The 72,089-nt window shown below is 33.6% G+C and overlaps 6 protein-coding genes across 8 annotated transcripts; 3 read left to right on the plus strand and 3 right to left on the minus strand.

Moving 5' to 3' along the window:
• Window positions 1-1,360: 1,360 nt before the first annotated feature.
• On the plus strand, window positions 1,361-11,192 carry LOC105120817 (brefeldin A-inhibited guanine nucleotide-exchange protein 2-like). The gene is given in 11 exon segments (XM_011019198.1): window positions 1,361-2,805; window positions 4,436-4,753; window positions 4,876-5,221; window positions 5,289-5,711; window positions 5,818-6,110; window positions 6,470-6,743; window positions 7,382-7,887; window positions 8,008-8,329; window positions 8,461-8,842; window positions 8,993-9,663; window positions 10,258-11,192. Coding segments are annotated over 11 exon segments (5,352 nt in total). The 5' UTR covers window positions 1,361-1,600; the 3' UTR covers window positions 10,870-11,192.
• Window positions 11,193-29,023: 17,831 nt separating this feature from the next.
• Window positions 29,024-30,706, plus strand: LOC105120818 (putative DNA-binding protein ESCAROLA). The gene has a single exon (XM_011019200.1). It carries the CDS (start codon window positions 29,507-29,509, stop codon window positions 30,401-30,403), a length of 897 nt encoding a protein of 298 aa, XP_011017502.1. The 5' UTR covers window positions 29,024-29,506; the 3' UTR covers window positions 30,404-30,706.
• A 5,547-nt stretch (window positions 30,707-36,253) lies between these two features.
• Window positions 36,254-44,102, minus strand: LOC105120819 (armadillo repeat-containing kinesin-like protein 2). Of its 2 annotated transcripts, none has more exons than XM_011019202.1 (19): window positions 43,748-44,102; window positions 43,476-43,576; window positions 43,258-43,380; window positions 42,846-43,031; window positions 42,425-42,646; window positions 42,195-42,342; window positions 41,880-42,029; window positions 41,520-41,608; window positions 41,029-41,232; window positions 40,523-40,645; window positions 40,011-40,142; window positions 39,760-39,891; window positions 38,897-39,035; window positions 38,723-38,815; window positions 38,468-38,593; window positions 38,229-38,354; window positions 37,441-37,584; window positions 36,784-36,912; window positions 36,254-36,707 (listed from the first exon to the last, which is right to left on the minus strand). In XM_011019202.1, the coding sequence occupies exons 1-19, from the start codon at window positions 43,938-43,940 to the stop codon at window positions 36,547-36,549; spliced, it is 2,721 nt and encodes a 906-aa protein (XP_011017504.1). In that variant the 5' UTR covers window positions 43,941-44,102; the 3' UTR covers window positions 36,254-36,546. The 2 variants fall into 2 exon arrangements, with proteins under 2 accessions (XP_011017504.1, XP_011017503.1); XM_011019201.1 differs by having other exon boundaries at window positions 42,195-42,348.
• A 6,674-nt stretch (window positions 44,103-50,776) lies between these two features.
• Window positions 50,777-54,086, plus strand: LOC105120820 (4-hydroxy-tetrahydrodipicolinate synthase 2, chloroplastic-like). Of its 2 annotated transcripts, XM_011019204.1 has the most exons (4): window positions 50,777-51,180; window positions 51,294-51,377; window positions 52,883-53,810; window positions 53,877-54,086. In XM_011019204.1, exons 1-3 carry the CDS (start codon window positions 51,095-51,097, stop codon window positions 53,808-53,810), a joined length of 1,098 nt encoding a protein of 365 aa, XP_011017506.1. In that variant the 5' UTR covers window positions 50,777-51,094; the 3' UTR covers window positions 53,877-54,086. The 2 variants fall into 2 exon arrangements, with proteins under 2 accessions (XP_011017506.1, XP_011017505.1); XM_011019203.1 differs by having other exon boundaries at window positions 52,883-54,086.
• Window positions 54,087-56,378: 2,292 nt separating this feature from the next.
• LOC105120821 (uncharacterized) lies at window positions 56,379-57,343 on the minus strand. Its single transcript, XM_011019205.1, has 2 exons — window positions 56,902-57,343; window positions 56,379-56,829 (listed from the first exon to the last, which is right to left on the minus strand). The coding sequence occupies exons 1-2, from the start codon at window positions 57,009-57,011 to the stop codon at window positions 56,598-56,600; spliced, it is 342 nt and encodes a 113-aa protein (XP_011017507.1). The 5' UTR covers window positions 57,012-57,343; the 3' UTR covers window positions 56,379-56,597.
• Window positions 57,344-68,142: 10,799 nt separating this feature from the next.
• LOC105120822 (peptidyl-prolyl cis-trans isomerase CYP18-1) lies at window positions 68,143-70,010 on the minus strand. The gene is made up of 5 exons (XM_011019206.1): window positions 69,913-70,010; window positions 69,748-69,822; window positions 69,444-69,605; window positions 68,696-68,854; window positions 68,143-68,459 (listed from the first exon to the last, which is right to left on the minus strand). The coding sequence occupies exons 1-5, from the start codon at window positions 69,913-69,915 to the stop codon at window positions 68,376-68,378; spliced, it is 483 nt and encodes a 160-aa protein (XP_011017508.1). The 5' UTR covers window positions 69,916-70,010; the 3' UTR covers window positions 68,143-68,375.
• Between the last annotated feature and the right edge of the window lie 2,079 nt (window positions 70,011-72,089).

Below are 72,089 nucleotides of genomic sequence, written 5' to 3' on the forward strand. Positions count from 1 at the left end.
TCACCAAAAAATTTGAAATTTAGATTCATAACATGATTTATTTTCTATTATTCACATGAATAGTGGATAGTGTATCTATTATTTATAGTCGGATCGAGTCAAATCAAAATTTAAATATTGGATGTCTGGATCTGTTCTAGCAAAATAAAAAATGAAACAATTTTTTAAATATTGTATTTTATTTAAAAAACTAGTGTTTAATATTATTTAATGACATTACATAATTATATTAGAAAGAGATCACATAATGAAGTAGCATTTGCAAAATTTAATTGTAATCCCAATTTTGTTCTTGATGATATTTTATTTGATATTGTTTCACGTTCGGGAAACCATGAAAACTGTAGTTCTTGCTGGATAGATTTCATACGTGATGAAATTATAAATAGTTTAATAAAATAATAAAAAACAATTTATATAAAGTATTATTTATTTAATGATATAATAACAGTAGTTAAATTTATAATATTTCAACTAAAAATTATCAATATTAATATATATCTTTTTTAGTTATTTTATAACCTTAATTTAAAAAATATTTTCAACCAAACACATTAAATTGCTTTTTGTTTAACTTTAATTTTAACTATAATTTTAACTAAATATATTTTTTTAAAATAAATCTTAACTAAAATTATACTTTTATAAATATTTTTTTAAATCATAACAATAATAACAACAACAACTATATATACTAACTAGTGTATAGCATTAGTGTATTATAGCTTATAGGCTTATAAAATCCTGTAAGATATTTGCTTAACCCTCAAACATTTGGCATTTCAATATCAAATTTTACAATATTTTATGAATTTGGTAAGAGAACGATTTGTAATTTTGTAAAATAATAGACCATCAATCAGTTATCTAACAACCACTCAAAAAATAAATAAATAAATCAAATTACCACACATTTCGGTAATAGAAAATCTAAATTTACCAACACAAAACTTAATATTCATGAAAGTCATAATTATATTAAGACAAAAAGATATAATTCAGATGGCCAAAAAAAAAAAATCATAATCGAAGCTCATAATTAATGACTCGGACCCTCTCTTAATTTTTGGCCTTTTAAGTATAATTTTAAATTTATATCAGACGTTGACTTAGACCGAAAGATATAAATCAAAATGTGAAAAAAAAATGGCCACTACCAACTCGGAAATAGCCTGGAAGTGAACGACAGTCCACTCCGATCATGATTTCAAAGGGATAACAAAAATCATTACAGGAAAGCATTCGAACTCCGTATCCCCAGATTACCCGCCCCTAAACCGCATTATTACCATCGGTCAGTCACCATATCACCCCGTTAAAGTTCCCTGATTCATTAGAAAATGCAGGGTAATACTGTCACACAAATCTTAAAACCTGACTTTTCAATGAGACCGAAAAACCCAAAACGCGATCTCAATCTCAAAGCCACTGAGCTCTCTCCCTCTCTGTCACTGTTCTCTTCATTTCGATTTCTCTATGGTGCGCTTCACTGTCTCCTCTCCAAGCCATGAAATCTAAAACAACAAAACAAGCCCTAACATTCCCTCTCCAGATCCGAGCTCACTGAGTCACGGGCCTCACTCACCTTCCTGACTCGGGAATGGCTTCCTCGGAAGCCGATTCCCGGTTAAGCCAAGTAGTATGCCCTGCTTTAGAAAAAATCGTCAAAAACGCATCGTGGCGTAAACACTCGAAATTAGCACACGAATGCAAATCCGTCCTCGAGATTCTCACTTCTCGTAAACCCCAACAACAACCTCCTCCGACTTCCCCGTCCGACGACTCCTCATCCGAATCCTCTCTCCTTGGCCCGCTCCACGACGGCGGGTCCATCGAGTACTCCCTCGCGGAATCTGAATCTATCCTCAGCCCTCTGATCAACGCGTGCAACACTCAATTCCTCAAGATCGTCGATCCAGCCGTTGATTGCATCCAGAAATTGATCGCGCATGGGTACCTACGTGGCGAGGCGGACTCCACCGGAGGTACTGAAGCGAAATTGCTAGCTAAGATGATTGAATCTGTGTGTAAATGTTATGATTTAGGGGATGATGGTGTTGAATTGCTGGTTTTGAAAACCCTATTGTCAGCCGTTACGTCGATTTCGTTGAGAATTCATGGAGATTGTTTGTTACAAATAGTGAGAACTTGTTATGACATTTATTTAGGGAGTAAAAATGTAATTAATCAAACGACGGCGAAAGCGTCTTTGATTCAAATGTTAGTTATTGTGTTTAGGAGAATGGAGGCTGATTCTTCGACGGTTCCGGTTCAGCCGATTGTTGTGGCTGAATTAATGGGACCAGTGGAGAAAACGGATGTGGATGGGTCAATGGCGGTGTTTGTTCAAGGTTTTATAACGAAAATTATGCAGGATATAGATGGGGTTTTTAATCCGGGGACACCCAGTAAGTCTTCGATGACAGTGGCACATGATGGGGCTTTCGAGACCACTTCTGGTACGGTGGAGAGTACAAATCCGGCAGATTTGCTTGATTCGACGGATAAGGATATGTTAGATGCCAAATATTGGGAAATTAGTATGTATAAGACGGCTTTGGAAGGCAGGAAAGGGGAGTTGGCTGATGGGGAAGGGGAGAGGGATGATGACTTGGAAGTGCAGATTGGGAATAAGTTGAGGAGAGATGCATTTTTGGTTTTTCGAGCACTTTGTAAGTTATCTATGAAAACTCCGCCCAAAGAAGCATTGGTGGATCCACAGTTGATGAGAGGGAAGATTGTTGCATTGGAGTTATTGAAGATTTTGTTGGAGAATGCTGGTGCTGTGTTTAGGACTAGTGACAGGTACGGCCTATATTACACCTTTATAGTGTATGTCTTCTTTCTGGATTTTGCATTTTTTTTTGCATTAATTTATTGTTTCACATTTGATTTGAAGTTAATTGTTATAGACATGCTAATAAATCTTATCACGGTGCTTTGTAAAATGATAGATGCATTTACATCATTTGTAAGGTCTTGAAGTATTTCTTCTGTGTAGCTATATACACCTATTACTGAATGGAAACCAGACTTGCTCTAGTGGATGTAGGCGCATTCTAGTGAATTTGGTTTATTTTGTTAACAACGAAGAGATGAAGCAACAATTGTTAGATAGTATATCCATGGTAAAGAGTCTTCAAGGTAGATCTCAACTTTTGTATCCAGAGTATATTTTCTATATAGCTAACATGACCACTGGCGGCTGGAAAACAGTTAGATTCTAGTGTGCAGATGACCTAGAATGAAGTTACAATGGTTAGTTAATATTTCCGTAAAAGAAGTGTCTTCTAGGTTTTAGATCTAAATGAATGCAGCATAAGCCTTCCTTATCCTGAAAGTTCGTTAAAATGCTGCCATTGTTACATCCAAGCTTCATAGAGAGTCCACAGGTAGAGCCATCGTTAGCTCGTGCAGAACAATCAGCTCTGTAGCTCATTCTGGATCTGAATTGTTTAAAACTCGATTATCAGAAAGATCTTAAAATAGAAAATTGAACCACTGGGAGAGATAGGGTGGAAAACTTGTGGAGGTCAATTGCTTGCAAATGGTATGGTACCAGTAATAGTAGCTGCTTATGCTACTTGGGAGAATCGGTATAACTTTGGCTGTAAATGGACTTCTCCTATTTCAAGGATTCATGTACTGTTTGTGCTGTTAAGATATGGGGTTAAGGATCTATTCGGTAAATTGCTTAATGGTCTTTTCATTTTCCATTGTAATAGGGTTTTGAATACATGGGTGAAAGCCTGTAGACAACTGTTGTGTGGCAATATCAGAACTGAGTATTGTTGTTACCTATTTCAGTAGTTAATTTTAACCAGTATTTATCCCTTTCATTTCAAAGGATTAAGGAGTGTTGTTTCAGGTGTCAGAGTCTTGCTTTAGCTTGGCACTTGGAATTTCTGATGGTAGGACAAATCCTTGAATGCCTTTTGGTTCGATGTAAGCCAGGAAAGCATAGCTACCAACTCTTTTGGGAGGCACACTGATCTCACATATTCTAGGTTAGTTGAATCTTAGTTTAGAAGGTGTGTCAACTAGTGCTATTTTCCCATCAATTGGCTTCATTTTCCTCTCTTGGCTTCAAAGCTACCATGGTATTAGAAAGGGTCAAGTTTCTGATATTTTTACATTTGAGCAATCTCATGTGGTTATCAGCACCTTAAAAATTGACTTTTGAAATGCTGGTTCTCTTGCCTATTATTTTTGCTCCGAAGTTGAATGGTTTTATTTTGGTTTCATCTCAGTCCTTTCTATATCCATAAGCGCCATTGTTATGATCTTAATGGTATTTGATGAAAAATTGAGATTTAGTTTTATCACTTCTACGCACATGCAATTATGTTGCTCATGGAATGCTGTTCACATAACAAAGCCTCTCAAAGTTAAATTTGTGATGCATTAAATTTCCTTGATTCTTGATCTGAAACAGGTTCTTAGGTGCCATCAAGCAATATCTATGTCTTTCACTGTTGAAGAACAGCTCGTCAAGTCTTATGATCATTTTCCAGCTTTCTTGCTCCATTTTCATTAGTTTGGTTTCAAGGTTCAGAGCTGGACTGAAAGCAGAAATTGGAGTATTTTTTCCTATGATTGTTCTCAGGATTCTTGAAAATGTTGTTCAACCTAATTTTCAGCAGAAGATTATAGTACTTCGGTTTCTAGATAAGCTCTGTGTTGATTCCCAGATCTTGGTAGATATTTTTATTAATTATGACTGTGATATCAACTCATCAAACATATTTGAGAGGTATGCTTGTTTTTCCTTTCTATAGATATCTGAGTTTGTAATACAAATGATCTATAGCATTGACAATAATATCACGCATTAAATTGGTTGATGAATTCTGATTTGTTATCTTGATCATTCAGAATGGTCAATGGACTTCTTAAAACTGCACAAGGTGCCCTGCCTGGTACTGCCACTACACTGTTGCCACCTCAGGAGGTGACCATGAAACTTGAAGCTATGAAGTCCTTAGTGGCTATTCTGAAATCAATGGGAGACTGGATGAATAAACAATTGTGCATTCCCGATCCTCATTCTGCCAAGAAACCTGATGCAGCCGAAAACAGTCCTGGGCCTGGAAGTCTTCCCATGACAAATGGTAATGGGGATGAGTCCGTTGAAGGATCAGATTCTCATTCCGAAACCTCAACTGAAGCATCGGATGTTTCAACTATTGAGCAACGACGGGCTTACAAGCTGGAATTTCAGGTAACTGATTTTATTTTATTTATATGCTGACAACTGCAAATGGAATCTAATTTAAAATTTGTGGCAGGAAGGTATATCTCTTTTCAATCGGAAGCCTAAGAAAGGAATTGAATTTCTAATCAATGCAAATAAAGTGGGGAATTCAGCAGAAGAGATAGCAGCCTTTCTTAAAAACACATCTGGCTTGAACAAGACACTGATTGGCGATTACCTTGGGGAAAGAGAAGATTTTTCACTGAAAGTAATGCATGCTTATGTAGATTCTTTTGACTTTCGCAGCCTGGAGTTCGATGAGGCTATCAGAGTCTTTCTACAGGGCTTTAGGTTACCAGGTGAGGCACAGAAGATTGATCGAATTATGGAGAAGTTTGCTGAACGTTACTGCAAATGTAATCCAAAGGTTTTTAGTAGTGCTGACACAGCCTATGTCCTTGCTTACTCCATGATACTGCTCAACACTGATGCTCATAATCCCATGGTGAAGAATAAGGTGTGTTCAAATTCTTTAGTTTTATTCTGTGGATATTTCAGGTTGCATGATGGATAAGTTTGTGCCCTCCTCCCTCACTTCTCTTGCAAAAAAAAAAAAAATGCAGATGTCAGCTGATGACTTTATAAGAAACAACCGTGGCATTGATGATGGGAAAGATCTACCTGAGGAGTACTTGAGATCTTTGTTTGAAAGAATATCAAAAAATGAGATCAAAATGAAAGAATATGATTTAGCTCTCCAACAAAAGCAGTCTTTGAATTCAAACAGAGTTTTAGGCTTGGATAGTATCCTGAACATTGTGATCCGCAAGCGGGGTGAAGAAAAGAATATGGAAACAAGTGATGATCTTATCAGGCACATGCAGGAACAATTTAAAGAAAAAGCTCGAAAATCTGAGTAAGAACCACTGCCTCTCCTGTTCTCCAAAATCCTTTTGCATCTCCATCCGAAACACTATGGTAACTGATCCCAACCTATCCAGTAATTTGGGTTCTGCACCCTATTGGGCTCTCCAATACGTGGACAGGGTGATAATCTTGTTGATCTTAATTCTATTGATAACTGCTGACTGTTTTTATCGTTAAGGTTTGATTAGTGCCTCCTGAAAAATAGAATTCCTTTTTGATATATTCTTTTTCCCAAGAGAAATGTAACCACGTTTATGTACTGTGATTATGCTCTTGGTGAAGTTGATATTTGTAGTTTGAAGGTTATATTTAATTCTCACAGATCAATTGTGGCCTGGCAATTTGCAGGTCAGTTTATTATGCTGCAACAGATGTGGTGATTCTTAGATTCATGGTTGAGGTATGCTGGGCTCCTATGCTGGCAGCCTTCAGTGTGCCTCTTGACCAAAGTGATGATGAAGTGGTGATAGCTTTGTGTCTTGATGGTATCCGCTATGCAATCCATGTTACTGCTGTGATGTCCATGAAGACTCATAGAGATGCTTTTGTGACTTCATTAGCAAAGTTTACATCGCTCCACTCCCCTGCTGATATCAAGCAGAAAAATATTGATGCTATTAAGGTTTGTGTTTGACATAATATCTCTTATAGATGCTCCTGCAGATTACTTTAAATAAAATTAGTATTGTTTTGTGATCCTACTTTCTTTAGGTTGTAATTTAAGAAATCCTGTTGAGATTATCATTGCCTTGTGCTAAATGGGAGTATACCTTTTATATTTTAATGGCTTTATGAGGCTCCCTTCAAATTTTAACATTGCAAATCTTTAGATGGGAAGTAATCGTAGGATGGTATTAGATGTTCCAGCCAAAGTTTTTTTTCTCCCTCAATGGATAAATTGATATCTTTTGGAGAGGGGAGTACAAAATTGGGATCTCTTTTTTGGAGGGAGATGTTTGGATAGAAATAGGTTTTCTGTGTTAATGTTTCATGAATAATCTTTTGGCAGAAAATTAAATGGTTAAAATGAATGAAAATGTAATATGAGAAGAGCCAATACAAGGTTCGATGGTAGCTTTATTGAACCTTCTGCTAGCAACAAATCTCTTGCAGAAAGTCTGCAAGTTGTCACAACATTTGTATGAGCCTATTATTTTGTGGAGCTTTAACTATCAATGATCCCAATATAATATTCTTTTCTTCATTCCATAGCAATATGCCCTTGGCTCTAATAGTGATTTCGGTTTGCATTATTTGCAGGCAATAGTTACAATTGCAGATGAAGATGGGAATTATTTGCAAGAAGCTTGGGAACATATTTTGACATGTGTCTCACGCTTTGAACATTTGCATCTCCTGGGAGAGGGTGCTCCTCCAGATGCCACCTTTTTTGCTTTTCCCCAAAATAACTCTAAAAAGTCAAAACAAAGCAAGTCAACCATCCTCCCTGTTCTGAAAAAGAAGGGACCTGGGAGGATGCAGCATGCCGCTGGTAGTGTGCTGAGAGGTTCATATGATAGTGCTGGTATTGGTGGAAATGGTGCTGGGGCTGTCACAAGTGAGCAGATGAACAATTTAGTTTCCAACTTAAACATGTTAGAGCAAGTTGGCAGTTCTGAGATGAACCGCATCTTCACACGGAGCCAAAAGTTAAACAGCGAGGCAATAATTGACTTTGTGAAGGCTCTTTGCAAGGTTTCTGTGGAGGAATTGAGATCAGCTTCTGATCCACGGGTCTTTAGCCTTACAAAGATTGTTGAGATTGCGTAAGAATCATTCAAATTTTGGTTCCTTTCTCAGGAATCTTGCCTTTTCTGATTCTTTGAAATTTATCTGCTGTTACTGGAAGGATTGCGTCGTAAATTTGATTTGATTTCTTACAACAGGCACTATAACATGACTCGCATCAGGCTTGCATGGTCAAGCATCTGGCATGTGCTTTCTGATTTCTTTGTAACCATCGGCTGTTCTGAAAACCTTTCAATTGCAATTTTTGCAATGGACTCTTTACGCCAATTATCAATGAAATTCTTAGACCGAGAAGAGTTGGCAAACTATAATTTTCAGAATGAGTTTATGAAGCCGTTTGTTATTGTTATGCGGAAGAGTAATGCTGTTGAAATCAGAGAATTGATTATCAGATGTGTCTCACAAATGGTCCTGTCTCGTGTCCATAATGTTAAATCTGGATGGAAGAGCATGTTCATGGTATTGAAATCTTCTGATTCTCAACCTTATTTATGGTGAATTTACTGTTAACCATTAAATTTTAGATTTGATTTTATGAGATATTCTACTAAGAATACTGTTTTTGACCTTTTGAAATCATATTGCTTTAGGTTTTCACAACAGCAGCTTATGATGACCACAAAAACATTGTACTCTTGGCCTTTGAAATAATTGAAAAGATTATTAGAGATTACTTCCCATACATTACGGAGACTGAAACAACCACCTTTACTGATTGTGTGAATTGCCTGATAGCATTCACCAATAGTAGATTCAACAAAGACATTAGCCTTAATGCAATTGCTTTTCTTCAATTCTGTGCCACGAAACTTGCTGAAGGAGATCTGGGATCTTCATCAAGGAACAAAGACAAGGAAACCTCTGTAAAGATTTCATCCCCTTCACCTCGGACCGGAAAAGATGGAAAACAAGAGAATGGAGATATCAAAGACAAGGAAGATCATCTTTATTTCTGGTTCCCTCTGTTGGCTGGTAAGGAAATTGGATAAGTTGGCACTTTGTCCCATTACAAACTATTTTCTTTTGCTCAAGTTGTAGAACCTCTTTTTAATTTCCTCTTCAAATTTCATCATTCTCAATCATTTTTTCACTATATTAATTATTCGTGGTTGGTTTGTGCAGGTTTATCAGAACTTAGCTTTGACCCAAGGCCTGAAATCAGGAAGAGTGCCTTGCAAGTACTGTTTGAAACTTTACGCAATCATGGTCATCTTTTTTCTCTGCCTTTATGGTAAAGAGTCTTTGAGTCGGTCTTATTTCCTATATTTGACTATGTGCGGCATGCTATTGATCCTCCTGGAGGCAACTCCCCTGAGCAGGGGATTGATGGTGATATGGGTGAACTTGATCAAGATGCGTGGCTCTATGGGACATGTACCTTGGCTCTCCAACTGGTTGTAGATCTTTTTGTGAAATTCTACAATACTGTCAATCCGCTTTTAAGAAAGGTGCTATCGCTTCTGGTTAGCTTCATTAGGCGTCCTCACCAAAGTCTTGCTGGTATTGGTATTGCGGCATTTGTGCGTTTGATGAGCAATGCTGGAGATATGTTTTCAGAGGAGAAGTGGCTGGAAGTGGTTTTGTCATTGAAAGAGGCTGCCAATGCAACACTACCTGATTTCTCTTACATTGTAAGTGGGGAATCATCGGTAATATCCTATGAACAAAATAATGTAGAGACTGCTGGATCTGACATGCCCGAAGATGAATCAGAGGGACTGGTGGCACACCGTCTTTATGCTTCTATATCTGATGCAAAGTGTCGAGCTGCTGTTCAACTTCTGTTGATTCAGGTACTCTTAACTATTTATTTTGATATCATGGAAATTTTACACAATTATATCTGTGTTTGTGGGTTTTGTGCTCTCCTTCCGCAGCTCTGCTTAGGTGTGAGTTTGATGGAGATATATGAAAGAAAGGAAAAATGTAACTGTTCCAAGGACATCGTGTTGAAATCTAGTATCTACAATTCTGCAAGAGGGTGACTGTTGCACAATATTGATACCAGGTTGTCTAATATGAAAAAAAATACACAGTTCTAAACATAAGCATTCGTGCTTCCTTCCTTTTTCTGAAAGTTCTGAATATTGGCATCTTTTTCTAGACAAATTGAGGTTAAAGTTGAAGAAAATGAGCTTGATTTTCAAATCTTGTCGAGGTTGCTCATAATTAAGAGACTCAGAAATTATTAAATTATAAACCAGAAGAAAGTTGAAGGGCCTCAGTTCCTTCCCCAATGCTGTTGTGTGGGTGCCTATGCGATTGCATGTGCCTCAACAACATGAATGTTTTATATGTTGGTTCGTAAATGCTTAATCAGAAATGGTAGTTTTCGGATTCAATCCACTGAACATGGAGTGTGACCCTTCCATTATTGTATTTGGCAGGCAGTGATGGAGATCTACAGCATGTACCGGTCTCATCTTTCAGCAAAGAGTGCCTTGGTGCTCTTTGATGCTTTGCATGAGGTGGCATCCCATGCTCACAGCATCAACACAAATACAACATTACGTTCAAAACTACAAGAGCTTGGCTCTATGACCCAAATGCAAGACCCTCCACTGTTACGCCTGGAGAATGAGTCCTATCAAATTTGCCTCACATTCTTACAAAATCTTATGCTGGACAGACCTCCAACCTTTGATGAAGCTGAAGTGGAATCCTGCCTTGTCAACCTCTGTGAAGAGGTTTTACAGTTTTACGTTGTAACTGCCTGTTCTGGACAGACACCAGAAACTTCTACCAGTGGACAATGCCTGTGGCTGATTCCTTTAGGTTCTGGAAAACGAAGGGAATTGGCTGCACGTGCACCTCTTATTGTTGCAACTCTCCAGGCCATCTGTAGTTTGGGAGACTCTTCATTTGAGAAGAATTTGCCTCATTTCTTCCCTCTTCTTTCGAGTTTGATAAGTTGTGAGCATGGGTCAAATGAGGTCCAGGTAGCTCTCAGTGACATGCTCAGTTCATCAGTGGGTCCTGTTTTGCTTCGGTCTTGTTGATCTGGGTGCATTTTGGGTTGTTCATATACGTTGTGTCCTTCTGAGTTGTCTTTTTCTTCATTTGCTTTATTATAATTTGTTACTGGAGATATAGATTCATAGAGTATGAAGAGGTAGATGATTCTGGATCAGCCAATACTTCTGAACGTTGCTGTAGTTAATTCAGGAGCTTGGCTCTTTGTTCAGAATTCATAGATGTCATCAGTTTTGGTGTTGTATGGTAGTCATATATTTATTTTCCAAGCTTCCTGTCAAGAAACTTTAAAACAATAATTTCCTGTAAAAATTTGCCTATTCAGAATGTGAGGTAGAAGTTGTTTTCATACTGGGTGACTGCAATGTTGGAATCTTGAGTTGTACTTGGATTTTAGACTGCTATTTTTTTCTTATGTACTTGAAGGAGTCAATAGTGCTATTAATCTGACTGGATTTCATATACTGCGTGGGATGGTTTTAGGGCAGGAACGCAAGTAGTGGTTATGAATTCTGATGCCTGGATCATTTCTGTCAAGAGAGTGTGATAGCGGGCTTGATGTTTCATCACCAATTATGTTGCTGAGATAAGCACATAGAACTATCTATGAAGGGCTTGCGTGCAGTTTTCACTCCTGTCATGTTATCATGTAGGTTATAATTTATACAAGGCAGTCCACAAGTTCCGACAATAAGAGCTTGCTTGAGCTCTCTACAGAGGAGGGCGAAAACCTTTCTTCAACAGCTGAGAACCATGGATAGAGTTAGTAATTACAGGGGGGCGAAAAACAAGAGATTATTGTCTTCTAGTTTTGATCTCCTAACTTCATCTTTTGTAGCCATGGAAATGGAAATGTCCAACTAGTTCTAACATGTTTTCAAGGTCATAGGCACAAACGGGGATGGCAAAATATCTTGCCATGAGCTCTGTAAAGTTCTTCTTGTGTCTTGGCTATGAAAATTGAAAGGCTACTTGGGAAGCTGAAAGAATGGTGAGAGATGGATTCATTGTGTTAGATAAATTTGTCGATGCTGTGAATGATGATTGAAACTTTAGTAGCGGTAACAAGTAGGATCATCTCATGGACGCTTTTCTAATATTTGATACTGATAGGAATGGCCGAATCTCGGCGGGGGAGCTGGACTGTTCTTATTATCCCCGGATGCAAAAACCTGCAGCCTTAAAGATTGCAGGCGTGTGATAAAAGATAGTGATGGCTTCGTGGGTTTTCATGAATTTCGATCGGTGATGACAGCAAGTGCAAGCTAGCTACAAGATTAGCAAATAAGCCATGCACGTTGTTCGTGGACTTTTACGATGTTTCTGCAATCTTCAAGCACAGGTGTTAGCGAGTTGAAGCCAAGTGCGGATATCAATTATTGAATGGAAGAAGCGACTTTACAAAAAGTAGGGAAAATTATCAAATAATTGAAGTGGGGTATTTTGTCATTCTTTGCATAAAAAAGGGCCTTTTAAAAGAGAAGAAAGCTCTTTTCTGATGAGGTACATCTGCATGGCAAAGACTAGCTAATTTTATCATCATGATTTGAACATGGTCAAGTACAGCTGTTTATGCAAAAATAGTTATAGTGTATAGATAGAGTTCGTCCATTAATAATATCAGATGGGAGGAGGCCCCTTCTCGCAAGCTTTCAGATGTGCCAAGGAGCACACCAAGCCTTGAGAAAGCTCATAGACGACAACTTAGAACAGGATATTATTCTTCATACAGACAAACATGTGCTCATCATGTTTCTTATTTGTCGATTTCCATAGCGGGAATCTCTGTTCCAGAGCTCCTTGTCTTGTCCTACTCTTCCCCCGGAGATCCTTGTCCCTCTCGTGGCATCCTCCTCGCCCGCAAGCCGCAAAGAAAGCAGCATGATTATTTGATGTGGATTGAGTAACTGGGCTTTGAAAATGAGCCTGGATCAATTGCTATGAATCCTTGTACCAGTAGCTTATTACTAAAACAATTATTAAAATTAAAAAGCGTGGGATCGGTTTATAAATCAAGTTAATGTATTAGTTTACGCATTTTATCACAAAATTCTATGAATTCTTGTAACAGTAGCTTACACACACACCATACATACATATATAATCGCAGTGTGTTAAAAACAATTGCTTTTCGAGAATCATTCAGCGTCTAAGTGGTCGGTTTTATAATCGAGAAACTTATTTCATTAAAGAATTTCTAAAATAATTAATCATTAAACTAAGTCTGTGCGGCCTGATCAGACTAGTCGTAACCAATTTGAGGAGTTAGTGTAGGAAATTTATCTACCGGATTTAATTTGTATTTGAATCATTGTAAGCATATGGATCGTGGAGCATGCTTTTCCCAAGAGTTAGTGCCCGTCCCATGATGATTCATGTTTGGCACAACATTAAGAGCAAATAATCTTGATAAAAAGCTATTTGGGTTTTGTAGCTTCTCATCGTGTCATTGTGTATTGCATTGACCCTGTATAATGAAAATCTTATTCTTCCCTAGACATGGAAAAGTACAATTTGGTCCTGTAATTTTTAGTGTTGACATTTCCTTTCTAAAACCTTATTTCTCTATATTTCAGTTCTTGTAGGTGATTTAAGAGAGATAAAGTTGTCTAGAAAGAAAAAAAATAAATTTTAACTGACCACGCTCTAAACATGAAAAATAATAAATTTTATGTGAATAAATTTATTTTAAAAAGAATAATTTAATGGTGGTTGTTTAAACCTTCAATCATAATATAAAAAATATATTGAAATTTTCTTAGTTTGTTGTTTTAAATCGACTTAGTTTTTTTTTTATGAGACTAATTATGAAGTGTTTTGAGACTGAGAAATAAAATTATTAAGATTCCTATGATTTTTATAGGGTATTTTTTTTTAAAAAAAAAAATCTTCTGTTTTTAGAGACCAAATTACTTAAACTTTGATTTTTCACCATTAGAAATAGTTGGAATATGTTAGAATAGATAATACATTGTCTGATATACCATCAATCCTTTCACTAAAAAAAACTTTAAGGCACGAAGACTTCTTGTCCATTCAAGTTTATTCTTTCAAAAATATATGCATCTAGGCTTTTTTTTAATAGGTTGGATGCGCATGAGCTAGTCCTTTAAGTCAAGGAATTCCATTTTAAAAAAATAAAAATTATAGCCAATTTTTTATATTTTCTAATAATATTGACAAAATGATATTTTAAAAAAATTGGTTATGCCATAATTTTTAAATAAGATTATACCTTTTAATGGTAATATTAATAATTACTTTGTAAATAATTATATAAGAACTTAACAAGTAGAATTGTTTTTTTAAGAAATTAGTAGAATTGTTTTTTTAAGAAATTAATTGCTCATGAATATTTAACGAGAATAAAGTATCTATTTTGTTAATTTTGTTGTGGATTTTTTTATAATTCTTATCGAGTGAATTAATTTTTTATATAATCAAGTAAAAATTCATGTTTTCATCAAAATAAAAAAGAAACATCAAATACATTTTTTATGTTTAACTTCAATCATTGGAATTTATATGAATATTTATTTTAATTCTCTTAAAATTTTATTCAAAGATTATATTATTAATAGATAAAAAAAATTGGAAGCATAAAAAAGAAACACATGAATAAGAAAGAGAAACTTTGATTAAAAAAATACGTTTTCTTAAGAATTTAAACTATTGAGTTTATTTAAATATTTATTTTAACTTCCTATGTTTTTTTTTTTTTCAAGAAAGGGCTCCGCAATGCTACATCTTGTAAGCAAAGTGCTTGTCCTCAACATTTGAAATTAGCTAATATAGAAGAATGTAGAAAAACTAGTTAAATTTTAAGTTATTTAAAGATCACAAGTTCAAGTTTTACACAAACTTCAAGATTATTAAAAATTTATATAATTATTAATTTTAAAGCTTATGATATTAACAAAATACATGCAAGGTATCCTGGACAATTATATTAATTAAAAAAAAACAAATGAAATTAGCCTAAAAATGTATAATGGGCTTGCAGGTTAATGGACTGACACTTTCATTAGAGGAGTTTCATCCTAGTAATTTTCTTACGGAGGGCCCTAAACCTTTTTCTAATTGATTGATAAAGGTGTAAAGGATTAATTATTTACCTTCATTTGTCAAATTAAGCACTCAGAATTTAAATTATGGTCTTAGAAACAAAGAGAAATTATGAAATTTTTATAATACGGAAAAGAAAATGATCAATCAATCGTTAACCACAACTAACATCAAAGCAGAGTAATATTTGATCGAAGCTTGATTAGCAAATGACATTTTGCTTGTTATTTTAGCTATCTCGAGAGATGTCCTATCGATATGTCCTTACGATTCCAACACAAGATTATTTATATATGGAAGTCCTTAAAACATAGAACCATGGCGTCGAGATTGTTGTGATGATTAACGTCTTGGAAAAGGTTAAACGACTGTCTAGGTGCTTTAAAACCCTACCTTATGTTTAATTATTAATTCACAATCCATTGCTGTTCATACAAAATGATTATCTTAATAACTCTCAATTAATTTAGTTTAAAGATCGTATGAACTAATTAAATTGACACGCATTTCCCAGACATGTCAAGCACAATCATTTTGTTTTCTATGCATCTATTAGGATATTGAGTTGTCTTTTAGCTTTCATCATCATGATCATGTCTTTCAATAGCAGTTCTTACAAAGCCGATGAAGTAGTAAAAAGAAACTAGCTGGTTCTTCTCGTTGTTAAACTTTTAGAAATGCGAGAGGAACCCAGCTAATGATTCGAAGCCATCATTAGATTAGCGCATTCACATTGACTTCTAAAACAAAATTTCACATAGTGTATGCATAATATAAATATCATTAGTGAAGTACCAATCATTTCTTAAAAAATTATCAAAACTGTCAGAATTACTTCATCCGACTTTGATATGTGAGAGGGATAATCATCAAATCAATTTGTACTTTGTCATCTGCACTCCCAAATATGCAGGAACCAAATTTTATAAAGCCTTGTAGCTAATATTATGACATATTATAGCCAATCAGTAGTCGTTTGCTTAAAATATTAGGTTCATTGAAATTGATAATGGTTAAACCGGGATCCATCTATAGATTTTAATGGGAGAAAATTACCTTTCTGTGACAATCACCGAGTTTTGTAACACTTACTAAAGAAAATACAAGTGATATGACAAATGATTATGGGTTGGTTCAGGCATGCCAAGAATTGTTTTAGTAAACAATCTCAAGGGTTATTATCGTGGATTATCATGTTAGCAGTTGGAGCACAATAGTACCTCAATTATTATCGTGGCAACAGTTGACCACACTCTTATGTGTGTGTGACATGATAATCAACGTCTTCAGGGTACTTACCAATGTCAAAGAAGTTTGAAACTTCGTGATAAACCCTAAAAGAGAAAGGAAAGACTTGAGACTTATCGTTCCTAGTTGATATTGAAGCGATTGGAAAGGCCGACACCAGTTGCCCCAACAAAACTGCAACTAACAATGAATTAAGGAGCAAAAGTAGGGTTTAGTAAAACAAACTTGCCTGCTTTAAATCAACAACAAATGTGAAAAAAAAAAAATCAAATGGTTGACTATACGGTACTAATTGCACTAATGTTTAACTTTTGAAGAGGTCATATAAACAGTTGAAGGGATCAGAAGACAAAAATGATTCCAAAAGGAATCACTATCAATCACATGGGAACCTAAGTTTGGTCGGCTGTTTAGTGTCTAAAATATTCGTGGTGCTCTAGGTGATTACGACTAATTATATAATTAAAGCATGAAGGCCTTCAAGTGGCCTTCCATGGAGGACAGGAAATGGTTGCAACAATCTCAATCCACTTTGAGTAAAAAGTGGCTTCTCAAAGAGGGAGAGAACATGCAACATCATGCTAGATTCGAAGAGATCATCAACCATCGGTGCCCTTCACATGGAAGTAATGCTGTGTTTTTCTTTGATGTGGTCCATAGCTTTACTCAGATAATTATTTATTGATTTGTTTAATAAAGGAGACTAGAGCTAGTTGATTAAGATAAGCATGTTAACTCTATGTTATCGTTGTATTTGTATTAGCACGAAATGCGCATCAGTTTTCTCCGCTTTGATTCGTCCATATTTTGTTTTTATTTGTTAAGGGAAGACCAAGTCTTCTTGAAGACTTAAAAAACTTGTTATGTTCACAATAGGACTCAACAGCAATCAACATTTTGGTTACTTTCGGAGGTTAGTTTTGTTTCAATGGCGTCCCCGTGAATTCAACGCCATATGCAGACACATAAACTTCTCAATAAGTTGGACTGGAATCTCGACCGTCAGTTTCACCATCAACTATGTAATCGCTCAAATTATTTTTAGTTTTTGTGGAGGGAGATGATATTCCGAAAAATCTAATGCCGTGGAATTCAATATGTAAATCGCAAAAAAAAAAGAAAAAAAAAAGAACAAAGCATAGGTCAAATGCAGATGAACTGAACATATTTTGCCTCGAAATTCAATAGAATGAATTCTGCCACTAGCTAAAATGCATAGCGTATCACTGCCATGGAACTTGTGGATGGTAAGTGATGATGTCATTAAAAACGTCAGACATGAACTGAACTTTCTAGCCAGTCTGAACTTTCTAGCTAGGCTCTCATCTGAGTCGTTACTGCAAAAACAAGTTTTTTGTGAAAATAATAAACATTTTGATATTTAAGTTAGTAAATATATATAAAAAAGTAGCTTCATTGTTTATATAAATAATAAAATTTCATAACAAACCACATGTTTATTCTATTTGTTCATTAACATTAACTCTATGTGTTGTATTGATTTTTTCTTCTTCTTATTTGATAATGGAGTTACGGTGATTACCAAGTTTTTTTTTTAATGATGGGACTTGAAGCATTGTCCAAAAAAAATCAACTTAACAAATCACCAAACATTTCCAATAATTTTATTCTATTTGTTCATTAACATTAACAAAACACTAAAATATACTGTTGAATTGATGCAATCAATGTTGTGACGTGCACGACGTTGAATGATGAATCTACATATCTCATGAGAAATGATAAAAAAAAAAAATTTAATTATAAAATTATAATTATGAAGGTTCAGGAATCATCAATTAGTGTTATAATTACTACTTAAAAAAACTAATTGAGTAAGTCCAGGTAAAGGACTAGATGTGTAATAAAAAAATACATTGTTTCTAGTGCACATTATCTAAAATATGTTATATTGTTATTTGTTTGTTATTCTAAGTTGTATTTTTATCTATGGATTTTAAATGTACAAGATAAATCTCTATTTGTGAAAAATACTCTATCTTATTATTAAGATAGGTTAAATCCTAATTATTATACAACCCATATTTTGGCGGTACATGTGCTCCTTTTTATCAGTCCCACAGTTTCGGTGAAGACCTACCTCCTCCTTTTGTAGCACCTCTATTCTAGATTAATTGTATTTAAAATTATATATGTTTAAATTTGTTATAAATATTTTATTGTTATATTAATTAAATTTATTTTAATTATTTTTACTTCTATTTAATATGTATTTTTCAAAAAACATACATTTTAAATTATTATCTAAGAGGCTATTTTGTTGGTATATTCTAAAAAATTGAAAAACTATTATTACAAATATCATTGTCATTGTTTAATCACCAATGAAATTACTAAGAATCTATTTGTCGATTATATTTTATATTCACTGAGAAGAATACCAACGGACCAAAAAAAAATCACCGATAAAATTATATATGTTTTTTTCTAGTAATATGTTACATTCACTTATAAAAATATCAACAAAATGAATTATATAATTTTTTTTGATGTATTTTTTATATTGGTAAATCCATTAATAAAATTATTACCATTGGACCCACCAATAAACTACAAGTCATTAACAATAGTTTTTTCAGTGAAATATTTATATACTCGGTAAAACTCACGCTGATGGGATAAAAATATAAATACTGACAGAATCGGTAAATCTAAAACATTTTACAGGTAATGACTGTTGACTAAATAAGAAAACTGGTTTGTATTGTATTCTGTCCATAAAACATATTCAAATTCGATACTTAGCTTCTTTTGTTTGCTAGCTTCATTTGATAAAAAAAAAAAAAAATGGTTTGGTGAATAATGAATATGATTTTTAATAATTAAGGTCATTTTCATTGTTGGCTTGTGGTTTGGTGTACGAGAGGCATGGCTTGTTAGTTTATAAATCATCTGATGAAGGGTTGGAGAAAGTTGTGTTAAGTGACGAGACTGTGACCCGGTTGTCTCGGCGAGAGGATCCCTCTCTGATCTCTCTCTTGGATTCTCCTTCATCCCATCAATACCAAACTCGTTTTCTAGTGTTTTTAATTACATCTCTTACACTAAATGAAAGAAAACACGATCGATCATCAAACAGTTTAATCAAGTCATCAATTCTGCAATCTTCGCATCTTTCATCATTGTATGATTACTCAACCGATTAATTCTTTTGTGATAATTTGCATTACTTTGCTCCTAATAATATTTAAGAGAAACCATTAAAAATTTCTTAGGATGCTCAGTTTACAGAATATCCACATTCCGCCTTTAAGGTTGGCGCTTCATTTAGAAAAGATAAAAGGACGATCATGCTGAAAAGGAGAAAGGTTGCTCTACAAATATATATATGCAAAGGCTATGGGAAGGGTGGCCTTCGTTTTAGTTTTGTCTAAACACGATAGAGACATTTATTGACAAGTCGTGAAAGGCAAATGGCAGAATAGGAAATGGGATTGAATTGAATGTAGTGTCAATCCGACATAGCGCATCAAACGGGGCTCATGGGATTCAGGGCGTGAAGGTGAGTGATTGTTATCATTTTGATTGTGATGGCAGCCAGTACAGAAACTGGACTGTAATCTATATATTATTTCTACAGAAGTGGAGACAGCTCGTAGTTCTCTTCAATTTACTGCTCTCGATAGTTTAAACAGCAAGCGGTAGCTTCCTCTCTTCCATTCGTGATCCATCAATTTCTCACTAATGATTCAAAAATATCTCAACCAGTCTCCCTTGATAGGGTGTGCATTTCATGCCGTTCGTGCATGCTATATAGACTCTATATAGTACTGTTCTTGTCGTTGTTAGTAGCCTAGCTGCCTTTTCTCTGTCTCAGCTCACACATCGCCAGTCAGATTATTTTTTTGTCAGCGCCCCCCACGCTCTTTTCTCTCTCACACTCATGCCCACACGCCCTGGTTTGTGATTCAACAACATTCGGCACCATTGACGATGCAGTCAAAACATACTTGTCTGTCCTCGGCAAACTTCTGCTTCCCACTCATGCCTCTATTTAATTGAAACCTACTAGCTGGTGCCTATGATCTGTAGCATCATACATATGCCATTGCGCCTTGTGTACCCGAATTTTTTTTTAGCACTCAAAGAAGACGGTTTTCAAAAGAAAACCGTTGCTTTCAGGTTAATTACTTTAATCAATAGATGTCTTTAACATATATAATATAAAACTTCTTAAAATTTCACTTAATAGATTTTGATATTTAAATCGTGTTTTTATATACTATTATAATCTTGTCAATTATAAGATGAAATTCTATCATCTCCTTCAATTAATTAGCAGTAATATACGAAAATACTATGCTTCAGAACCTCAACAATTTTTTTTATAACCTAAATTAAGACATTAGCAAGGAGATCGAGAAAAACAAAGCATGTATCAATAAACTAAGTGGTTGTTGATAGATCCGCGAATTAGTTGTTTGGACCATATAACAACTCCTAAATTATAAGTTATGATTTAAACCCATTTTGTTGTGAGCTGTTTAAACCATCAAATTAAAAACCATACATTAGAGGTCATATAAAAAAATTCAACCGTTAGTCTTTTTGAGACATGTTGATCAATTTGTTGGGTGTGGACACAACATGGTTGGTGGCAGCCATGTTAGACATGGCTAAAGTCAATGGTGGTTGCATGGTGGGTGCCTAACCAAAGAAATTGTTGCCCACCATTGTTGACTAAAGAAGAAACTTGTCTCCCACATCAGCTATAAATAGAGAGTGCCATTGATAGCTGATTAGCACCACGAGATAGAGAGAAACACAGAGAGAGAGCTAAGGGTGAGAGTTGAGTTGAGTTGAGAAGTTTTCTCCTCCTCCTTGTTTTGTTGTTTGTATTGCTTTTGAGCTTGATTAATACAAACCAGTAGCTCCGTGGAGTAGGCAAGTTGCCGAACCACGTAAATTCGTGTGTGTTTGAATGTTTGGATCTCCTAACAACTGGTATCAGAGCTTGTTCTTGAAAGTTCTTGAAAAAGAGGGTGTTTGATCCAAACTCAAAAAATCAAAATTCTCAAAACGTGTTTTTGAATATACCACCGTGAATAGGACGACGAGAGGAATCCACTGGTGAAAACCCGGAGAAAATCCGACGTCCTGCATGCCCGCACGCTCCTGCACGCGCCACCACCAGTACTGTCCACGCGCACAGACGCGCCGTACGCGCGTCACGCGTCTTCCTCGCCAATTCCTGCAAATCGACACTGCCACGTCAGCAGCCACGTCATCCGTCCAGCACAGTCAGCAGCCGCGCGCCCCTGCCACGTCAGTCGTCTGACCGGCCAAGCAGCCACGTCATCCCCGCCACGTCATCACCACGTCAGCACTGCCACGTCAGAAGAAAATCTCCGCGGATCTGCCACGTCAGATTAGTGGGCCCCACATTGCCTACGTTTCTGACACGTCAGCTTGCCATGTCAGCATAACTGGGTTTTGATCCGGTGTGCCGCAGAGACTATTCCTCCTGCCACGTGGCTTCATCTGCAGCGTCCAGTTATCTCAAGTTTTGATTGTTTAAATCGGAGCCATCCGAAGTCCGATTTGGGTGATCTCAGTGTCGTTTCCAGCATTTTTGGCCATTCCAGACACATATGTAAGGTCAGATTTTTGAGATTCAAATTCGAGAAAGAGTAAAAATGGCTGATGAAATAAAGGCTGCAGGAATTGAAAAATTTGATGGAACTGATTTTGGATATTGGAAAATGCAAATTGAAGATTATCTGTTGGGGAGCAAGCCAGAAAACATGTCAGAAGAAGATTGGCAAATACTTGATAGACAAGTCTTGGGCATTATCCGGCTATCATTGTCAAGAAGAGTTGCTCATAATGTTACAAAAGAGAAATCCACAGCAAGATTGATGGAAGCCTTGTCTGGGATGTATGAGAAGCCATCAGCAAATAACAAAGTGCACTTGATGAAGAAGTTGTTCAACCTGAAGATGACAGAAAGCACCTCTGTTACACAGCATCTAAATAATTTCAACACCATCACAAATCAATTGTCATCCGTTGAAATTGAGTTTGATGATGAGATCCGAGCACTTATTTTGCTAGCTTCACTTCCAAGCAGTTGGGAAGGTATAAGAACAGCCGTAAGCAACTCAGCTGGAAAATCCAAATTAAAGTATGATGATATCCGAGACCTGATTTTAGCTGAAGAAGTACGAAGAAAAGACTCGGGTGAAAGCTCAAGTTCAAGTTCAGCTTTCAACATCAACACTCGAGGAAGGAGACAAGATAGAGGCTTATCCAGAGGCAGATCAAAATCCAGGTACAGAAGCAAAAGCAAGTTTGGACCCAGGAAGCAGGTTGAATGTTGGAATTGTGGCAAACCTGGCCATTTTATGAGGAGTTGCACAAAACCAAAGAAACCTGAAGCTGATTCTGTAAATGCCACTACAAACGAGGTACAAGATGCTTTGATCCTTGCTGTACATAGTCCTATTGATGATTGGGTTCTTGATTCTGGAGCTTCATTTCACTGTACTCCACACCATGAAATGATGCAAAATTGCACTGCTGGAAATTATGGGGTAGTCTATCTGGCCGATGGACAACCATTGGAGATTGTGGGTATAGGAGATGTGCAAATCAAGACAGTGAATGGATCTACATGGAACTTGCAAAATGTAAGGCATGTTCCTGAACTAAAGAAGAAGTTGATCTCGGTCGGACAACTTGATGATAGTGGCCATTCAATCCTTTTCTCTGGAGGAATGTGGAAGGTATCAAAGGGAGCAATGGTTTTGGCTCGTGGAAAGAAAACCGGCACCCTGTATATGACCACAAGATCAGCAGATATAATTGCCTCTACTGAAGCAGAAAATCAGGCACAGCTATGGCATTGCAGACTCGGCCATATGAGTCAAAAGGGGATGAAGATACTTCAGTCAAAGGGAAAGCTGCCAGAATTAAAAAATGTTGATCTAGACATTTGTGAAAGCTGTGTTCTCGGAAAACAGAAGAAGCTCAGTTTCTTAAAGGTTGGCAGGACCTTAAGACCAAGAAAACTAGAACTGGTGCACACAGATTTATGGGGACCAGCTCCAGTAGCATCTCTTGGCGGTTCTCGGTACTATGTCACTTTTATTGATGACTTTAGCAGAAAGGTATGGGTCTACTTTCTGAAAAATAAATCTGATGTGTTTGACACGTTCAAGAAATGGAAGGCTATGGTTGAGACTGAATCAGGTTTGAAGCTGAAATGCTTACGATCTGATAATGGAGGAGAATACATTGATGGAGGTTTCAAGGAGTATTGCGCTGTCAACGGTATCAGAATGGAAAAGACAGTTCCAGGCACACCACAACAGAATGGTATTGCTGAACGGATGAACCGGACCATCAATGAACGAGCTAGAAGCATGAGGTTGCATTCTGGGCTACCTCAAACATTCTGGGCTGATGCAATTCATACTGCAGTTTACTTGATCAACCGTGGACCATCAGTACCTTTGGAGTTCAGACTGCCCGAGGAAGTCTGGAGAGGAAAAGAAGTACAGCTTGCTCACCTAAAAGTCTTTGGGTGTGTTTCCTATGTACATGTAGACTCTGATGCTCGCAACAAGCTGGATGCCAAATCAAAGAAATGTTTCTTTATTGGCTATGGAGATGAAGAATTTGGATTTCAGTTCTGGGATGATCAGAACAGGAAGATTATCAGAAGCAGGAACGTGATCTTCAACGAGAAAGTTTTGTACAAAGACAAATCAAGTACAGAACTAGAGATAACTGATTCAGATACGAGTTCACAGAAATCTGAATTCATACAATTAGAAGGGCTTCCTGATGTTACCACTCAAGAGTCCACACAAGATAGTTCAAGCACTTCAGTACCCACCACTTCTACACAAGATAGTGCAGAGCCAAGTGAATCAGCTGTTCGCAGGTCTTCAAGGACTATAAAGCCTCCACAACGGTTCACACTTCTACTGAATTATATCTTGCTGACCGATGGTGGTGAACCATTAAATTATGAAGAATCCTTACAAGATGGAAACTCGAGCAAGTGGGAGTTAGCCATGAAGGATGAGATGGAGTCATTGCTGAAGAACAAGACTTGGGAGTTAACCAAACTGCCTGAAGGAAAGAAGGCCCTGCAAAACAAGTGGGTTTACAGAGTAAAGACCGAGCATGACGGAAGCAAACGGTTCAAAGCAAGACTTGTTGTAAAAGGGTTTCAGCAAAAGAAGGGGATCGACTATTCTGAGATATTTTCTCCAGTCGTGAAGCTTACAACAATCAGAGTTGTTCTGGGGATAGTAGCTGCAGAAAATTTACATCTTGAACAATTAGATGTAAAAACAGCATTTCTTCATGGAGAATTGGAGGAAGACATTTACATGCAACAACCAGAGGGGTTTGCAATACCAGGAAAGGAGAGTCAAGTTTGCAAACTAAAGAAGAGTCTATATGGTTTGAAGCAAGCTCCAAGACAGTGGTACAAGAAGTTTGATAACTTCATGAGTAGTACGGGATACACAAAATGTCAGGCTGATCATTGTTGCTATGTCAAACATTTTGACAACTCCTATATCATTCTACTGCTATATGTGGATGATATGTTAATTGCAGGTTCCAGCATGGAAGAGATTGACAAGCTAAAGCAACAGTTGTCAAAACAGTTTGAAATGAAGGATCTAGGAGCTGCTAAATAAATACTTGGCATGAGAATCATCAGAGACAAAGACAAAGGCATACTAAAGCTTTCACAGGCAGAGTATGTCAAGAAGGTTCTCAGCAAGTTTAGTATGGATAATGCTAAGCCAGTATGTACACCTCTGGGGAATCATTTCAAGCTCAGTAAAGACCAGTCACCAAAAACTGAGCTAGAACGTGGATACATGGACCAGATCCCATACGCCTCAGCTATCGGCTCCTTGATGTATGCCATGGTCTGTACTAGACCAGATATTGCCCATGCAGTGGGAGTTGTAAGCCGATATATGAGCAATCCTGGAAAGCAGCATTAGGAGGCAGTGAAATGGATCATGAGGTACTTAAAAGGCTCATCGGAGACATGTCTTATTTTCACAGCTGGCGGTTTGAAACTTGAAGGCTTTGTAGATGCTGATCTAGCAGGAGATGTTGATAGCAGAAAGAGTACTACAGGTTATATATACACTCTAGGAGGCACTGCTGTTTCTTGGAGTTCTACCTTGCAAAAGATAGTTGCTCTTTCAACGACAGAAGCTGAATATGTCGCAGTTTCAGAATCCACAAAAGAGATAGTATGGCTACAGAGTTTCCTGCAAGAATTGGGCAAGATGCATGGAAAGGGTACTTTGTATAGTGACAGTCAGAGTGCAATCTTCCTTGCCAAGAATCCAGCATTTCACTCCAGAACAAAGCACATACAGATCAAATATCACTTCATCCGGCAACTGCTCGACGATGAACAACTGTTACTTGAAAAGATCTGTGGAAGCAAGAATCCAGCTGACATGTTAACCAAAGGAGCCACTCTTGATAAACTGAAGCTGTGTAAAGCTTCAGTTGGACTTAAAGATTAAAAAACAGATCTAGCGCCATTTGTGTCCAAGTGGGAGATTGTTGGGTGTGGACACAACATGGTTGGTGGCAGCCATGTTAGACATGGCTAAAGTCAATGGTGGTTGCATGGTGGGTGCCTAACCAAAGAAATTGTTGCCCACCATTGTTGACTAAAGAAGAAACTTGTCTCCCACATCAGCTATAAATAGAGAGTGCCATTGATAGCTGATTAGCACCACGAGATAGAGAGAAACACAGAGAGAGAGCTAAGGGTGAGAGTTGAGTTGAGTTGAGAAGTTTTCTCCTCCTCCTTGTTTTGTTGTTTGTATTGCTTTTGAGCTTGATTAATACAAACCAGTAGCTCCGTGGAGTAGGCAAGTTGCCGAACCACGTAAATTTGTGTGTGTTTGAATGTTTGGATCTCCTAACACAATTAACATGTAACTGTTGATTTCATTGATGACCTTTAATCAATTTTCAATAATCTATGAAAAGTTTTATGAGAGTGAAAAATAATGAAATTTATTATAAGTCAAAACTCTTAAACATCAAGAGCACCATAACTTTGAAAAAACTTTCAAAATATTTAATTTTATGTATTCATATTTCATTTACCAAAAGATTATTACAATCCTTTATATAGAAAAAAATCAAAAAACCCTAATAATATTGAATAGAAAAAATAAACTACAAAAATATAATGATACAAAATAGAAAAGTAAAAATAGAAAAAAGACAAAATTAACTAAGAAAATATCATTTTCCTGAAAAAAAGTTCCTGGATCAATCTTTATATGTTAAAAAAGAAATTTTAATTAGAAACTATTCTTCACCATAAATATTATTTTGTTTGTAGCTCACCCATCATGAATCCTTAATATTTTTGTGCAAGCATCAAGCAATATTAGATTTCTTTCTTAAATGATTTTAATAACATATTTTTATATTGATGTAGTGCATTTAGTAAAATATTTTGTTAAGATTTAAACTTAGAAAATCAATGGAGAAAGCAAACCTGTTTGACCACCACCTATATGCATGCAAGCATCAGTCAAGGAGGCGTAACAAGATGGATTCTTTTGAGAATTAACTCTTACATAAAACATTGAGCAGCGATATACTTAAAAGCAAATTATACAATTTTTTTGTACAAATTAATGTGACAATTACTGTAATTAAGTCCAACCAATCATGTAAAATGTGTGAGATCCTCGACCCATCACCTCCGATCACTTAATTGCTTGTATGCAAACATCTTCCTAAAACATTCATGAAAGAAAATGGCTATGGATGTCACAAGTAACTGGGCATATATAGCACATTGACCCAGTACTTCTGGTTTGTTGCCTTGATTTATACTTTTCGGTTTTCGTCGTGCTCCAATTTGGCCCAACAGGCATCAATATTTTCCTTGACCATTCCCTATGGAGTAATTGTAAACATGCCTTTCTAAGTTATTCCTAGAGCAAAAGGTATTAATGAAGACTCCTTCATGCTATCTTGAATAACTTCGTTTTTTACACAACATTTTTTCCCGTGAAGTGGGATATACGTGGATCGATCATTTTAGACCACAACCATACTGCTTGGAACTAAAAATATTAGGTCACTTTGGTTCTTGAATTGACAGAAGCCACTATATATATTTATGATAACTACAGACGCATCGAATACATTAATCATTCATGGGAGATATAAAGCCTACACACACACACACACCATTGAAGGATTTGTATTTTTTTTAAAAAAAATTCTCATAAGAATTAAGAACTTCAACCCTTATTACACTAAGCATGTTTATATGGACTCAAATTATTTAATTGATTTGTGCAATAGATACTGGTATTATTAATTAATTAATCATTATTGTAACATATTCCTAAATGATTTGATCCACATGTATTCTATAGATGCCTGTAATATCGATTTGTCAAATGGGACTAATCAAGTTATCATGGTGGCACAGAAATTAATGCACATACGCAAGACAGAAACATGGGACTTCCCTTGACTTGTGTTAGAAGGGACTTAATTACCTTCCCTTGCAACCCAGGGAGCAAAACTGAACTTGAACGAACATCAAGCTACCAACATCAGAAATGATATCATATCACTGCTGTTTTTATTTTATTTTAAAAATGTTTTTTTTTACATTAAATTTTATTTTTTTATTTTAAATTAATTTTTTAGTGTTTTCAAATGATTTTAACGTACTAATATTAAAAATAATTTTTTAAAAATAAAAAAAAAATTATTTTAATATATTTTCAAGAAAAAAATATTTAAAAAATAAATAATTTGGATGCTAAAATTTAAATTAATTCCTAAGATAGAGCTGATTTATAATTAATTAATGTATTTGGACGGTCATATTTAAATTAATTTGAACAAATGTATTTGTCCGAAATCAACCATAATAAGCAAGATTGAGAAAATTCAAGTCATTAATTTGCACTCCTAATTTTCATTATGCGATGCGATGCGATGCTCATATATGTTTGCATGTTTTTTCCCCCCAGAGATGCCGTGCGTATGCGAGAGCGGCACCATGTTGAGTATCACGATAAGGAGGAGAGAGCGGGAAGGAGCTGGAGCTGATCGGCATCCCATGATGGGCAATTGGTGGACCCCAAACAACAGCGTACACATCAACATCAATGCATTCACATTCCCATAAATCAAGAGTCATCCTTAAGACACGCCCTGTAGGTCCAACCCGATTTCCCATGTCCCACGCGCCACCATTGACCACCCCTTCGAATCCACCCAATCCCTATCCCTTCACAAAATTACTAGAACTGCCTGTTGAAACTATTAATTGTAACGTTCTCCTGGGAAACCTGATTACACCAGCGTTATGTATTGAGCTCTCATCAGCTTTAGTTTAATTTGTTATGTTGTTTGTCATTTTCTAATCTTAATAACGCTTAACTTTTTTATTCTGGTTAAAAAGCTTTCACCTTTTTGCATTTCCTTGAAAGAAAGTCATGAATTTCTTTTCCATCTCGTGAACAAGCTTCAAGGATTTCAAGGGTATGTTAAGAACAGGCTTGTTGCCAGAAATTGCAACAGAGAAGAGGAGAAAAAATAGTAAAAAGAAGGGCTTCTAGTTCAAGTACAAACTGGAGGGACGACAAAACGATCTTTGGACAGCAGGCTTTCTAAGACATTTTGAGGTGGGGAAAGTAAAAATATGGGGGTGTAATGGGGACCCGATAGTGTGTGAGAGAGACAAAAGAGTGAGGGGGAAGTAGGACCCACACAGCGCCCATGCGCACGCTCTTACCAAAACTAAACCCTGCTATCATGGACCCGATGGGATTAGTCCTTCACCTAACCCTAACCCACAGCACACATTTTCTATCTGTACCCAAAACCCAGAACACAAGAGGAACCACCCCCCCCCCCTCTCTTATCAGCTAGCTTTAGCCTTTTTCTGCTGTTCATTTTCTCCCAAACCTTTAAGTACAGCTCTCTTTATCTTCGTGGGATAGGAGCTAGCTAGACACTTGAGATTATAACCTAAGAGATTAAAACGAAAGAAATCACCTTGTAGAGAGGGAAAGAAAAGGACGGGCTTGATTCAGTTAATTTATTTCTGCTGAAATTTTGTTGGCTGATGCATAAAAGACCATCCTTTTCCATCTTGTGGTGAAGGTTAGTGTTGGATTTGATCCATTTACAGAACATCCAAAGAAAAAGAAGCCAAAGAAGGAAGGAAAGGGGCAAATCAAGAATCACCTAAGAATCTCTCTGCTGCTATCTTTCTATTTTTTTGGGCTAGTTCTTGTATGTTCAGCCAATTTAATTAGGTTGATTTCAAGCTACCAAAAAGAAATGGATCCAGTTGCGGCTCATGGGCGTCCTCTTCCTCCACCTTTCCACACAAGAGATTTTCATCTACATCAATTTCAACACCAGCAACAACAGAATTCTGAAGATGAACAAAGCGGGAGCGGTAACTTAAACCGTGGTCAAAAGCGAGAGCACGCTGAAATCGCCACTAATAACAACAACACAGCTGAAGGCAAAGAATTAGTTCCTTCAAGTGCTGGTGGAGAAGGAGAAATTACAAGAAGACCAAGAGGTAGGCCTGCTGGGTCTAAAAACAAGCCTAAACCACCAATCATAATCACAAGAGATAGCGCAAATGCCCTTCGATCCCATGTCATGGAAATCGCTTCCGGTTGCGATATCATGGAGAGTGTATCAACTTTTGCAGGGAGGAGGCAAAGAGGAGTTTGCATTTTGAGTGGAACCGGAACAGTAACAAATGTAACTCTTAAGCAACCAGCTTCGCCTGGTGCGGTGGTTACTTTACATGGAAGATTCGAGATTTTATCGCTTTCAGGTTCGTTCTTGCCACCTCCAGCTCCACCAGCTGCTTCAGGATTGACGATTTATTTAGCTGGTGGCCAAGGCCAAGTTGTTGGAGGGAGTGTGGTGGGCCCACTTCTAGCATCTGGACCGGTGGTGATCATGGCTGCTTCTTTTGGTAATGCAGCTTATGAGAGGCTGCCTTTGGAAGAGGATGAGTCGCAAACACCGGTGCCTGGAACCGGACCTTTGGGGTCACCAGGAGTTAATAGCATTGGGCAACAGAATCAGCAACAACACCAGCTAATGCAAGATCCAAACACATCTCTCTTTCAAGGATTGCCTCAGAATCTACTAAATTCAGTGCAACTCCCATCTGAGGCCTATTGGGGCACAGGCGGCCGCCCTCCTTATTAGTAATAAAACAAGAAAACTTGTGGTTTTTCTTTTCTTTCTTTTACTCTTTGTTTCTTTAATTAACTTCTTAACCATCCATCTTCATTCTCCTCTTCTTGCTTTAAGAATTAGGTATCTTTCTAAGATGTTGTCCATCAGGGTTTTCAGCTACCTATGATTGAAGAAGGATGTACAAATTTATGGGATTTTTTTTGTGGATTTGGTGTTTATCAGATCAGTAGCTCCTTTGATTTAGCTTGACGATGAAGCAGCATCGTCAAGTTATGGCATTGCAATTATCTCTATTTCTTTCCTTTTTCTTCAGCTGCAGTTCTGATAACTTGCCTGATAATTAATCTTTCAAATATTCTTTGCTGAAGAAGGAAACAGAAAAAACAAACATTGTCCAATTCTTTATTTCCTTTTCTTTTGTTTATGTATGTGTGCTCACTATGAATTTGAGAGGTTCTATGTTACATGATCCGAACACACTCATCTATTAATTTTCTTAGAAAATATAATTACAGTGGAGTTCTGGATCTCCTTAGACTACGGTGATTTAATTTTATATTTTTTGTATCTGATTTTTTTTTTTTCAGATACAAAAAATATAAAATTAAATCACCGTAGTCTAAGGAGAGTTAATTTGTATACGCACATAAAACTAAATACAACAACATAGACTTTTTAAGTTTTATATCTTATTTTTAAGTTTTTTTGTTCTTACTTTTTACATCTGATTTTTTTTCTTTTGTTTTTGTATTCGTTTGTTTTTTGCTTTTTTATTTCTGACTGGTTAGGGTTTTTACTGAACATTATGGAAGCGCTGGCAGAGAGATGAACATTGGGTACTGGGTTGCACGTGCATTTCTCTGTAAAAGCTCCTTTTCGAGGCAACATTGATGCGCATAAAACTTCCATGTAAAGGCAGGAAAAACAGACCTCCATCAAGCGTTAAAACTCTCTTCACCTCTCTCTCTCTCTCTCTCTCTCTCTCTAAAGCTGTCACTGCAGGGTAGGGACGAGTCGATAGGCAAGGTAAGCATTATGAAGACATGTATAAAAAAATAGATAAATAAAATTCTGAATTCTTGAGTGAATGTACCCGTTCAAACCCTATATATATATAGTGGTAAATTGAAACCCTAATTTTGCTCATAAATTCTTTGCACTGAAAAAACCAACATTGAATTTCTCCTTTTATTCAGTTCTTTTATATATATATTGGAGCCTGTTGAGAATTTGATTTTATTTACCTTATTAGTTATCCTTTTTTTATATAAACAATATTACTAATTCTCAGTTATTTACTAACGCACGTACACTGAGATATACACATATATATTGATTATTTTTAAGTGCGAAGAATGTTTTTCATTAATTTTGAAGAGTTTCATCCGCTTTATATTATAGACAGACATGTTTTTTTTCCTTCTTCTTGAACTTCATAGTTTATATTTTAAGACATGTTTTTTTTCCTTCTTCTTGAACTTCATAGTTTATATTTTAAAAGAAATATTGATAATTAAAAATTGATTAATTGATATACCACTATGTATATATCTATACCTTTATCTATATCCATATCCATATATTCTTGTCTTGCTATGCTATTTTATTTCCTACTTGAATTGGCTAGTGTTTTAATTATGTGTTTGGACTTAGGAGCATTAATTTCCTCAATCTTCTTGTCACTAAATATATTTAATTACATAGTTTTTTACAAGGTTTAAACTGAGAAAATATATAATATGGCACCTAGATTTTGTACCGCTTGGAGGAGATTATTGTTGTTCTTGTTATTATTATTATTTTATTTTATTTTTTAGCTAAGGGGACCGTGTTTGTTGTACTTTGCCCCAAATGCCATTATGGTTCTTCATGATTAACACATATTGATTCTTTGACCTACACTTCAATGATTAAACCTCTCTGTATGTATAAAAATATTGGGAATCCACTCTTATTATGTTTGCCTTTTGCTTTCTTTTCCGGTACCTAACTCCTGAAAGAACTTCAAATTTGATGACTGAATTTATACCATCAACACACACCCGGCCCCCGTCCCAGTTGTGCTTGCATTACACACCAACTTTTGAACTTAAACCTGGTTTTCCTTCATTTCTTTCGTATATATATGGACCCTTTCTGATCAGATATGCTTTTATGCAGTTTTTCCCTCCTTAGAATATGATTGTAGTCGAGCACTGCTCGGGTACTTGCCCCCTGTTGTCTAGATACTCTTGCTCGTTTACTAGGTCTTGCAATATATGGACCCTTTCCGAGTTAGGCTTTTAGAAGTATAAATGTCACGCTGTGCATATTGCTCCGCTTCTGTTTATCAACATCATTCATTTTGTTCTTTTGCTTTTTCATTCCTCCGATTTCAGATTCCTTACAGAAATAAAGACCCTTTTACCTATCTCAGGCTCCTATTTTGTGTTTCTGTAATTCCACCCATTTCTGAGTTGTTCAATAGCTAGTCATTAATATTTAATGTGAGTAACAAGCTTGCGAGAGTGATAGTACTTGAGTAACTAATTTGTAATTCTATAATTCCACCCTTTCTGTAGATTATGGAGCAACTTTTGCAGTAATAAACCATGCATGAAACTATTTAGTAGAACTAGTTACGTTTCAGTTACATCTCAAAAACCCACCTCGATGATCAATAAAGTTATAAAGATACAAAGACACGCTGTATTAGTTAACCAAACAACTTTAATCCATATAAATCTGATCCGCGTTATAATTTTCGGATCAGTGCTAGTTGGCTGCTCATACATAGCTCGTCAAAGGAATATGAGTTTTAAGAAAGCAAGTGCGAAAGTGCTTTTCTTTTGATAGATGCCAAGTTTTAAGGATACTTTCAATAAGTTTCGCAATTAAAAGCTGTAGATATATGTCAATGAAGAAGCGAAGTTGATGCGTCTTTCATTAATCTCACAGCCTGTGGCAATAAATTAATAGCACAGGAGTTGATATATGTCAATGGAAGAATAATAGCCATGTCCAATCACCTTAAAAGGAAGTGTAATTATATAAATATCCCGTGAGCAAAGGAGTGTACTCATGTCTTGTGAAGATCAGGAATACTTTCTTTTAGCTTCATTACAGTATGTTCTTTTGATTTGCATTAACCTAAATTCCTTTGTCTTACGAGTGCAAAAAGCTCATAGAGTGAGTTCTTCAGCGGATAAGTAAATATAATAATAATTTGTTGAAGTCTTCGTTGGAAAATTTGGTCAAGAATATGGTTAACAGGATACAATTAAAAGTGAGTTCCCCTCACTTTAAACTTAATCTCCAACATAAAATTTTTAATATATAATATTAATATGTTTTAAATAAATTATAGATGAATGAAAAATTAATCTTAAATTTTTTTTAATTGATATATTTTGCTGAAACTCAAAACCCTTAAAAGAATTATTTTTCAAGTAGAAAAGAAACAAAACTTTCTTGATATTTATAAAATAAAAAGTTAAAATTAAACTGAAAAAGCACTTAAATTTTTAGAGAAAAAGTATCCTAAGCAAAATAAGCTTTGGACTTAAACCCTCTCGCTCACAAGCTCGAGCTTGGGCTCTGAATTGATCTTAAATTTAGATTTAGTTTGTTATAAAAATAATATTTTGGACTATAAAAATTTATTTTTTGTAAATTAAAATTTAAACTTAGACTGGATTCATTAAGAATTATTTCTTTCAATTTTTTCATTATATGAAAAGAAAGATTTAATTAGTTTTTTCAAAAATCTTTCAACAATACCCAAATAGTTTCTCCAAGTAAGAATTTACTTGATTTAAATCCAAAAAAAATTACTTTTGATTCTAATTTATTATGAGTGTCAAAGTTGTTAGTACAAGAAGTCCATCAACTTTTGAAGCTTAAAATTCTCTATAAAAATGGGTTGAAAAGGATTGTTTGGGTTCGTAAATTCTACATTGTTTTGATAGAATTTGACAATACTCTTCCTCCTCTAATTTCTCAACATTCCTCTTCTGACTTTAAAGTTTTGTTTTCTCTCAAAATCCCTCTTAATCTAGAGTTTAAACTTAGTCATTATAGATGGATAATTGAGTACTATTTTCTTTTCTTGGCCTGAAAGATTTTATTTAAAAATACACCTAAATAAGATGGTAGTGTTGGAATTCTGAAATACTTGTATTGTTTCAAGTGATGAGCAATAAAACATTAAGAATAAATAATTGATTTCTGACAACAATTAAACCTGATTAGTTTTATAAAGTGTTTTAACAAGTAAATAATATTTTGATTTTGTTTGATTTTATACATTAGTGCTAATGCATGCTAAGATTGTGATTCTATTATTTATGCAATAATATATATATATTTATTTACTAAATATTTTAGTCTTTGTGTTATTGTAAGTAACCATATACTTATTACATTGCATACTTACAAACTAAATATATTTTCATACTTGTCTAATTTTAATTGTGAATTTTTAAACTAAATATCTCTATCTGCTTCTTCTTTTTTCCTTTTACCTTGAAAGATGTCTTTACAAGTATGTGAGATAAGTATTTAATTTCGACATTTTTGCTTTTCTAGTTTTAACTATAAGGGTATTCCTTGCCTTTTTGTGCATTGAGATTTTTTTTTTATCTCGATCTTAAAATAAGCCATTCACGTTTAATAAGATAATTTTTTTCCACGGCTCCTCTGAGGTGTCAAATCCTAGGCGGTGATTTGGGAATTAACCCACTTATTATACTATTCAATTAATTAAGCCTTTCTAGAGGATTAATTATCCTATAATAATACGGAAGAGATAGACCTGTTTTTTTTTTTTTTTTGCGTTTTTGTGAAGTAAATGAGACCTTATAAAGAACATACACAGAAAGAATGTTGCCAGCAATAGCATTTCAGGGAATCATGACACACACACACACACACATATATATGCCATGAAAGCCTAATCACAATGAAGCATTTGATAGAACCAGATTATCGATTTGGGTTAAGAGGGAACCGCCCTTTTGAAGGTTTGGGAATTGAGATTGGCGATCGTTAGTGTTGGGAGTTTGCTTCAAGGTTGTGCCTGGTGGGCTGGTGGCTCTTAGCACGGACTACTGACCCAGGCAAGAGTGGGTCAGAGTGACCATCAGCCTGGATCCGGTAAATTCTGTGATTTAGGCTCTCGGTCAGCCGTATGAGAAAAGGAGATGCTTTTTTACTGGTCAGGGGGAAGGAAAGTGAAACATTGGCTTACGCGGCTTTAATTTGACCAAGTATGGTTACCCGGTAAATTCTGTGATTTAGGCTCTCGGTCAGCCGTATGAGAAAAGGAGATGCTTTTTTACTGGTCAGGGGGAAGGAAAGTGAAACATTGGCTTACGCGGCTTTAATTTGACCAAGTAGGGTTACCCGGCAAATTCTGTGATTTAGGCTCTCGGTCAGCCGTATGAGAAAAGGAGATGCTTTTTTACTGGTCAGGGGGAAGGAAAGTGAAACATTGGCTTACGCGGCTTTAATTTGACCAAGTAGGGTTACCCAGCAAATTCGTACTCGAGACTCGTAGGATTTCCATTTTTCAAAATTATATGGAGAACTTTTCATTGTGAAAAACTTAGAAAAGGGTTGTTTTGTATTTATTTCATTGGAAAAATTCGTTAACCTTGACCTCACGTAAGGTCCTCCTAGATTGATTCCCACTTCCCTCTCCTGTAGACTCTAACAAGACTACAAAGCAGTGTCTAGAGACAAGGATCTGTAGTCTTCCCCATAACAAAGCTGACCAACGAATATTTTCATTGCTGGTAAATAGAGTGAATTTACACGGAGTGAAATTACACACGGTGAAGTGCGGCAGGCGTCCCTTGTCCTGCGGGACTACAACTCCAGTTACAAAACTTTTTTTTTTTTTCTTTTCATGATGGCTACGAGTCTATTCACTTGTCAGAACTACCATTTCCCGTCTTTTCCCTCAATCTAGCTACAAATATTAATACACTAGCACAAGATCAATTGTAAACAATCCCCCCGTCTCGCCTCTTTACACAAAAATTGCGAGAGTATTCCAATTGACCAAGTAATTATTCAGTGCAAAGAATGATGCGTGATTCTTGACCAATCTATACAGCAACCAGAGAACTAGCTTGGCCCACAGATAAGGATAACAAAAAATTAACATGTGGTCAACACTCTATCCGTAACCGCCGCATTTCAGACCTGAAGGTGGAACTTGAATTCAAAGTCCGACAAGCAAGAGCTCTTATGTCCTCTCGAGAACAATAACGTGAGATACGAACTAGCTCCCAAAGCGCACCTCCACTGATCATTTCTTTTGCATTTACTTCTGAAAAATAAATTTGACCTTTCAAGGAACATGTCAAAGGGAATTTTCTCGATCAAAATGAGGAAGTGGCACTTACCTTGCTGAGCCAAGTGACATAGAGCAAGCTCAATGTGGCGTCTGATTGGTGCAGCTTCATTATTAGCATTTTGTACAATCCATGGAAGTGCGCCGTCTTCTATAAGAAGAGATCTGCCACTTTTTAATCCTGTGGTAGGCCAACATAATGCTAACATTAAGAATATAGATTCATTCACATCTTCCCATACAAATATGTTCATAACACAGTCTATGAACTATTAGATATATTCTTATCCAGTGTGCTATTGGACATACGACACATTATCAGACAAACATGATCGAGGAATCTGGCCAGACTGTGAGAGCTGAGAACATTTAATAGAATTGCTTAACAAATTTGAAGGTACAATAATTATCTCCTCAACCTTAACACTTGCCCAAGTGTCCCCACAACAAAAGAAATGAACCCACATGAACAAAACCCAAGAATAGCAGTAAGCAGATACTTCAACCTAAAATCAAACATATATTTTCCGAAGCAACAAATGAAAATAAAAACTTTCCCTAAACACACATGATAAGTTTCCATTTTCTGATTTGACAAACCACCACAGATTGAATGTAATATCAATTGCCATTAAGGTCCAGATATAGCCTGTTTGCAGGCCTTAATACAGATGTTCATGGTCAAGATCATATGAGACTGAAAACTAACCTTGAGTAGATGCTCGGGACTCGCATTTTGCAAAGTTTGCAATCCCACGAGCAACTTGGGAAAGAACATCAGGATGTCCACACCTCACCATTCCTAGCAGAGCTCTTATCCCACCTTCAGACCTCAGCTTCATTTGTAGCTTATCTGTGAGACAAAAAGAATGTAGTATATCAATACCGCACAATAATTTGATATGACATCCAGTTTAAAACATTGAAAGCATACAATTTTCATTTGAGCATTAAATCCATAGCGGAGGCAAATTAACAGCTGCAGCAAATGCATTTCTCTCAAGGGCATCTCTTTAATACAGCATATTCACTGAAGCAAAGCTAAAGAATATGTATATGGCCTTCGGAAATTATTAAATTGACATTTCTTTGATGAATGTGCTCCAATTTTTATTAAGTTGCATTGACAAAGGCGAGACTCGAACCTGAGACCTCACCCCTTTTGCTTGTGCAAGAGTACCACTAAGCTACATGCTCATTGGCATGTTATTAAATTAACTATTCATCAAGAATCAATAATGACATGCTTTTAGAAATACTCCTTAACTGAAATGTGTTCTAGATTTTCATTCTAGCAAGATTCTTGATAACATGCTGTTAGAAATACTCCTTTACTTCTAGATTTTCATTCTTGCACTCCTGTCTTGATGAAGGTCTAGCAGCCTTTCCATGGCTTCTATTTTACAGCAAACTGAACTTCTTATAATGTTAATAATGGCCAAAAATATATGAAGAGGAAAGAAACACTAGCGTGATGCAGCAGAACAAGCAGCATACCATTTCCACATAGATTTGCAATAGCTCCAGAAACCATGCGTAGAGTTTGAGGATCCTCAGCATCAGCTGCTGTCATAGATAACAAACTAATTCCCCCTTGAGCCATGATTAGTTCTTGATTGGCTTCTGGAAGAAAGGCAACAATACACAGAACCTATATATTTAGGAGCTGATTGGTGTTGGAACCAAAAAAGCAATAATTGTGAAGATGACAAGAGAGAAGTATGGGTGACAATTACCATTCATTGCAAGATTGGCAATTGCACCTGCTGCTACTCTGCGAATAGTTTCATCCTCAAAGCTTCTAAGGACCATCAGCAAAGAAGTAAGACCACCAGATTCAACAATCCTTTCTTGATTTGCTTCTGCATGATATACAAGGTGAAACACAAATCAGTCGCATGAGATAAAAAGAAGAATAACAAGTACAATAGTTTGAACCTAGGATCTACCACAACCCAGCTCATCCATTCCAGCTATAAATGAGTACTGACCTTCAGCTGCTAGATTAGCCACTACTTTTACAGCATGTATTCGTACATTTGCATCTTCTGACTCAAGCAGTGACAAAATCTTTTGCAATCCAACTGTCAAACCCATTGATCATTAAACTAAAAGAAACGCATGGACCAAACATCGTTCATGATTTTGTGCAAGAATTTTATTACCGTGTTCAAAAAGTGAGGCAGTTGGAGCCTTCTGTCCATTCATAGTCTCTTTAAATTGTGAATGCCTAGCTTGCGACATGAGGGAATCCACAGCACTGAAACCATTTGCGGATCCACTTCTTTCAAGATACCTTTTTGCCTACAAACATCAATGGTGTAACCAGGTTAAAGTTATAGATAATATATGATTATGTCAGTGATTAAGGCTGGGGATGGGCAACTGGACAAGGACGTTGCATCTTGTAACAATTAAAGTTAACTTAACCCGTGAATTAAAAGCATAGTTAAAAATTAAAAATTTTCCTATAAATTAAGAATATGTTTGGTAAGATGGTAAAAAGGTTGAAAATTTACGTTCATAATTTTGCACCCCTTTACTCGTGTTTGGTATATTTTTTAGAGGAAAAGATTTAGAGGTTGACGTTCAACCCTCAAAAGAGGGTCATATGTAAACCTTGGAGAGGTGGGAATAAAAGAATTTTTCAGGGGGGGGCTTTCAATTTTGTGTTTTTCCCTCTCTTTTTTTAATTTTCACCATTTTTTTCCCTCATTTTGATCCCATCTCAAATTTTGGACAACAAATATTTATTATTTTAATATTTCTCATGATAATATTGAATTTAACATTTGGTTTAATTCAAGCAGGACCCACTATCACACATAATTTTTCATCTTTTACCAAACACCCTTGACGTTTCACCTTTTAACATTTTTTTACACCCTTAACAACCATTAATCTTACTTCTTAACATTTTCCCTCCAAATTTTAACCTAATACCAAACACAACCTAAGAGCAAATGATCATGGTTTGAGTGATTATACGCACAAAAAGAAAACTGCCCAATATTTCTAAATTGAATACCTGATCAGCTTCAAAAGTCAACTGCAACAACTGACTTTGTAGGATCACAACTTCTTCTTCCAGTTTCCTTTTCTTATATGCCTCATCCTCCAATATCTTGTGAAGCCTTATAATCTCTGTATCTCCACCAGCCTAGTGCATGAATAATCCACAATTTATTCTTTTTTTTTTTTTTTGGTTGGATGTGGATTGATGATGGAGTGTTTGGGAAAAGTGCAGAGAAGAAAGGCAATACAAAGCTTAATCCTTACCCCTGGCTGCATAAATTGCTCAAATTGTCCCTTAAGTTTGTTGGTCTCATCTTCAGCCGCCTTTCTTAACTGAATTTCATTTTGAAGCAACTTTCTGAGATCAGAAACTTCCTCAGAAACAGGGCCCAGCTCCTGAGAAATAGGATGGAAATGGGAGAAAAGGCAGGGTTCATATTGAAAAAATTTGGAAAATCAATTTTTAGAGAAAAGACAAAATGCACTGACAAGGGTCAAGATATAACAGCAAAACATTCATTGTAACCCAGTGCCATGAGTAACTACATCGCAGCGCCAAGAGATTCTGTACTGAACTATAAGTGCATCATCATAATTAGCAGGGATATGCCTGTCCTATAATCAATATTATTTTTATCAAAGGCAAAATTTATACAGCAGCTGGATAATATAAAGTTTGAGAGAGGATTGAATCCTAACTGGAATTCATAGATTTCAATCCGACAACAGTCATAAGACAACATTCTCAACAGCAACAAGTGCCACATAAAGATTACCTCTCCATTGCAATTATCATTGATGAAGTCATCACAGTCATGGCTTTGCTGATTTGCTAACAATTTTTCCTCTAGCTCCTTGACAGATTCCATGTATTCCATCTGACACTTTAGCCTCTCCTTCTACAAAAAGCAACGGGAAACTTAAAGGTGTTGAAAAAAAATATTATAGTAATTGAAACAATAAGACTCCAATTTCATGTTAAAGGGTAGCAAGGAATGAAAGGAGTAAACTGCCACGAGTATATTCCTTCCTAAGGCATTTTTAGTCCCTCAACTTTCATTTCTCTTGTTCTTTCCAGGATCTAAACAAAAACTAAACCCTGAATGAGAGTATAAGATAAACTGCATTGACAAAAAAATGAGTGCCATCCTTGACCATTACAGCCTCGGCTCTTTCCATGTTTAGTACAAAAAGAACAGAGAAGTAAATGAAAACAGTGCTATTGATTGCAAGTAACATGCAAGGTTCTTCTTTACAGGAAATAATCAATAGCTGAACTGACCTCTAAGGCTTCTGCAAAGTTCCTTTCCACCTCAGCAATACGATTTTGTGCTTCTTGATTTATTCTTTCAACTTCATTGTCAAAGGCTTTCTGTTGCCTTTCATTTTCTGCAATGAGCTTGTCTACTTGTATTTCAAGCTTTCTAGATAAACTTTTGTAATCGAACTCTTCCTTTATTTTCAACATGTTCTCCACCTTCATCGCCTAAAGACAGATGAAGTATGTACAATCAGTTGATTATTTATGCTACATCAATATGTAAAATATACTTTAATGGTGCCATCATAAATACACTATGAATATTAATAAAACTCTCATTAAGTAACAGGGATGCCAAATAAAAGCGGTATGAAGTCATGATGTAAAAAGGTTGAAATACAAATTTCACAATAGCATTTGTAATTTGTACATTATAACAGAGGAGAGAAAAAACTGTTTATGGCATGTACTGCAAAGATCAAAGGCATGACACATGAATCAACAGTGCTCACCCTTTGTCCAAACAATATAGTGCTCGAAGTCTCGCCCCTGTGGCGTGGTGATGGGCCAATGGTCACAATTAAAGAAGTTCTTGCAGTTCCTGCAGTGAGATGACATGTGACCAAAATATGAACTGGCGTTTTTTTGCAGAGAAATCTTGAATAAGAAGCCAGTTCATTTATGAAAATAAACCTTCATTGAATGGTAAATTAGTAAATGAATTATTCCTCTCAAGAAACAACAAGGGTAAGGTAATGGTTCAAATAATCACTAATTTGGATCTCACCAATAACATCTAATTAACTGATCCAGTCAGATCATATCAAAACCTGAGAAAAAATTAACTTACATGAATAAGAATGGCAACTCACCTCCAAATGAATCTTTAAGCAACCTTGTAAGTTTTGAATCGCGAATTGGAACATGAGAACTATTCTCAGCCAGTGCATTTATGCACTTCCCTAGTGCACTCAGTGAGAGATTAATAGACTTAGCTTCCTCTAGCATATGTCCCTCGCTTCCTATCAAATGAGGAAAGAGCGTATGTTAAGAACCTACTAACTCATAAAAACATGAGAAAGAGGTTTAAGAAAGCCATGATTGTCAGAAACCACACTCCACCTCATATATATCCACACTTATAGTCCAATGGAAATAAAGAAAAAGTAACATCTTCTGATACGCACCTGACTTGTGAACACGTTCTGAACCAGCCAGATCTACCAAAACCAGCTTGCTTTTACGAACAATAGGTTTTGAAGGTTTGACCAGATGAGATGAATTATCAATTTCACTTGAAAGAGCATCTTCTCCTCCTGTGAATGACCTCTTAACCTGAACCTGCACTTAAATATGCAACTATTAATCAAACAGAAAACTGAATCAAGAGCATCAAAAGTAAAGAAGAATTATTCACCATTAGAATAGCATGACTACGAGAAGATTCAGTATTCAACTTCGTATTCGCAGCAATTCTATGAGCTTCCCCTAATCTTAGCAGTTCCACAATACTCTGCTGGTCCCTGATTTCTGCAACAGTTGCCCCAGGTACTGAAACATCACCAGTTTTTGGATCTTCCACAATAGAAATATTATTGTTTGCCGGAACAAGAAGGTCCTGGACAGCCTCCATATAAAGCTATACGTGTTTGTAAAGAACAAGAATGTTAGGTAAGTTGTGAAGGCACAAACTGTAACAGAACAAGATCAAAGTGAACATGGTGAAGTAGAAGTTCAGAAGTAATTTCATTCAATTTGTCACTTAATAAATGTAAGAAAAACAAATAAAAAGAGATAATGCAATGGTACAACCATCTTTCACCTAACTTGAGCCCAACCTGCAAATATGATACTGAGACAGAATCAGTCTCTAGAGAGATTTCTGTTAAAATATCCTCCATTGCACGAACCATGATCCCACGAGAAGAAGTATCATCCTCTCCCAGGTGTCCAAGAGTAAAAGTTTTCCCAGTACCGGTCTGACCATAAGCCATCACTGTCCCATTGTAACCATCTAAAACACTCTAAAAAATGAAAACTCACATCAGTAAAAATTTTAAATAAGACCCTACAGATAACATATGAACACCCAGCGTGGCATTATAACCCATACAAACAAAACGGAAGCTGACAGCAACGTTCAAGGATTTTAGGATACGTCACGCCCAAAACATAATGTTTAGTGACATTAAGGCGCCAGCATCGTTGCTCAATTCAGCAATGTAAATAAATAAACCAAAAGTAACCAACCTCAACAACAGGCTTAGCAACAGCTTCGTAAACACGCTTCTGAGACGCGAATTCAGTAAGCACGTCATCGAACTCATATGTATCCGCATCCCAATTGTTTTTTCGAAGCTTCAACCTCTTAAGCTGAGATTGAACAAAAAAAAAAAGGTCCCAGAATCATTAATAACACCACAACCAAGCTCAAAAACAATACTCTAATAATGGCACATTCAGACCACCTCAGGCTGCAATTCAACATAATCGGCAAAATCCGCATCTGCTGCCAACTCCTCTGCATTTCGCGGCCGCAATCTCACCGCCACTCTAACTCTTCCCAGCACTGTCAAAACCATTAAAACATTTTGAAATCCACAGCACAGACTGATACTCCTTCACCACTCAAACAAAGATCCAAAGTCGGAAACCTAAAACCACTATAAATGCTTTCTACTAGTGATCAACATAGTTCGAGATGAGCCAAAATGTAATAAGAGAAAAGGAAGGAACTCACCTCCGTCGTCGGAGGCGGACAAAGTGGAAGGGTAGCTGCGGCGGAAAGATGAGAGAGGAGCGTGAGAGGGGTGGACTCTGGATTTGAAAGAGGAAGATTTGAGATTAGAAGCAGTGAGGGGTTTAAGTGGCCTTTGAGCGCTGCTGCTGCCATTTCGAAAAGCACTGTTACTTGACGATGATGATGATGCCATGTGATAATTACTTATCCTTTTCAGATTCTCCGGTTACTTTTCCGTTGAATGGTTGCTGTTGTTGTTGGCGAAGCGGAGTTGAGTGAAAGAGAAAAGGGCCAGAGAGGGCAGGATTGATGTCCGGTTGTGGAGGTGGAATTTGCGGGGTTTGAGTCGATTCCAAGTAGATGGAGAATGGGGGTCCCTTTTATCATGGGTCCCACATCCCGGTCCGTTCCTTCAATTTTTACGATTCAAAAGTATTTGACATTTACATTTTCCTTTTCTTTTTTAAGCAACTTTAATTTGAAGTTCAAATTTTGCTTTCAGAGGGTGGTGGAGACATCATTTTCCATTTATAAGGTTTATTTGTTTTAGTGTTTTAAAAGTATTTTCAGTGCTGTATTTTAAAACTCAGTTTTTATTATAATTTTAAATAGTTTTTTTTTGTTTAAAAAACCAGGTTAAGAGTCTTTTAGAAATAAAAAAATGAAAATAAACTTGTACTTTACTATAAGATATTGAATTTATAAAATTAAATTTTTATTATTAGGCTCATATTTTATTTTTTTATTCAAAATACAAATTTTAAAAATATAAATTTCAAAAGTACATGGAGACATGGTTTCGTGATCATAAAAGAAACTTGTTTTTTTATATATTTATGTTTGATTATTTATATGTATGTTTATTATTTTTGTGATGTTTTACTTATTTATTAGACTTTGTAGAATATTTATTAGATTAAAAAATTAGTTATGATGTTAATAAGTTGGCCGAACATCCTGAGATTAAAAAAAAAAGCATTCAAGATATAAAATTCTTAAGAAACCAAATCGGTGTGCCGTCACCGTCTAATTGCAAAAAATGCCTGATTTTCAAGAGCAGAACGTCGAGAGCCCATGGGTAATTTATACACATCTTGTGTGGAAACACAAGAAAACAAAAAACATGGCTACAAAACAATGTTAATCCAAGTAATATTATGTAAATAATGAAAATCACAGAATGCCTACAAGCAGGTATGTGGATCCTGCACTCAGCCCCATCGAATATTTTTACGATTTTGTGTGAGAAAACTTTACTTTTTTTAATTTTACTTTAATTTGATGTTTTCCCTTCTAGGGAGAGGGGAAATCTATGTGTTGAACGGAAGAAATCTATAACTATAAGCATGGATGGTTAATTAATTCTCAAATATATCCGGAATTTACCATAAATTCAATAGTTTTTATATGAAAACAATTTGCTTTTGACACTTAAAGGATAAATGTTGTCTTGATAGGATGTACGGTGTTTCAAAAGTAATCTGAATATAAAATTATAACTTTTGAATTATAATATGGTTCACTGCGCTTGACAAGGATATATTCAAATACAAAATCCTCGTAAACAAATCTTGGTGTCTGATTTAACACTTAATTATAAATACACATTCTATGAAAATATAAAATGTTAAGGTTTTTTTTTTTTCTTTTGTATAACTATCCACCGCTTCACTATGAAATAAGAATTATAAAAAGTTTAAATTTGGCTCATTCTTGTTAGAACAACGAAATTCAAAAATGACCACAAATAGCTAATAAAAATGAGAAAAATTCAAAAATAATCATAGATAGCTAATAAAAATAAGATGAAATGAGAAATTAAACATTTAAGAATTTACATAATTCGGACTATATTCATTGATAAGTATAAAAAAATTTCATTGAGAATTATAAGATCACTATAAAAAATAAAAATTTAGCAATCTCTTTACTTGCACACAAGTAAACACCTATTACATTATTCTTATGGATACCTTATAAAATGTATCACTTACTTTTTTATGAGATTTCTCTCTTCTTAACCTTAATGATGCATCTAAGGTCTTATGATGCATCTTATTTATAGGATAAGTATAACAATCTTTGCATTAATTTGGCACCGAATTGGTGCCTACCGTTTTTAATTTAGGCACCAATTCGATGCTTGCACATTCTTTTGTCAGGAGAAGAATGGGTTTCCATTTATTGGAAACCAAAAAGTTAGTAGCTTCAAGTACGAAAACTTTAATAGTTTAATTATTTATTTATATTTAATTATTTGTGATTTTTATATTTTTTATGCACTTATTATCTTCATGTTACTTACATTTTTATTTGTTAATATACATTATATTTACTTATCAGTATTGATTAATTTGATCAGGATATCTGTTAGATTTTTTTAATGTGGTTTTTTTTTAATTCATATTTTTATCTTTCATTATTTCCTAAACAAAACGATATTAAACATTTATGTATAGTATTCTTAAATATTCTTAAATGAAATATTATATTCTTTGCATCTATGTATAGTATTCTTAAATGAAATATTGTATTCTTTGCAATGCACGATCAATTTAAACCACTGCTAGTAATAATTGTGATTATTCAATACACATATGATAATGTAAACAGTAATTATGTTATCACAACATAATTTTAGCCCAAACTCGATTCTGTATTTTACATAAAACAAAGTCCAAATCACCACAATTGAAACCAAACAAAATCATAAATTATCAAACTGTGAACCTTAATAGTAGTATTTTAATATTATTTTTATTTGTTAATTATAATCTCGAATTAACATACGTTAGTTTTAATGTTTTTTATATTAATTATAATGATAATTAATAATAACAACAATAAAACATAACAATGTGTGTTTTTAAACCTGTGAAAAAATTATTTGAAAATTTAAACAACTTGTTGACGATATTCACATGTTAATCTAAAATAAATATAAAAACATACTACATGTAAAATAACATTAAAATTAACATGATAATTAGCTGTTATATCATATTTTGAATAAAGATTTCACATAACTTAGTAGAACATCAATAATATAATTATTTTTTATCATTTACTACTATCAACTTATATAATTATTTTTTATTGTTTACCAATAACATACAATACCTACTTCTTAGGGTTTTTTCCTTTGCAGGTTTGGCCACCATGAAGAAGAGAATTATTTGTGATTTTTATATTTTTTATGTGCTTATTATCTTCGTGTTACTTGCATTTTTATTTGTTAATGTACATTATATTTACTTATTAGTATTGATTAATTTGATCAGAATATCTGTTAGATTTTTTTAATGTGATTTTTTTTAATTCATACTTTTATTTTTTATTATTTTCTAAACAGAATGATATTAAACATCTATGTACAGTATTCTTAAATGAAATATTGTATTCTTTGCAATGCACGACCACTGCTAGTAATAATTGTGATTATTCAATACACATATGATAATGTAAACAGTAATTATGTTATCACAACATAATTTTAGCCCAAACTCGATTCTGTATTTTACATAAAACAAAGTCCAAATCACCACAATTGAAACCAAACAAAATCATAAATTACCAAACTGGAAACCTATAATTAAGAGTGTAGTATTTTAATATTATTTTTATTTGTTAATTATAATCTTGAATTAAAATATGTTATTTTTAAAGTTTTTATATTAATTATAATGATAATTAATAATAACAACAATAAAACATAACAATGTGTGTTTTTAAACCTGTGAAAAAATTATTTGAAAATTTAAACAACTTGTTAATGATATTCACATGTTAATCTAAAATAAACATGAAAACGTACAACATGCAAGACAACATTAAAATCAATTAGCTGTTATATCATATTCTGAATAAAAATTTCACATAACTTAGTAGAACATCAGTAATACAATTATTTTTTATCATTTACTACCATCAACTTATATAATTATTTTTTATTATTTACCAACAACATAAAATACCTACTTCTTAGGGTTTTTTCTTTTGCAGGTGTGGCCACCATGAAGAAGAGAGGGGGGATTATAGATCTATTTTATCCATGATTTTGAGTTGTAGTTATATTATGCAATTACTATTTAAAACGATGATTCTTATTAAAAATTTAATTCTGAATCGTGGGTTATACTAAAAAAATGATTTAAAATAGTGGTTTTCTTTAAAATATATTATTTTTCATTTTTTTTTTCAAATTATGTAATTCCTCTAAAATTTTATTGTAGCTGTGCCATTTTTCAAAAAAAATCCTAAATTTCTTGGCAAAATCATTTGATGTTGGAAGTGGAGAATTTTGAATTGGTGAAGAAATAAGACGAACATGTTTTTTTTTTTAAAAAAAGTAATTAGTTGAGTAGACTTGACTGGATTTGCAATTTGCATTGACTGACTTCTCCGAGTATTACAGTAGATCCTGTTCTCATAACAAGAAAATAATAGAGAATTACTGAATTGTTAACTTTTAGAAAATGGGACAGCCGCACTGTGCAGTTAGGATAACAGCAAATGCTATATATACTATATTAAAAAATAATAAAAATTTTATTTACAAGTTTAGATTTTTAAGAAAGATAGTTATTTAATATAATATTAGAATTTGATGATTAAATAGTTTTAAGTTTGAATTTCATCATTTTGATTTATTTAATAAAAATTAAATAAAAGTTAATATAAGTTTATATAAGTTTTAAGTCCAGAAAAAATAGATATTAAAAAATAATAAAACTTACATTATGAAATCTTAACTGTGAGATAATTTTTTTACGGACTCCACAATTAGAATGTAAGATTTGCAATACTTATTTTGATTAGAAAAAAAAAAGATTTGCAATGCTTTTCCATTGGAATGGGACCGCATAGTTACAAAAACAATTGCATTCAATTACAAGTAGAATAAGTAAAGTGTAAGCCAGATGGCTTTTTCATGCATATTTTTCACACGAAGAGAAATAATTAAGTTATTCCATGTGAGCCATCACATCGATTTGTCACATACATAATATAATTATAAAGTCAATGAGAGATGTCTTAAAATTTAAGATGTTTAGAAATATAGGTTTTTAGTGGTTGACTAGTGATTTTATGAAGTATTATTGCTATTTGATCCATTCTTTATAATTAAAAAATGAAACTGAGATATATACAAAATAATTATTTTTTTAATGAATTTTGGGACTCCCATATTATTAAATCAATATATTTATAGAGATAAAATGTAACAAATAATATATAAAATATTAATTCTAGAAATAAAATTGTTCTGTTGATGTTTTGACATATAATAAATGTTTTACAAAAAAAAATGATGTCATGTGTATATAATTATAATAAAGAAATTATGAAACTTGTTACATTTTAAAGAAATTATAAACTATGATTTAAAGAGTATTTATATCTCTAAATCTTGTTTTCTTGATTAAATGAGGGGGTTAGAAAATTATTTCATCCTAATAATATTTGTAAAAGATAATTATGTTTTATACATGTAATACCCCGGAATGAGCCCAGGCCACGACTCCTAGGCCTAGGAGATGGTATAAAACTGGGCCCATACTATAACTCTTAAGCCCAGGGGAGCCAGCTGGTAGGCCTAGTGCTGAGCCTAAAGGGCACTAGGCCATGTAGCCTGGCGCTGGCCCTTGCGCCTTGTATGTAATATAAAGGAGCCAGGCCACCCTAGGCCCTAGCACATTCTATATAAAGGTGTCATGCCACCCTAGGCCGGTGGCCTTCTGGGCTCAGGCTTTGTCCCTAGATTTAAAAATCGTGCCAGGCCACTGGCCTAAAGTTGGGTATAGGCCGTGAATCTAGATCCTAAACTTGTTTCTAGATTCTTTTTAGATCAACCCATTATTAAAAAAAAACAAGTGGGTTTTAGATAAATAAAAAGTTGTTTTAAAAATAATGATAAACCATATTACATCACATATAATGTTAATTTTAAATGCTATTAACACACCATAGTAATGTCAAGGATGTAAAAAGATTCAAACTAATCATTATACACGTATTAAAAAAATAATCTTCAATGTTTAGAATAACATAATTGTTTTTTTTAATATAATGATAATCAATTTGTAATTTTTGATATTTTTTTATTTTACACTTGGTATGTTTATCTATTTTTATAGTTTTTTTTCTTGAGAAAAAATATTTATCATTTTAATCTATTTTTATGATATTTTAACTTATTTTTTCTTTCAACTTTGAATATTTATCATTTTATACTTAATCAATTTATACTATTTTTTTGTTCTTATATTTTTTTTTTATGGATTATTTATTTTTTATTAATTTTTTAACTATTATATAAAAACTAAAAAAATAATATTTTTCTATGACAATGTAACATTATCTTATTTTTTTTAATATTTTTAAAATCAGCTTGAGGTATTATAAACATATATGTATCATTTACTATATTTGATTATATATAGGTACTAATTTTTAAATTTATAATTGTAATTTTTACTTAATTTTAGAAAACACGTTAATACATCTACAAAATTAATTATTTTGTATTAGAAAAAAATTATTTAATTTACATATAGGTGAATTAATTAGTTGTGTTAATATTTTTTTCATTTATTGACATAAATAATTATTAATTTATTTAATTAAATATAGGTATAGACGTTTTAATTTAATTAAGATTTTTTTTACAAGAAAAAATACAATTGAAAAGCTTGAATAATTTTTTTTTTTAAATTTACCCACTACAAAGCAAGTCAAACAACTAGTTAAATAGCTAGATTAAAAAATCAACAATAATTTTTATGTCATCAATCAACAACTGCATTGAAATATATTATTGTGCTGTATTTTAAATGTCAAAGGAAATCTCAAATTTCAACCTCTACTTTATAAATAAATAAAAGAAATTCACATTATTTTCCGCAAACTATCTGCCTTTACCAGTTCTTTTGAAACAAAGAAAAAAAAAAAGGAAGAAAAAACGGAAAAGATCAAAATTGGATTAGTGCTGGAATTCAATAGCGCCAGCTGTCACTTCTAAATGAAGAAACTCACCCTTAAAAACCCTAAGAAGCACCCATAGCAAGTTCTTTATGCCACAGCCTCCACTCCAACACCCACCCACTCCCATTTACCCGTCGGAGCTTGACGTAATGGCCGCCCTATACAGCAACAGCTCCACCGCCCTCCTCCAAAACATCACCATCAGCACTACGATTATTGCCACCATTTCAACTATTATTACCATCAGCACCATTCATTGAAATCCCATCTCTGCTCTTCATTTTTTAATCACATAGTGAGAAATAAATAAATAAATAGACTCACTTTCAATACGCAAGAAGAAGAAAACATAAGCTTACAAAAATGGCTGCCATGAAGAGCTATAGCGTATGCTTGAGGGAGTCTACTCTCCAGTTTCCGCGTCCTTATTGCGGTGATAATTACAAGAGGTTTATCTCATTTTCTTATTAAATCTTTATTAGTTCTGTTAAATATATATTTTTTTAGTACTTCTTAAAAACAGATCCCGTTGCCTCACACACGTTTTTGTTTTAAATGATAGGAGGGGTGGAAAATGGAGATCTCCACAAGCTGCTGTAATACCAGATGTTCATCTTCCAATGCGTAGTCTTGAAGTTAAAAACAGGCAAGATAATAATAATAATAAGCTTCTTTCGATCTTTTAGCAGGTTATGATTGTCGATTATTTACCGTAGCGACGCTTCATTTTTATTTTCATTATTTCTGTTTTTGCAAATGCAGTAAGCAAGGTAAAACTCAGAAAAGAAACGGTGCCAATTAATCATCATTTTATTGTAATAACCAAGAATTTAACTGACAACCTCGGACCTGGATAGATAATATTCTACATATAAAAATCAAGGGCCAGACTTGTAATTGGAATCGTAACTGTGTAAATGGATTCTTACGATGCTAAGGAGGTGTTCTGGATTGTTTTACATGTTTTTTAAAATAGCTTTGAGCTTAAAAATATATTAAAATATTTTTTTTATATTTTGTTTTTTTAATTTTTAATATTAATATATTAAAATCATTATAAAATACATCAATTTAACACCTTTGCAAACTAAAAATATTTTTAAAACACAAAAAAAAAACAGGAGTAAAAGCTTTCCCAAACACCTTTGAGTGTTTGGGAATGCGGTATCTTCTACTTCTAGCTGATGAATGGCTATTCCTCCTTGTATAAAAGGATCAAAACCTTCCACACTCATAGTGGATTTACAGATTGTACCTTTTTGTCAGCCCTAGAATCAAACACCCATGTTCCATTACCATATAATCTTGTTACATGAAAAGCATTGCGATGTTTTAAAAGTATGTTCTATTTGTAAAAGTATCAAATTTGATGTTTTAAGTTTTGTTCAATGGTTTTGATGTTTTAAAAAAAAAAATGGGGAAAAAATTATTTTAATGTATTTTTAAGTGAATCATTTTTTAAAAGCACCATGCTCTACAATACCATACACACACAATATTAATGCCACTGTTAAAACGAAGAAGTTGTGTCTAGATTTATGGATGCGTTGATTTATAATAGGCACATGACTGATGAACCCCCCCTCCTGAATTTCCCCTGAATTTGATGTTTTTGATTGAAACCACTTCAATAATTGTGGTATGCACTGGATATGTAAAGCTTACATTGCAAACTCCGAGGACCTGTAATTGATATTCGTTTAGTAGGTGAAAATTTGTACTTTGCATATTTTTAATTCAAACAGTTTTAGACATCGATTGTTCTGAATGATTTCTTTGATATAAAGATTCTAAACTGGATGCTGACCTCATTATTCCGGTGGTTTATTCTGATCAACGGGAAAATATTCTTGTTTAAATGCTTTGCTTTGGCTTTTATAATGTGGTGGTTAACGACAGTAAATCATGCGTGCAAATTAATGTTTGCATGAATTCATTTTTTGCAAGCAAAACGGTGCTATTTTGAACTTGTTAAACTTCATATCTGTGTCACCATGGGTGTGGGCTGAGGAAAACAAAGGCCCCCTTTCCCTATCTAGAATTGACATTGCGAATGATGAATTTTTTAGCTTCAAAATAATTTCTTCTGTATTTTTGGATTATTTTATGCTGATGTCAAAAATGAATTTTATTTATTCTCCTCAATTGCAGGACATCGGCAGAGGATATAAAATCTCTTAGATTGATAACAGCCATCAAAACCCCGTATCTGCCTGATGGTAGATTCGATCTCGAAGCATACGATGCATTGGTGAATATGCAGATTGTTAATGGTTCTGAAGGTGTGATAGTTGGTGGCACAACTGGTGAAGGCCAGCTAATGAGCTGGGACGAACACATAATGCTCATAGGCCACACTGTTAATTGTTTTGGTAGTTCAGTGAAGGTGATTGGAAACACTGGAAGTAACTCTACAAGGGAAGCGATTCATGCCACAGAGCAAGGTTTTGCAGTTGGAATGCATGCTGCTCTTCACATCAATCCGTACTATGGCAAAACCTCCGTGGAGGGGATGGTTTCTCATTTTGACTGTGTGCTACCTATGGGTCCCACTATCATATACAATGTGCCATCCAGAACTGGCCAAGATATCCCCCCACGTGTTATTCATACTATAGCACAGAGTCCAAACCTGGCAGGAGTCAAGGAATGTGTTGGTAATGATCGGGTTGAACAATATACAGATAAAGGAATTGTGGTGTGGAGTGGGAACGATGATCAATGCCATGATGCTAGGTGGAACCATGGGGCTACTGGTGTGATTTCTGTTACTAGCAACTTGCTTCCAGGCTTGATGCGGAAACTCATGTTTGAGGGGAAGAATACTGAACTAAATTCAAAACTCCTGCCGCTTATTGACTGGTTATTTCAGGAGCCAAACCCCATTGCATTAAACACAGCTCTTGCTCAGCTTGGGGTTGTAAGGCCAGTTTTCAGGCTGCCATATGTGCCTCTTCCTCTGGCAAAGAGGATAGAATTTGTGAATTTGGTGAAGAAAATTGGCCGGGAGAATTTTGTAGGAGAAAAAAAGGTTCAGGTTCTTGATGACGATGACTTCATCTTGATAAGTCGGTATTAGACAGTACATCTTGTTGAGACGGTTCTTGATGACGATGACTTCATCTTGATTAGTCGGTATTAGACAACAGTATATCTTGTTGAGACTTCTAGTGTGGGCTCGCCAATTACTAGCTCACATTTTATGTGCTTTTCCAATTCACTTTAGCAACACATAAGCTTCATGATGTGGTGCTAGGATATGGCAGAAGGCAGATGAAGATGCCTGTCTTACGCCCTCTTGCGTTTGCTTGCGTGTAAGAGCAGGAAATGGCTCGTTTGCTAGTTGCTTTGTCTATTCTTACTTCTATGCTGAACTGTTTTTAGATGATGGTGTTATTTGAACGTGGAATAACTTCTTTTCCAAATGATTTTTATTATAAAAATATTTTTTATTTTTTAAAATTTATTTTTGATATGAAAAAGTAATTTAAAACATAAAAATAAAAATAAATTTTGATTTAAAAAAATAGATTAAAATTAACTTCCAAATATCTTCTAGGAAGAGTGTGTTAGGTGGAGGGTTTTGGGTGAGCCATTAATGTATTGATTTGAATGTATTTTGCGACCCGTTTCAAACCTAACCTTGTGCATGTACATGATAGAAGAGCTTTAGATAATGCAGATACCCTTTGTAGAAAATGAATAGAATTATATATGTTTTTTGATCTAAAAATATGATGTTAAAGCATTGCTAGTACTTTTAAAAAAAAAAAACTATGTGACTTGAATTATAAGTCTTTTTTTTTTTTTTGATTTATGTGGGGTGTCTGGGCCAGTTTATATGCACCACGACTAATCCACATGGTTCACTGAACATCCTGCAAGCCCAGTGAGGAGGTAAGGCACCGCGGGGATAACAGACGTGTATTGTGAGATTCGAACCCAAGTGACCCAAGTGCGGAGGAAGGGAACAAATTCCTTCTATCGCCAGAACCTCACAAACCTCATTTGCGAATTATAAGTCTTAATGTTAAAGGAAGAAGACAAAAAAGAAATTGAGAAATAATAAAAAAGCTCTAATTTAGTTTGAGCTTTGTAACTTGTATTGGAATTGCATAACATTCTCATTGCAAGCTTATAGGAAAAAAATTAATAAATTTAATATTAAAAACTACTTAGCCCTGAAAATAAGAAATATGGTTTTCACTGTGAAGTGTTTTGATGGAATTTACAGTGGAATGTAAGAGTCTTGACAGTAAAACCTATAACAAGAAGACCAAAAAACCCTTGACATAAGGTAAAGATTTTTTTTTTGCTTTCAATAGCACCTCAATAATTACACCGTGCACATAAATATAAAAAATTAAAAGAATACCCCTTCCTAAACAATTAAAAAAATTTAACTTTTAAAAGAATTTTAGATACCATACCATGAAAAAAAAAAAGTGAAGAGAATAAGAAATATATCATATGACAAAAACTATTTTGCCCCGAAAATAAGAAATATGGTTTTCACTGTGAAGTGTTTTGATTGAATTTGCGGTGGAATGTAAGAGTATTGACAGTAAAAAACTGTTCTCTCTCACGCGCGCATATATATTTTATAATTATAAATGTTTACATATGCACCGCGACTACTCCTTAAAAACTTTTAAGTTAATAATCATATAAATTTTTAATAATTTTGAAAATTATAACATTTAAATCAGTAGCATCTAAAAATAAATTAAAAACCTTACTAATTAAACTATATCCCTATGTAATTAATCATATATAACTCAGGCCAATCCCACGGTCCACCGTAGGCCAAGCCCTCATATATAGATTTTTGTTGATAAGAGGAGATGTTGATTTAATTCAGTACGTCGACCGTATACCAAACCAATCTCATTGGTTGGTGCAACTTATCCGTGCTGTTACAATTCTTATGGCAGTGGAACTTTAAATAATCTGATTAGTCTGGACAGCAACAAGATCTTCGGTTTCCGGAACAAAGTGTTTCTAACTGGGCCTTTGTGCTCGGGCAATTTATTACATCCAAGTCCAACTTATTTTTGACCATGTGAAAGTTGGACGGTGTAAGTATAAGCATAAGCTGTCAATGACTGTAGCAGGGAAGGGAAATGGAGCAAGGGGGGCAGGAAAGCCTCATGTGCATGTTTTCCTTTCCCATTGAAACGTCGGGCATGCGACTTCAACGGCCAGGCTAAAGAATATTTTGCTATTGTCTTATGCTTTTTCTGTGAGAAATTTGTGCATTAGCCTGTACTTGAACACTGTTTGATTGATCGTGTGATAGAACCCATTGTTAGAACCAGTTGGTGCAGAAGAGTAAGAGACAATGCGATGGGTGAGGTCAAGGTTTTTGTAATAATTAATGACTTCTGGGCTGATTGTTGCTTCTCGTAACCTTCTGCTTCACTTCACAAGTTAGGCAAATTCTAAGAGTTTTCCGGGCATCAACATACACATGGGTCACGGGTCCGGAGAACTTCACTGTCCCCGCCGTTGAGAAACTCATCTGTCTGGCTCAACTCACGAAGATGAACAACAATAACCAAAAACTAGGAAAAAAACCATATTAAATTCTTTTAAGTCACTGGATTCTAAATAACTGATTTTCCTTGATGTTTTTGCCCACCTTATATTTCCAAAAACCACCGAATACGTTGTTTTTTCCATCCGGTATTAATGAAATTCCTCTAATAGTTTATCAATTGTTACAAAACACAGAAGAAGAGAATGAAGGAGAAGGTGAGATGACGGAGAAAGATTGAAGAAAGCATTGATCCTCTTCATTTCTATTAATACTCTTGCATTCGATCTGCATATAGTAACTTCTCCTACACAGATATATATGGTCATATTAGTTGTTGGGAGCCAAGTGGTCATGAAGAGTATTAGAGGATTTCTTTTGGAGCAGGTAAAACAGAGCTTGATTTTCTTGGTGTAGAAGGAGTGCTTTCTTCCTCAGCTTCTCATTCTCTTCTATGATGCTTTTGTTCTCCATGTACAGTTTCAAGTTCTTGATCTCCATCTCTTTCTTCACCAGTACAGCCATCTTCTTCTCCTTAGTTTGTTTGGTCAACCTTCTCTTCCTGTGACATCATACAATATTTAGTACTTCAATTTGAGATCAGAGAGACACACACACAGAGAGAACTACTAACCTGCTTAGCCTGTGATATCGAAGGCTGTGTCCTTTTGATGGCTGTTGATTGCTAAAAGCAATATACAAGGGACTGCATGGGCTCAGTTTTGAACATGTACTAGCACTCATTTTGTTTCTCGTTAAAGTTCAGTTTTTGTGTCACAGAGAAATGGGGGCTTGTTCTTTTTCTTGTAAAAAGGTGCCTAAAAGAGAGGGAGAAAAGCTTAGAAAGGAAGATGGGTTTGGGGGGGTTGTAGCTGATGGTAGAAACTAAGAGAAATAAAATGAGAGTTATATAGAAGGGGTAATGTGGCTGTGCTTGTATCTGCATATGAAAGAAAAAGAGAGAGAAGCTTTTCATGATAATGATGGCATGAGGACTCATGATTACAAAGGCCAGCGATAGACGGGGACTGCAGAGAAGAAGAAGAAGAAAAAAGGGAGGCTCTCCGCTCTCCTTTTCTTTGGCCTTTTTTATTACTATTTCAGAAAGTCTAAAGACTAATGAGCTGGTTGAACTGGTGGGGCCTTTTTTTGGTCCCACAGAATAGGACTATACAGTTTTTTTACTGTGTTTGTTTTCATTAAAAATTGATTTTTTATTTTTTTATTTTAAATTAATATTTTTTAACAATTTTTTAGTGTAAACAGATCAATCTTAAAATAAAAAATTATTTTAATATATTTTGAAATAAAAAATATTTTACTATAATTTTGTATTCAAAAAATGAATTTAAAAATAAATAAATTTATTTTAATATATTTTTAAATAAAAAATGCTATATAAAACAACACAATCTTCTTTTTAAACAACTTGAAGTCACTTTTTTGAAATGTGAAACTTCCCCTTTCAATTGCAATCCTGTCGAACAACATCTAGTCACTCCTAGCATCCTAGTTTGGCAAACTAATATACTAGATCTGAACCCTCGCTATTTTCTGAATTTGTTTTTTCTTCGCGGAAAAGATGATGTATACACACTATAAGCATGTTTGAGTTTAATAAATTAGTTTTATTTTAATTAAATAATAAAAATGATTGGTAGCTATAGTAAACAATCAAAATAAAAATAAAAAACATGATAACCTAGAAAAAAATATTTAAAAATATGTAATCGAATTACAAATATATAAATAATAGGATCGAGTTATTTTGAAGTAACGCAATAAATATATAAATTAACTATTATGAGTGCTAGTAGCAACAACAACAACAATATTATTAGTATTATTATTATTATCATTAATATTATTACCATGATTATTATTGTTGTTGTTGTTATTAGAAAAAAATCACACTTAAATTGAATGATAAATCTAAAAACTATAAAAAATTTGGAAAAAAACAAAGAAAAAAATAAAAAAAGTCAAAAGAAAAAGAATCAAATTGAAAAATATTATATATAAAAATTAAAATTGAAAACAAATAAACTTTAAAAAAAAAACAATCAAAACTATAAAAATCGAATTTGAAACATCAATAACAATAGGAATAGGATTAGAGTGCATTTCTTAATGTAAAAAAGAGAAATGAAAGGAGAAAAAAAATTTACTAGTGATAAATCAAATAATATGTACAACTTAAAAAAGAAAATGTGGCAAAATAAAATAATAAAAAAAATATTTTTTTATGTTAGAAGTCGTAACACCGGCCAACAACTTTTTTATTTTAAAAAAACTTAATTAAATGCTAAATCATGCTATTGCTTTTCACCAAACCAATAATTAACAAAAAAAAAAAAGAAGGTAAAAAGACCTAATACCTCTGATTCCACTACTTAAATCTTATAACTTCAAGGACATATTTTTAACTTAACTGTGTATTAAAAAAAAGGAAGACTTAAAACACCTCTTTCTTATGGTGTTTTGTTTTTTAAGATATTTTAATTATCTTATTATCCATTAAAATATTAAACAGATGAAAACACCTCTAAATAAGACAACTAAGATAATGCGTTGTGTGAAATGAGACAAGTAGAACACTGGTTAAATGACAAACACTTTTTCTAGAAAACCTATACATGTCGGTTCACATTATAATGAATAGTGAATCATATCAATGGCGAAAGTAAAATCACCTTCCCTTCGTGTTGTTGTTTTATATAAATCCCATCCCATGTGCTGTAGCGATGGACATAGTTCAGGTCAGTATAAGATTTCTCTTATCACTGTAAACGTGAAGCCGATGATCAATCCCTAAGGTGTAAACAAATACATGATCCATTTCCTTTCTCAGGGGAACATGCAGGAATAAAATTAAGACAGTACCTTTCACCTCTGGTTTTGCTACTGTATCATATTCGAACAACGAAGATGAGTGATTTGTCTGAATTCAGTCGACGGAGAGAAATAAAACTGGTCTGAACTGAAGATATCGTAATTCTGGAAACCTAGAGTTTAATTAAAATGAAGCGGAAGGGCAATGCAGGATAGCACGCAGTCTCTCCTCGAGGACTCATAAGTGATTAGTTATTAAAGTACTGGGCAGCTCACCATGTTTGACAAGATCAGCCACCAAAGAGTCCACGCATGCAGTAGATATCCATTAATAATTGGGTTTAGGATGCTGTCGAAAGAAGAAGAAGAAGAAGAAGAAGAAGATTTAGCGTGGGCCTGTGACGGAGTATAGTACTTGGACCTGCTAGTCAAGGCTCAAGAAAGCCATAGTTTCTATTCGGTTTATTAACCCATAACCTCGAGATGGTGCTGCTCAGTACATGAATCAATCTTTACATCAAAATTTAAAACTGAAAAAAGCGTTCTTCTTCTTCTTCTTCTTCTTCTTTTTCCGGTACATTGGACGACTGTTAAAGGTATGTCTGGTGGATCCTCTTTATTGAAATTACAGACTTTATGCAAAACGTGCTTTTTACACCATCAGATTAGTCTTGCAAGGAAATTTCCCAAAACTTCACTTGAGAATGTAAGAAAAACATTGTAAAAAAAAACCCTCAAATAGTTATTACTGTGATAATGAAAATTTTTTTATAATGTATTGAAATGATATTTTTTTATTTTTAAAATTTATTTTTTATATTAGTATATTAAAATAATCTAAAATCATAAAACACATATTAATTTAAAATAAAATATTTTTTTTTTTCAAAAATGATGAATCGACCTTCGCAAATTGAAATTGTCTTTCTTTATCATTACTATTTTTCTCACCGGAAAGCCCTCTACGTCTTAAACTCTTCCGATATTTTTTTTTTTTAAAAGGTCCACCTCCAAACAAATCAAAATCCCCAATTGTCTCATCCTCATTGTGCTTAATCATTTGCATTAACGAGAAGACAATCACGAACAAGAATATATACTTAATTATAGTGGATCTGACTTAGATTGCATTGCGCTGTAGTTAATTGCTAGTCAAAGTTTCGGTCATTAAATTACTAGATAATTCAAGAAGATTAACCAACTAGATGGAGCCACGTGCTCCACAATCACCACATGTGTCATCATGGTGTGAATACACCACTCTCATCTCCATTAATTATGGGAATGTATTTAACAGCATGTATATCTTTGATAATGGCATCTCCGGAGTTTTCAAAAATTAAAATTACATCCCTAATCTCAAGTTGTTCTTTACCCCCTAAATTAACCCTTTTTTTTACCATGGTCTATATTTTTTCACCTTAATTAACTATCATTTCTTTTTTCTAACTTCCATTTATACTCTGCCGGTTTTAATTTGTTACCCTTAGATATATTTATTTTTCTGCTTATGAGTTCCAATATATTAATGAGATACTTGAGAGTATTGTAGCAATTATTTTTAATATTAGTATATAAAAATAATTGTTTTAGAAATATGATTTTAGTTGTATTTCCAAACACGTGCTAGGATAACATTTATTATTGTAGTATCAATTATTTTTAAAAATATTTTTCCACTTAAAACTATATTAAAATAATATATATTTTTTTTATATCAAAATATTGATTAAAATAATATATATTTTTTTATATCAAAATATCAAAACAGCCTAAAAATATTTTAAAAAATAATTACAAACAAAAAATTCAAACTTTACCTAACAATATTTGGTGGTGTTTTCAACCAATACCTAAAACTAATCCGAAAACACCTTATTGCTAAAGTCCAAAAATTAAGCAAACAACATGAGGCACGTAATGCGTAAATCCACTACTCAAATGCAACAAATGTTGTAATGGTCCACTTGCAGTACTATAATAATTAAACATGCAAGATTTGCATGTTTAGGGACATTTCCTGTTCCATGAAAGCGATTATACTTGCAGACAAATTAATCTCTGTTTAACGAACGAAGCAAGCTCTTTTCACGAAGAGCTTCTTCCTTGGAAACTTCCTTGGCCTTGCCTTCATTTGAAGCTACCTTTCCCTAATTTTTCAAAGGTCAAGTAACAAGGAGTTTCGCGAGCAAATCACGTGTGGGAACACATCATGGGGGCAGTAGGGAAGGAGCCAGGGAAGACAACTCGGGGAAGGGAAGATGGGTTGAGCCGACGATAGTACTCGAACGAGGAAGAAGAGGGTTTCTGGAAATTTGGTTAAAATTGTGTTTTTTAAAAATTTAATTTTTTATTTAATTTTTTATCTTTTAAATTATTTTGATGTGTTAATAATAATTTTAAAAAACAAAAAATATTATTTAAATGCATTTTTAAATAAAAAATAATGCATTTACGAGCACAGCTAAGGAAAAGTAGTATTCAATGCTGTTACGTTTTTCTATTGTCCCTTTTCTTCATGTAATTGAGTGCCAATGTCATGGTCATATACTTGGAAAATGAACCTCCATTTTGGCCTCATCTTCTTATCCACCATCATGATCATCACCACCTCTGCCCTCTCTCATCTATAAAATACTAGCAGTATCATCATGATCAGGATAGTGATTTCTTTTTTTTGTCCTGTTCCACTTCACATGGTCCCTGAATTGCCGATTGGACACTTGGCTTAGCTAGCCAGTCATCCAGTTCATATTGAACCAGGGATTAGATCATATGGTGGTGGCTACATGGCGAAAAATACGAGAGGCTCATGACTGATGCTGCAGCCATGGCATGTGAATTAAGGTCAAGTTCGTACCATTATAAATTGACCATGATGTGTTTTTTTTTATGTTATTTGCCTTGTTTGTGAGCGTGTTTTTCTTCTATACAGCAGCAGTTATATTTTAAAAAACCTATAATTTTATGTTATTTGGTGAGAGTGATAAATAATGTTTTTAGTTCATGAAATCTATCAAAGATTGCAAAGAAACACAGGTCAGGAGCAAGATATAATTCACTCTGCACGTTTGTTAACATGTAACAGTACAGTGAATTTATTTACTTGTATTTTTTTACATGAATAATATATTTTTTTTAAATGTGTTTTATAAAAAAAAATTAGTGTTTAATATTATTTAATGACAATCGCAAATTAAAAAGAGATCTCATAATACCATAGTATAATTAGCCTTTACAAAATTTGATTATAATTTTAATTTTATTCCTAATAATAATTTATCTAATTTTGTTATACGCTTAAAAAATCATGAAAATTATATTTTTTATCGGATGAATTTTATAGTGATGAAATTATAGATAGTTTAATGGAACAATAAATATTTTTTATATAAAGTATTATTTATTTTATTAATATAATAATAATAATATAATAACAATAATTAAATTTACAATATTTAAATTATTTTTCATTCAATTTTAATTTCAACTAAAAATATTTTTTATAAAATAATTTTTTTTTAAATCATAACTATAAAAATTACTACGATACCTGTTATAAACTCTGTGATAGCCATACATGTGCATGTACCTGCATATGATGTCGAGGTTTTTAATACCTCATCATACCATCTTTGAACTGAAAAAATGAATCAGCAATTCAGTAAGGACTTGGGCCACTAGCCTTCAATGCTCATGCCTCATCTCTTGTTTGTCACTGAATGAATCTAGTCAACTATGAAATGAAACGTCCTACATTTTCAAAACTGATCTAATTATACTTCGGATTATTCTCCTCTAGTTATAATCAGAGAGAACTATATATGTTTTTATGTGCTTCTTTGAATGAGCACCGCATGCTCTCAACAGCTTAAAAAATCTGACAGCAACCCAATTTCACTTGCCATGATTTGATTTGATTTTAATTTCGCCCCCGAGATAAACATTTTTTTTTGTTATTAAACCGGCAATTTCACCTGAAAATTATAAATAAAATGCCTGTTGCGAAAGTCTAAAGCTGCGATAAGGAAAGACATGAGCAGGGAATTATCGTAGCAGATTTGCCATGACTTCTATCATCAGGAAAGGGCTCTGGCATCCAAGGAAAGCAGCCATGGATGTAACAGGAAGTCAATATCAATAAAATGAAAAACATAGTAAGAATTTTAATTTTATTGGGTTTGAGAGCCCGTGGATATTAGTTTCACATGCACAATGATTACGATGATGATGATTAGGATGAGGACGATGACTGTTCAAGCCCATCACCTATCCCTCCACCGAAGGTGGTCCAAATCTTCTTAACGCCAAAATTCAAAATTATAATCGATGGAAATTTCCGATTTTCATCACCTTTGATACTCTTCTATTCAACACTCATTATCACAACAATTAAAATCCCGACTCTTTGCAAATGCGTGATTTTAACATGTGGGAAACTTGCACAAGTTCAGCCTCGAGAAGGAAACGTCTCCCTTAATACCCTCCAGGGACTTCGATGACAGAGTTTTCCAACATCCGTGCACGGAGAAGCTACGACAACCTATTCGTAGCATAACAAACCGGATACCGGTCAACTGCCATCACCACACACGAGGGAAATGACAAAAGTCTAGTAACCGTGCTTGATGAAAAGGCTACAGCCCTACCACCAAGAGCAGATTCTTGATGGGGCTAGAACGCATTCTTTAATTGGCAATCAACTTTGTTAATCGGCCCTGCCCAGCAATTAAAAAGCGTTGATATACACAAATAATTTAATAAATACAGAACTGGGACTTGAAAAAAAAAAATATACACCGAGGTTAGATCGGGAGGGGGGCGGAATGAAAAGATAATGAAACTGAAATGGCTGGACCAATCTGGTATCTCGCCGTCAAGGAGAGAAATCTGTTGGAATTTGCTCTTGCACGCCTGTTAATGTCAAGGAAAGATAATTATTTTAGGCCTTCAGATAATTGTTATTTGTGAGTGTTTGCACAGGATAGTTAGAGAGAGAACCTGAACAAAGACTATTCTTCATATCATTTGATAAATTATCGCAGCCGTCCAACAAAATGAGCTTCTGCTCGCTCTAAGCACCTTTAGCCATCCCTTCGATCTCTTTTAGTTTTTGGCACCCTTGTAAGAACAACGCAGGCATTCTTTCGGGGTGAATTGATATATTTTCCGTTGAGGTGCAATAACATGCATCCAATACCTTTAAACTTGCAGGAAGCGTTGAGATTGATAGAAGATTTGAGCAGTGCATATGTAACGATCAATGTCTCTAACTCAGGAAGGAGGTCAATGCCTGGAGGTAGATTAAAAAATTGTTTCCTGTCAAATTCATTTTTTCGAGAGACAACAGACTCCCAAAATCGGACAATATCGTGCCTTCAGACAGACCGACAGTCCACAATCACGAAGATCTAATTTACGAGTCCCGATCTGCTCTTTTTAGGATGATCAAGGGAAAAATCACATCGATTTTAACGTTAATATTTTTGCAGGTGTATTGCTTGGATACACCTTTACTGTGGTTCATGAGGTCAAGAGTTCAAGTATCAACCTCATCATTTTTTCAAACTAATAAAGGGGCATTATGTTTCTAGATAACTGTATTAACATCTTGCTAAACAATATAGTGGCTTCTGGGCAACGGGCTTTTATTTTAATGCATAAGATTAGAAGTTCAGTACCTGAAGAGAGCTTTTTTATATATTTTTATTAAGTTACACATGGACCTTTGAACGAAGGGACCAGCCCAATTTGTTTTATAAGAACATTGATATCAAGATGATCAGCTACAAAAATTATTGAAGTACCGATTTGACTGATTAATTCAAGGTTATTGAAAGAGTTGAGGCATAATTTAAGCTGAAATTGAAGTTTGGTTTGGTTTGCCTTTTATAAATTGATTTACATTTATTTTATTTACTTTTGATTTATAGAAAAGTCATAACCATGTCTGGTTAAAAATAAATTTTCACTTAAATAACAAATTCCCTTATAAATTCTACATAATTACATCTTTTATTTTTTTTTTAAAAAGAGTTGAATTCTACATAATTACATCTTTTATTTTTTAAAAAAAGAGTTGATTTGAGTCATTTTTATCAAATATACTTCTAACTCGAAGTAATTTTAACTTACTTTTATCTTAATAATAACTTAAAATCAAAAGTCATTTTTTTTATAAGTTCAGCCAAATGAACTTTGAATTTGCTCTACATTCATGACAACGACTTCCATGAAAAGATCGAGCTATTGAGAGTTCCAATACATGAATGATGTAGGTAAGGATAACAAGGAGTTTCTGTAAGTCATCGAGGCTCATCTCCTCAATAATGATACATACGATTATAAATAAATGAAAACCTATGTAATAATACCAAGAATATCTTATTATTAAGATTACAGTAATCATCTCAATACTATCATAGTAAACCTATACGTCATTCAATTATCCGACTCATTTAAGAATGAATATCAATTTTCATCCCAAAACTATTTTGCGTCATGGAAAGTCTAGCCTTACTTAAAGAATGATCAAAACACATAAAAAAATAAAAATGAAAAGTAAATTATTATTTATTATTTATTAGTATAATAAAAAATAAACTGAAAAACACTTTTTAGTTTGTTTATGTCATGGAAAATAAACTAAAAAATAACTTATTAATATTTAATTTTTTTCAAGTTTATTAAAATAACAAAGAATAAATCTTACAAATTAAAAAGTTAAATGAGAATGAAATTAAATATATATATATAATTTCATAAATTATTTCAAATAAAATAGATAATAATTAAAATAATAAACATCAAATCTAAAAAATTTTAAAAATTAAAAGATAAAGAAATTAAAATATTAATAATTAATATTTCATAAATTAAAGTAAAAAAAGTAACAATAAAAAAAAATAAAGATCAAATTTAATAGATAAAAAGTTTCAATTAAAAAATAACAAGGGACAAGCAAATAACAATTATAAAAATGAAGACCAAAATTAATATAAAAATTAAATTTTAAGAGATAAAATTAAAAAATAAATATTCAAAACAAAATATATATAGCAATTAAAAGTTTAAGGACCAAATTTAATATAATTAATAAATAATATGATATTTCTAATATTTTCACAACTTTCAAAATTGATTTTCCACCTAAAATAAAAAGAAAACACCTTTCTAGAAACCAAATCAAATTTCTTTTAACCCAACTTTCAAAATTGATTTTCCACCTAAATCAATTTGAAAAACACCTTTCCAGAAACCAAATCAAATTTTCTTTTAATCAAAAATTATTTTTTATTAATCAATTTTTTTAATAACAAATAAATATAAAAAAAATTAATAATAATTTCTTGAATAACAAATAAATATAAAAAAAATTTAAATAATAATTTCTTAAAACCACTTTACTACTTTACCGAAACAAATTCACTACAAGTTTCAATCACATAGAAAAAAGTAGTATTTTAATCTAATATCCTAGCCCAAGCTCATGTGGAATCTTAAGCCAAGCCTCCATAGATGATGACGAGTCAAGACTATCGTATGAACTTCACAAGCCCATATAGATAGCAAAGCCTCACCTAGCATGCGGGCTTCTAATACCCATAAACCTCACTAGTTTTATATGAGGCTAGGGAGCACATCTTATCAATCATGTCTCAAATCTTATTGACGCCGAAGGTCTTTTCAAGAGTTCTAGTCTATCTGGAACTCTTGAATGAATTATGTTTAAAAGCAAAGTAAATATTACTTTTTTTATAAAAAAAAATTTGCATAGAAATGAATAAAAATAATACATATTTTTGTTTTTTAAAATTTATTTTTTACCATTATCACATTAAAACATCCTAATAACACTAAAAAAATTTAATTTAAAGCAATTTTTTTCTTCTTTTAGAGGTAAAAATAGGTTCAACTCAATTTTAAACGATGTCTAAGTAGAATTTTAGTTTCATAGACAAAACTAGACTCCTAGTCGCAGTAGCATTCCTGAACCCCATCTCATTAGAGCAAGTATAGAGTCCTGGTCTCATTAAGACTCTTAGAGGAAGTACTCTAGCTTCATATTACATTCAATTCCTTTCATACAAGTGACCCTTTAGGCTCCTAATCACGTTTGCAGTAATGCTCAACTACAATCCTAGCGCCAATAGCATTGCATACATCAAATATGATACGAATACTTTTATCCATACATCTTGTCTTACAAAAGTCAAGTGCATGGGCTAGCATCCCATCATGTCAACCAAAGTGACTAGAATGTGCATGCCCACTATAGTCAATCCTCATTTTGCTCTCATTACCTAGTAGATAAATTCCATATGAAATATGATTTGAGAACCCTTCTAAAATTAATTCTCATTGTGTGAATATACTTCTCAAAGTCATTCACTCTACGAGTGACTAGTGACAGCTACGACTAAAGATATTTAATAGTGTAATTCACAACGGGAAATATGCCTCACACCACATATCATACAAATATCACTATATGGACTTATACCAAATAAGTAAGCATATAATTAATTAAAACAAACTTATAAAATAAAAGAATGCCTTAACAATTTAATTAAATAATTATATTGTATTTACATGCACAACCTAATATCTATTGGCTACTAGATTATAACACTTTCATAATCATGCTGGAAGATCTTACAACCAAATGCATTGAGTAATTTTACAGTCCTTTTATACTCAGCTTTACACAATTAATTCTCCAACTTCACTCTATACTTTTCAAAAGAGTACATGAATTATATTTTTTTTCCTTTCATACTTTCTATTGTTGTGTCCTTCGGCCTTTACTAAGAGAAAACTACAACCTTGGTAAACCAACTTTCACTTATTCGATGACATGGACTTTCTGACCTTGTCAATCAAGAACTTCTACACAAAAAATCCACAATTTTTTCCATCTATATTGTAATCAAATGATAACCATTTCGATGTTTGAGCTAATAAATATCTTAATTGTATTAATAATTTATTTTTGTTTTAATTAATCATAAAATAATTTTTAGTCTGGAACTGAGAGACGAACTTATTTAAATACTTGAAAAGTACTCTGACATATCATGCAATTGTAAATAAAAAATGTTGCTTTACATTATTCTACAGGTAATACTTGGTATTTCCTTGTTAGCTGTAATTAAGTTCAGTTGTTACTGTTTAAAGGCTGATACATTTATCCACGAGATTCAATCCTAAATCAATGTTACAAACACACCAGTATCTCGCTGCAACAATATCCAGACAGATATTCTAAGATGGCAACTAACCAGCAAGTGGGTTGGCATGTATTGTCACGCGATTGATCCTTATCTCTGCAAGAGGTCTATCCCCTTGCCCTGTTTGAGTCTGCACAAAACCAAATAGCAGTGAACATTGCTGCATCTGGTGAGAACATGCAGAGGCAAAACATAAGGCAAAACATATAACATGACGAGTAAAAATTACAGACCCGAACAGAAGTATCAAACAACAAGGTTTATCAATCTTTCAAACAGAAATCCACTGCCCCGAGGCAAACCATTTCTTTTACTTCCATACAGGGAAAGACTGTAGATCTATTGACAATGGTTAGCACAACATACCTTTTCCATGATATCGAGGACTTCAAACCCATGAATTACTTTGCCAAACACAGTGTACAACCCATTTAGATGGGGTTGCTTGGCATACGTTATGAAAAACTGGCTTCCATTAGTATTCGGTCCACTATTGGCCATTGAGAGTGTACCCCTTGCATTATGCTGAAAATAAGAGAAACAGTGCATCAGGCATCAGCATTTCTAGCATCTCAAAACTGGCACTAGAAAACAGTTAGTTCTATATTAAGTATAACTTGTTGCGAAAAATGCAGTATACAATGAAAAGTAAATAAATGACTGTCAATACAGCTATGAGTCTTAAATTCCTCACACGTCAGGCTGTTAACATTGATTAGATAGGAGGGTGATGATAAATTACTACATTTCAACCACCTACACACATGCATTATTAGCTATCTTGTGACCATGCAGCCAACAAAAGAAAAAAGAATGAGTGGCATGATAATCTAGGCCACTATATCTACCACACTCTCATTTCGTTTTAGAACCCTTTATGTCCTTTCTAGAGGCACTCGCTCTGCAAAGTTTGCGAAAAAGAACAACATCGTCTCCAACAAGAACACAAGTGAATCCACATCCTCAAATCTTACAAAATAGGATTGCATCATACACAAGCAGCGACTCTATTAAGAATTCTTAAAGGGTGACACTGAAAGTTACCAAAAATAAATTCAGAATACATAATGCATACAAAGATCTAAGAAGCTTCAGACAAATTAAATTAAAAAACCTTGAGAGACTCTCTAATCTCATCATTGAACTTCTTGCCCCAAATACTAGTTCCTCCTTTTCCTGTTCCTGTAGGATCTCCACCTTGAATCATAAAACCTTTAATATTTCGATGAAATATGGTCCCATCATAATACCCACTAGCACAGAGCGCCAAAAAATTCTATAAAAAATCCAAAACAAAGCATAAGAACTATAGGATTAGCTCATTAACATAAAACCCACTTCTATTTCTACCGATACAACTTCTACTTACAGCAATAATTATAGAACTTAGTTTTTTCAAAACACAGTTACCAACTGACCTCGGAGGCCTTGGGAACTTCATCGCAGGCGATCTCGCATTTGATATCACCAAGATTTGTGTGGAGTGTAACTGACTGCAAAGAAAAAAAGAGAAACGATTCGTTTTTCAGTTAATAGAGGAACGTAGTTAAGGTGCTCGATAAAATTTAGCAAAGAGAACTAACCATTCTGCGTGGTGGATGCGCTCACAGATAAGGAAAGCCTGTTTGGTAACTGGTCCTGGTGAATGCTAATAGCTCCAGCCTTCAAGCGTTCGAGCCCTTTCTAGACTTATATGGGCTTTATTTTTCATTTTAAAATATATTAAAATAATTTATTTTTATTTTTTAAAATTTATTTCTCACGTTAACACATTAAAACTATATAAAAACATAAAAAAATAAAAATAAAATCATTTTTACTCAAAAATATTTTCTAGCCTCGTCATTTTTTTACAACTCAAAAATATTTTCTAGCCTCGTCATTGTTTTACAAAAAAAAAAAAGGAATCATTAATTTTTAAACTGTTTTAAATATTACAATTAAGTAATATAATTTTCTATTTTATGACACCCCCCTGAATAATTTTTTTATTTCGATAATTTAACTAGCACATGTTTAGATTTACACCCCTTTCACTAAATTTCGTTAGCAATTGAACTATTAAAAGCTTGTGAAAATCACGTGCCAAAAAAAAAAAGAAGGTCAAGATAAACCTCTTGGACTCCCGTCTATTTTGATTTACACCCTTTGAAAAAACTTTTCTATTGCGGTAGTTTGGACTATTACAAATTTAGATTTACATTGCTTTTATTTATTTATTTACATTGTTTTTTGCTAGGATTGTTGGTAAATATATTGTAAAACATAAAATTTATTAAGATAATAATTATTTTTATTTTTATATTGAATTAGATGAATTTAACAATTTAGACTCGTGATCCAAGCCTTTATTAATAATCTGGATTTTGTCTCGAATTGATCTATAAAATGTATTTTAAAATTATAATAATTTTTATTTTTATTTTTTCATGTTTTAGTTATATAATTTTGAAGTTGAAAATCTTTTATAAAACAATTTTGAAAATAAAAAGTAATAAATATTATTTTTAAAAATATGTTCTCCTTATATCTCTTATTTTAAAAATATATAAATTCACTTCAAAATTTTCTCGAAAACATATTTATTTTTTTGTCATTATCTCTCTTTTTTCAACAAAGTATATTTTTTGTTTTTATTGTCTCTATCTATCCTATTTCGAAACAATAACCAAATACTAATTAAAAAAACCAAAATAATTAACAAATAAAAAATCAAATAAAAGAAAAAAAATCTGGAATAAAAATACCACTCGTGAAAATCCCACACAACAAATAAGGAATGAAATTAGATGCAAGTCATTGTGTAGCTTTTTATTGTGAAAAAAAAAAGTAAACAAAATTTATCATCTTTCAAGTCAAAATCAGTTTTTTTCTTCTAGGGTTTTTTTTTAATATATTTGTGTGTGTAGTTTTCACTAAAGAATTTAGCAAAAGGAATGTAGATTCAAACAAAGCAATATCTTAACTATTGTACTATTGTAATACACAAAAAATAAAAAGGAAGGAAGGAATTGTTTAAAGAACGGATATCAAAACAAACAATAATTTAATAATTTACTGGTTTCTAGAGTGTTTGAAAGTATAATAATAATTATTTTTAAAAATATTTTTTATTTAAAAATATATTAAAATAATATATATAATTTTTTAAAAATTATTTTTAAAATTACTATATCAAAACAATCTGGAAAATATTTTTAAAAAATAATTTTAAATAAAAAAATTAAATTTTGATAAACTTCTTTTTAGTCTGCACTCTCAAACGAAAGCTTTGTACAAGATTAACTATTTCACGACAATTTATGCAAGTCTTCATTTTACCAAACTCTATCATTTGAATCTATTTTAGCTTTTAATTTGGTATTTATTCTATTAATTAGTAATTATTCTGTTTTGAATTATTTGTTTTTCAATTGTATTCCTCACATTTGATTCAATTTATTTTTTTAAGTTTAATTCTTATTATTTTAATTTCCTTTTATTTAATTCTTAATTTTTTTATTTAATTTAATTTTTGTTTCAATTATCTTTTTATCCTTGTTCTTTAGATATATATTTGTTTTTCTTTTTTTTTTGTTCTTTTTTATCATCATCCTTCAATATTTTTTATATTAAGAATTTGGTTTCATTATTTTTTCATATTTATCTTGTGACTGTTTTTAAAGATTAGTCAAGGTTGACTTCAGCTGTTTTTAGGTTTTTTTTTAATTATTATTTTTCTTATTTTATCATCCATCATTATATTATTTGGAAATTTAGC

This window comes from Populus euphratica, unplaced genomic scaffold (assembly GCF_000495115.2).
Source record: "Populus euphratica unplaced genomic scaffold, PopEup_1.0 scaffold6.1, whole genome shotgun sequence".
In the NCBI taxonomy this organism is placed as follows: domain Eukaryota; kingdom Viridiplantae; phylum Streptophyta; class Magnoliopsida; order Malpighiales; family Salicaceae; genus Populus; species Populus euphratica.

What these genes read in the sequence shown, in the direction of transcription:
- LOC105120818 (XM_011019200.1), top strand. Translation starts at nt 29,507, where the DNA reads ATGGATCCAGTTGCGGCTCATGGGCGTCCTCTTCCTCCACCTTTCCAC.
- LOC105120819 (XM_011019201.1), bottom strand. Translation starts at nt 43,940, where the DNA reads ATGGCATCATCATCATCGTCAAGTAACAGTGCTTTTCGAAATGGCAGC. An exon ending in GTAGTCATGCTATTCTAATG is followed by an intron (nt 42,349 to 42,424) that starts GTGAATAATTCT and finishes ATTTAAGTGCAG; the next exon opens with GTTCAGGTTAAGAGGTCATT. An exon ending in TGCCAATCTTGCAATGAATG is followed by an intron (nt 38,355 to 38,467) that starts GTAATTGTCACC and finishes CCTTTCTTCCAG; the next exon opens with AAGCCAATCAAGAACTAATC.
- LOC105120820 (XM_011019203.1), top strand. Translation starts at nt 51,095, where the DNA reads ATGGCTGCCATGAAGAGCTATAGCGTATGCTTGAGGGAGTCTACTCTC. An exon ending in TGCGGTGATAATTACAAGAG is followed by an intron (nt 51,181 to 51,293) that starts GTTTATCTCATT and finishes TTTAAATGATAG; the next exon opens with GAGGGGTGGAAAATGGAGAT. An exon ending in AGTCTTGAAGTTAAAAACAG is followed by an intron (nt 51,378 to 52,882) that starts GCAAGATAATAA and finishes CCTCAATTGCAG; the next exon opens with GACATCGGCAGAGGATATAA.
- LOC105120821 (XM_011019205.1), bottom strand. Translation starts at nt 57,011, where the DNA reads ATGAGTGCTAGTACATGTTCAAAACTGAGCCCATGCAGTCCCTTGTAT. An exon ending in CGATATCACAGGCTAAGCAG is followed by an intron (nt 56,830 to 56,901) that starts GTTAGTAGTTCT and finishes ATGATGTCACAG; the next exon opens with GAAGAGAAGGTTGACCAAAC.
- LOC105120822 (XM_011019206.1), bottom strand. An exon ending in AGATTAGAGAGTCTCTCAAG is followed by an intron (nt 68,855 to 69,443) that starts GTTTTTTAATTT and finishes TCTTATTTTCAG; the next exon opens with CATAATGCAAGGGGTACACT. An exon ending in TCCTCGATATCATGGAAAAG is followed by an intron (nt 68,460 to 68,695) that starts GTATGTTGTGCT and finishes GGTTTTGTGCAG; the next exon opens with ACTCAAACAGGGCAAGGGGA.